Raw genomic sequence first — 61,887 nt, 5'->3', positions numbered from 1 at the left:
AACAATTTTGAACTCTATTTAAACAAAAGCTCAACAAAGGGACAATACACGGCATGAAACTTGATCTAGTCGTAAGATTGTAATATGCCAAGCGCGTCTAAGAGTTCGGCTCATGATCTACCTTGTTTATTTGCACACTAGCATAGATAAAAACGTATTGAGTTCCATGCTACAAGAACTTATTTCATTATATGGTTCTACGGAAAAGTTCATATTTCCTATTCTAGCCGAAATAGACAAGTATAAGAACGGCAACATTGTGCAATAATGAAACTAATTGTAAGTTGACTAGGAAAGAGGAATTAATTGTTTACTACATTTTTGGGCGATGACATATATAAAGCAGTGTTAAAAATAGCACAAAATATCAAAATATAATAATTTATTTTTAAAAAACCAAAGAGATTAATAAATTAATTTCTGTCGTTGAGGAAATCCCAACTGCTTTTCGCCCTTCCTCTTGGCTCTTGAGACTTGCGGCCTTCTTTATTGATGTCTTCTCGGGCGCAGATTTTCTCCAGCTGTAACAGAAAGCTCTCCTTCGGATGCTCCTGGAAGCATCGAAGGAATTGATTCTTTAGAAACTGTGGAATTCGGGACACGATTGTTTTTTGTTGGCTGACTTCATAGTGATAGATGGACTTACTGTAGTATCGTGGGCAGAAGGCCTAACAGATATCGGCTAAACCATAAACAATGTCGCGGAAGTCGAGGTGCTGACAGGCCCATCAATATGTTTTAATATCAACCACATCTCAATCTACATCAGAGATCAGGGCGCTAATGAACCTTCAATATCCCAACGGTCCTTTCGCCGAATCTTCGAGAAGAAGGCGTGCGTGGCAAAGGACGCCTAACAAACACGTGGATAGTGGGCATATTGAAGGGTGACAAAGAAAAGGGAATCGGATCCCATCGAGAGTCAAGTTGTAAGAGCTTCAGTCTTAAAAAGTCGCGGGCGGGCGGATATCGCGCTGAAAATGCTGGTTTTCATCCGATCGCCAGGGTTAAACAGCGCGTGGCACGACAAAGTACCAAGATGGGGGTGATCGCTCCTTGGGAATTTCCGTGCGTCGTTGGCACCACCACCTGGCCGGCGAGGGCGCGGCGATGCCCGTGGACGCGCCTATATGAGGCGCGTAAAGCCGCCAGCGACCTCCGAAGGGGAAGAAAGAAAGTTAGGTGCTGGACCTCTTCTTCCAGCACCCGGGAGGCAGCAAGCAGTCCGGCTGGGGATCCGGACGACGGCCCCTGGGAGAGGGCGAAAGAGACGTAGTATGGACGGAATAGTGTGTGCGGGGGGTCGCTCTCCCCCCTAGAGGCGGCGGATGTCCGTGCGGATTTCCTCCACGTTAAAATAAAAAAAAAAAAAAAGTCTTGAAAAATCGCGGCTAGAGTTGGCATTTTCAAAGTACTTGTGACGCCAACCACATGAGAGACCAGGCCGCGCTTCGGAAATGGGGTGACGACGAAAATAAAGATCTGGTGGCATTCGGCGACAATGTATGTCGCCGAAGAAAAGTGCCTAATGAACCCTCAATATCCCAACGGTCCTTTCGCCGAATGTTCGAGAACGCTTAACAAACGCATGGATAGTGGGGATATTGAGAGATGACAAAGAAAAAGAATCAGATTCCGCCGAAAGTCAAGTTGTAAGAGCTTCGGTCTTGAAAAGTCGCGCCTAAAGTTCAGAAGTAAATTGTAGTTAGTGTGAAACAAGTGTTAAGAAATAAATTCTCTTTTTTATTTTGTTTATTTTTATATTTTATTTTCATCTTCGATTTCCTTTTTTCATTTTACGTGACACCTTCTCCGTCACACCTAAATCTGTATATACTTTCTGATTATTTGTACGTCGGTCGCACGTCAAAAATTTTACGCGTGCTGCGCTTTCTTTTAATTTCGTTAAGCATATTTCCAGTAATGTAATTATTTCATTACTTCTCATTCTATCTGTTCTCGGTAGAAAATATGCTAATGGCTGTTTTCACCTTTTCTCAGCAGTAATGCTGTTCACACAAAACACAAATACATGCCGTGCTTTATCGTTACGCCGATCTCAATTTTCTAAGTCGTCGAGTCCTTCTACACGGTCCAAGTATGCCAAATATTCTTCTGCATAATACTCCCTGCAACGCGTCAGTTCATTTATTATCAGCTGTATGGATAGATAATTCTGATCCTCGCGACGCAACGTATGCGTGGTACATTAACAGGAGCGTACGAAATCATGAATGTACCCGGCTTGTCATTTCGATTCCGGAACAGCACTTAATAATTATTAAACATAACAGCAAAATAAATTGTTAATGATACGAACAATTTTGCTGCAACATGCTAGCAATGCTGTCCGCTAAATATATAAAAGATCTATGCATTTATGAAAATAATGTGAGTTTATGTAAAACACATTAAAGATAATATATACTGTAGAATTATCTAATAACGGAACAAATTTCTCCTCAGGTTCTATAATCTTATTTGTTCATCAATCCGGTAAAAAGGTACGCGATTATATAAGTCGCTATCTGCAGTAAAAACAAAATATAATCAAAGTGCAATATTAGTGTTAGTAGTATGACCGTATTGGACTTGCAAATTGCGTACACAAGTTATGATCAACTATCCGATATGTGTATATTTTACTTGGAATCAGAAGTGACACACTAGACATTCAACGATCAGCTGCTTATGGTGATGTTTATCCACTAACCGATAGTGATAATCATAATCGTTTGGTTACTAGTGTAGAAATAATATCTACAAGTACGGTGTCGATCATCGCCTTAGAAAAGAAATTTGGTATGTACTATAAACCCTATCACGCAAATATTTTACTACTTGATACAAAAATTGACACTTCATTTTCAAAAGTTTAATGTAACCTCCAAAATCGGAAAGCAAAATTTTCCATAGCAAAATATGATGATGACGAACAACTTGTTGTAGTAGTTAATTTAATGTTTCGAATATTCAACCGATTGAAAAGCAAGTTTTATATGAAAAACAATTTGTTATGTTTTATTCACTATACACACAAGTGTATTGTATATACATGTTTTTAGCACATTTTTAAACAAAAACCTCTTCATTTTGATTTTGTCACCTTTTTCTTGGAATTTCACTTGCTTGCTTGCTGACATCATTTGCTTCAATTTCCAATACAAATCTTTATGTGGTTAGATATAATTTTACGTAGAGATTATGGCATAGTTGCTTCGTATTCTTCTGCAAACTTTCGCATTAACGGACGGGTTCTGAAGTCCTGCCTTTTAAGTGCGTATGTAATCACGGTGCTAAAAACATGTTCATCATTAAGTTTGTCTCCAAATTGCGTACGATATATTAGTATTGTTTTTATGCATTCAGACATAAAATAATCAAGTAAGACAAGTACTGTTTTCTCCAACTTAGCATGAATAGTTACAAGAATGAAGTCCTTATTATTATTTTTAGACACACTTTGGATTTTTTGGACAAATGCTGGTAAAGATCCGGATTGACATTTTTATCCAACGTCTCCTCATTTTCATAATTTGTCATAGTTAATCTTTCAACTTTTCCTGCTCTTTGATAATTAAATATTTGTACAAAAATTAAACCCCGTACAAACGTGTCCAAGCAGAGAAATCGAATTCATTTATTCGAATTCGTTTCAAAATTATACAATTTTTTTATAACAGTTATATGATGGTCGTATGTCTTGTTTTAATTATAGTACAAGTTGTTGTTTTTTTCACTTTTTTAAATTCGCAACGGCTTTTTTGTTTATTAACAGGAAAACTGTCTCCTTGAACAACGCTATAAAAGTTTTAATGGCTTTTTTAGTGTGCTCATCCTGACTTTTAGCGCATTATGTCATGCAGTAAAGTAATATCGGCAGGTGTCCCATATCACATTACTGAATCCTAATGAGCAACTATACCAATTGCTTGTATGATTGAAACAATGCTGCGGTCGAAAAATTGGTTCAAAGTCATCAATATTTAGCTGAAAATCTTTGATTGCGAGATTGTTGCGATCTAACGATCGTAAACGTGCTCTTATCACCTCAAGCCGATGAGTACTTGTATGCTTATCGCATAATTTATTGTCGTGTAAAATTTACAAGTCATCATATTTTATCGATTTATTAAATATCGGAAAAAGAATTATCTGAATTACATAATTGGCATATTTATGAATATGAATACGTAATTCATCGTTTATTTATACCGAATGATATGAGAGATATTTCACACGCTTCCTTTTTATGTTTTGTAATTTTTCAAAATATTGTTGCATAATAAGTTTCTCTGAACTGTAGGAATAATAAAAAGTATAAATAAAAATTGGTCAAAAAGGAGCTATTTAAGTAGCTGTTCAAACATTTCTTCTGCGACATATATGCATATATATTTTATACTTTAGCTTTAAATCGTTGTGCGTCTATTTTCATATAGAGGTTTAAACGGTTCCTAAAATAAGTGTTTCAACCATTAATTTTGAAAAAATTCATGTTAAGATATTTGATAAACTAACGGTTTTTCGACATACATAGAATAAGACTTTTTTAGGGAATAGCGAGATGGATCGCTCAATGTACAAAGAAATATATGGACCATTAGTACCTATGACGCCACCTGTTAGTTTCGTGTTAGATCTGCAATGGGTCCAAATTATTGCCTTGATACATATACATATGTTTGAAACTGTACTGAAATTCATGCTACTAATATATAAGTACTTTGAGCCTTGTCCGCAAAATATATATAGGAATGTGCCCGAAGAATGTATGTGCTCGACATTTTGCTCCTAGAGTGAGCTCTTTGCGTATATATATAGGATGTCAATAAAAGTTAATGCCACACTTCACGAGCATCTTATCAAAAGAACCAAAAAGTTCTTAATAAATATAGGCCCAAAACCTTTACTTCCAATGTTAGAGGAAGTCATTGTATCAGCTCACTGAACGAACCAACTGGTTCACTATGAACTGTGCTTTTATACATTAAACACCCCTAATAAGTAATATTCTTTAGACCCATGTACATTAAGACGTTTTTGCTGGTTTTAGCGAGTACTCGTACGCGCTTCTCAAGTTTGGTACAAACTTTTTTAAGCATCCTCTATATACATGTCGGAAATGAAAGGACATCGGGGCCCTTCTTTTGTAATGTTTGGGAAGGTGCCCAATATTTTAGTCCAGACATTTTATTATAGCTGTATTTAAATAATAAAACTGACAAATTGTTGTTTATGATTTAATTCCGAAATTAATGACAATGGACTTAGGCTCTAAGTGACTTAATGGGTCGCTGAACGTAGCCACGGTCACAGGAGGGACGTGTACCTAACAGCGGTATAGATTAATTAAATAGCTCTCGTTAAAAACAAAGATTGACCCGAGGGTTACAGAGAGGTACAGAGAGGGATATATAGGGGCAGTTACATTTGGACTGAGATTCAGTTCGATAAGTTCTACTTGTACAGTAGACAAGTACGTTGAGTCACGCCAGAATCGTGTATCACATCGCATTCGTCATCCTGCTGACCGTGGATTCGTTATCGAACCTAAATTCATTGTCATCGACTTCTAGATTATTCAATCGCCGCCATTACTTGTTAAATTCTGTAATAATTACATTTGTATGAATAACTATCGTCGATAGTACATAAGAGGGATGGCCAATTCACGTGAAGATTCATTATTCGCCCCTAACTCCAATGATAACGCGACATATAAATACATAATACAACATAATATATGAATATGAAACAAAAGTGTAAATATTTATGAGACATGAGTAACAATTACCGCATCATAATGAAAATATAGTAATCTAATTGATGTAACTTATGTAAAAACATTAAACATTAACAATGTAACGAATTCCGACCAAAAACGATGATCATAAAAACAAAGCAACTTTGCAAAAGCAGAATAAATATCTATATCGTATAATTGTAAGAAAACATTCAATGCTGTGTTTAAATATTTCTAACATTTTGTAAGGAAACAGATAAATGTTTTGTGTCACTTCTTTTCACAAAAACTTTTAACTTTTATTTCATAAACAGTAGAACATGTATTTCGAATATTATTTTCTAATGTGGTTCAAACTATAAGTTTTGGTCATCTTAAATTTAAAATGATACGAATAATTTACAATAATATTTAGTACTACATTGTAATTAAATACGATAGATAAAGATGATTAATTTATTGGTTTGTATTGTCTTATTACTTCGCTCTGAACATTTTACATTGTCTTTAATACATTATTTATTAAATATTTCAATTTCCATAGTTTTAAAAGAAAAGGTTAACAGTTCTTCTTCTTACATTTTAGTCAATCGACAACGTGGGCGAAAGATTATGTATTTCCTTTAATTCTTTTGTGATCAGTGGATGTGAAAAAAATATTTTACAATGAATAAAGAGGATTCTCTGCAGATCATACAACCTACCTACTCGCATGTCTTCAACTTCGAAAAAACGTACATCTACCCAGACACTCAAAAATGGCTGCAGAAAAATTTTCAGTACTGCTACTACTGCTGTATTATTTACGTGATCCTAATTTTTGGTGGGAAGTATTACATGTCGAGCAGACCAAAGTTTGATTTGAGGGGTCCGCTTGCATTATGGAGTGGATTGCTTGCAGTGTTCTCCATTATCGGATTTTGTAGAACAGCACCGGAAATGTTCTCTACATTGAGACACCATGGCTTTTACCATAGTATTTGCATATCTACGTAATGCTACTTTCATATTTTACCTTTTAATATATTTTCAGGTGAATAGCGATTTTAAAAAATAATTATTAATGAAACGCTATTAATAAAATGAATTGTTATATGAAATAATTTCTTATGCTTGGTATTTAGAGAACATTGATATGTGGAAAGCGTCAGTGAAATAGGAAATATATTTTTAATAGTTGTTTACGATATTATTCATATAATAATTTTCTAGAAAGATTTCACTTATAAATTTGTTTCTGAAATGAGTTCCATCGATTGATATAATCAGTTATGTCTACCAATTCGCAATATATCGACCTATACTATACACATTGGATGATTATATTTCCAAATCAAAATAACAAAGTTCTTATTGTCTCATTGTACGGAACATAATACATGGCTTTGAGTTACATGTCATATTCACAAAATGAATCGATATTTCAAATATGTTAATTTGTAATATACGATAAGAATGGAATTATTTTCTTTTCAGCCACCTTTTGCAAGATCATGTTTCTGGCTTTTGGACATGGGTATTTATCTTATCAAAAATCCCAGAATTTGGCGATACGATCTTCATTGTGTTACGAAAGCGACCATTGACATTTGTACATTTTTACCATCATTTAACTGTTGTTCTTTACTCTTGGTTCACATATGCGGAGACTACAACAGCCACAAGGTGGTATGTCGTAATAAATTACTTTGTTCATTCCTGGATATATTCTTATTATACTTTGAAAGCAATGCAATACAAATTACCAAAAGGCTTGGCCATGATGATTACTACGATGGAGCTGGTACAAATGGTGATTGGTTGCGTTGTAACAATTGCGGCTTACTATTATCGAGAAAGTTGTGGACTTGAATGCTACACTACGCGTAAAAATTTTATATTTGGTTTCGCCATCTACTTCAGTTATTTAATCCTATTTGGAAAATTCTTCTTCAAGGTTTATCTTTCCGACAAACGGAAAAACAAAGTCGGAGAGAACGTTTACGTCAATGGAAGAAAGGAGTGTTATAAACCAAAGACTAGCTAAAGTATATCAAAGTTTTTGAAATCTTTTTCTATAAACGCTTTCTGATAACATTTCGTAAAAACACTTGTAACGTGTTTTAAAAGTCTCTATTAGTTCAAAACGATAGAAATTGGTTGTAACATAATGCCAGTGATAAGATATTTATTTATTGTAAAACATTTAGTGTTTTTGATGTTAATCAAATTTGATGTTAGTCAAATGTGTAATAATTTTATGTTTATCATTCAAGATATTTTAAGAACAAACAATGTAATATCTTGTATAGGGGGGCAGGGCATTGTTCCCCTTCTCTTAACATTTCTGACGGCAGGGTGCGCATGCCGTTCATGCATCGATAACCCTCTCTGGGACCCGAAGCTCATGGGGCAAGCTTTGCATCTAAATTAACCCTGCGCGACATTGCGTGGGGCCGCTATATTTTGGCGTATGGCATCTCGCCCCATAGCTTTGGGAAGCTTCTAGCACAAATTATTCATCCCCATTAAATGGGGGTATCCACATGATGCAAACTAAGGTGCTTTTCCAGGTTCCCCAACGTCATAAAGAAAAGGTGGACTTCCCTTTTCTCGCAGACCGGGCAAGCAACCTCACATCCCCCATTAATGGTACCATGATTTTTAAAATCGTTTCCGTGAACGCGCCTGGTTCGTCAACTATGGTCCCCTCCGAAGTGAATAAATCCGCCACAACGCTTTCGGGACCAAGGCTTGATTTTCCTTACTAATCTTCACAAATTTTTAATTTTCTGTTCCCAAAGCAATTGTTTCAATCGTGTCCATCCCATGTCCATTTCAGCCATATCGTCAACAATATTCTTCCAAAGGAATGGATTCCTCCTTAACCAGTTGTTGTTACCCCTCCTTCACGAATATTCCCGTTGTTCGGCGAGCTGATTATTAATTTAATTATTTTTGTCTTTCGCTCTTTCGGTTCCACACTCCGTTTGGCCATTGACGCCGCGTCCGAGGGACAAAATCGTCCACCTTGCGCGGCGTACATGTTACCGGCGATACCACCCCTCTCAACGCTATCCTCTGGGCAGTCGTGCAAGTCCGAAAAGATCCCAGAACCTCCTCGGCGTGACGACCCCTATAACCATCTAGGGCTACTCTGCCCGCTTCTTGCGAGCATTGCTTCTCCGCAATAGGAGCAGACTGCGAGGAACTCCTGTTGCCTCCTTGGCACCGCTTCCACAACTGACGAGTACCGGCGGTACCAGGAGGTAGGAGTGTGACTTGACAATGACTCTCCAAGGGATCCACAACACGACCGTTAAATAGCGGCATATTGTTTCCAGACATTTGGCTATTTTTCTGTGAATCTTCCAAAAGGAGGACTTATACTTCCGAAATAACCCCCTCGTAGGGACTAATAAATAAATAATAATAAATAATTCAAATACACTTTATCCATCTAAAAATAAATTGCACATCCCGATGGAGCTGCTTAAAACATTCATAATTATTGTTTTTAAGTCGTTGTTTTCAAAACCTACATCGTTTAAAATCTCCTTTGTTCTACTGGTGATAGCCCCTCTACTACCCAGTACCACAGGTAATATCACACTCTCCTCTAGGCCATGCTTTGTTTTTAATTCGTTTAGGCATGCTTGGTTGATTTGTCGGCCTTTTGCTTTTCCGCTTCTTGGAGATAATCTCTATTCTCGTAGCGGACAGTTATGTCGACCACGAGAACTCGTTGCTCGTTTTTCACTACGAGGTCCGGTTTGTACAAATTATCTCCTACTTTCACTGTAGGCTCGACAAATAACTCATTGTTCTTACTTAGTTTTTTGGCGAGGAGGGTTTTCACCTCATCGTACCTTTTGATACGGAGGCGTTTCGTATACTGACATAGCCCTGGGATGTGCCCCAGGGTTTCCGGTTGGGAATGGCACCTCCTACACATTATATCTGTATTTGTATTTGTCCGTGCTAGTGTCACGTAAAATAATAATGAATTTAAGGAGAAAAGAAACTTTTATTTTTCTCTTTTGTTTACAATACACTTCCGAGCTCTAGACGTGACCGTTCAAGACTATCGGACTGCTCTACTGCTCTTACTGAGGAAAACTCGGTGTGGGTGTTCCCTTTGGAATTCAGAACGCGGATTAGTTGTCTACACTTTTTGGTGGAAAAGTGAGGGTAACGATCCGCGATGCCCATTGGTAAATGAATTAGGTAGTAAAGACAAGGAGAGCTAGATATGGCTTGTGGGCATCCTTGTTGTTTGTTCGTCCAGTCGCGGGGAGACGCGTCTCCGTTAGGCGCGTCAACGGGAGTCGTAAATTCCCGTTACGATCTACGGATCGACACCGCGAGCAGGGCGATCCCCTGATTTCAGTTACGACAATAGGGGTGGTTATATTGAAATAACTGTAGTCTTCAGTTATATATTTTTATTTATTTCGCCACTTTTCACAACACTTGGAACGTATATAGAAATATGTTGTAATGGATACCGGTTAACGCGATGAATCCCGATATCGTGTGAAACTATTGGACTAGCTTGCCGAATGAGTGCAAGAACCGTCCGAAGTATGTTGACGCCAAGAATCGACTGTCTCGTTGGCGTGAATTGAAGTTAGTGCCTCGATGGCTAGAATTATACTTGAATGACTTGCTTAGTAGAAGAGCAGAGACTTGACTGTCTGCTTAGTAGAAGAGCAGAGACTTGACTGTCTGATGAACAGTAGAACAGTTTACTTGACTGTCTGTAGAACAGTAGAACAGTAGAGCAGAGACTTGACTGTCTGCTTAGTGGAAGAGCAGAGACCTGACTGTCTGCTTAGTAGAAGAGCAGAGACTTGACTGTCTGCTTAGTAGAAGAGCAGAGACTTGACTGTCTGCTTAGTAGAAGAGCAGAGACTTGACTGTCTGCTTAATAGAAGAGCAGAGACTTGACTGTCTGCTTAATAGAAGAGCAGAGACTTGACTGTCTGAGGAGCAGTAGAACAGTGATTGACCCATCTCGTCTTGTTTAGGAGGAAAGCTCGGTGTGGGTGTACCCTTGCTGAACTAAGGACGCGGATTCATTGTTCACACCTTTAGGTAGAATAGTGAGGGTAACGATCCGCGATGCCCATTGGTTTTTGGCCAATATTAATACACATAATGCGAGGAGAAAATCTCCTGCATATTTGGCTCATGGGTGTCCTTGTTCTTGGGAAAAACCCGCCATTTAACGGGACACATCTGCTTTCCCCGTAATTAACAAGAGAGTGCAATAAACATAATGACTGTTCAAATGACCATCCATAAACCGAATAATATTTGTATGAATCGAAAGTAAGTTGAAAAGATTCGGTTTATGGTGGTTCCTTAGGTTACTGCAGGTCAGTTTGATGAGAGATAGGCGTCGGCGGTCAGACCGAAAGGTACGTCGCACTGACCGTCTAGCGCGCCGTAACACTTGTTTATGGGAAAAGTCTTATCTTGCCAGACACCCGCTTTCTCCGTATTAGGTAAGAGTCGAGTGCAACAAACATAAACCGAAAATGTTTACGTGAAGAAAACTGAAACTGAACAGATTCGGTTTATGTCGTCTTCTTAGGCCTGCTGCGAGTTAATGGAACAATAGATAGGTCTTGGCGTTCGGACTACGGGGAATCTCGCAAGGACCGTCACATCTGGCGTACCACATGGCAAAAGGAAAGTTGATTCGTGACACTAGCGTTGTGCGGGTGCCAAAGGTGTTAGTCCGGATCCTTAAGGCACCAATGAAGCGAAATGGCTTTAATAATTTATACTCACTTAGCCATGCGTTGCCAATTTTTTCTTTTGTAAAGTCAGCACCCCCTGGCTAACTGTTTAAATCGACCCATTGCTTCGTATGTTCCCATTTAGCCTCGGAGGAACCGCGGAGGAGCCCCGTTATCCTTCCGGATGACGTAAGTGCTCGCCGGACATGGAGTATTCGGGGAATACCTGCAGAAAATTGGAAGAGAGGTGACCAACACCTGTCACCGCGGTGGAGAGGGCGAGGACACGGCGCAGCACACGCTGGAGTTTTGTCCGGCGTGGGAGGCCCCCCGCCGTATCATGCGACTAGCGATTGGCGAGAGTTTGGACCTCTTGTTAGTTGTGGAAGCGGTGCCAAGGGGACAACAGGAGTTCCTCGCAGTCTGCTCCTATTGCGGAGAAGCAATGCTCGCAAGAAGCGGGCAGAGTAGCCCTAGATGGTTATAGGGGTCGTCACGCCGAGGAGGTTCTGGGATAGCGTTGAGAGGGGTGGTCTCTCCCAGTGCCTAAAGTAAACCTAAGGAATGCCTACCTCAGAATTCAATTCAGACAGCAATTCGAAGAAAGTCCTGAGGCACCCCTGTTGAGTGTCAGGCGGGCCATCATTGGGGGGGGGTTAATCGTTAAGTTCGATACTACCCCAACGCTTCCCAAAAGACTGATTATTCAATACAAAAACTTTCACTGAAATGTAATCTTGTAGAGATGAATCTTCACTGATTAATCAACTCAGCAACGATTGATATAAGTGACTTTTGGATCTTCGCAATGTTAATATGGAATTGGTCGGTATAAAGGAAAGTCTTTTGCCCGGTAGGAATCCTTAAGGAGTTAATTAGAGCGATAAATGCGTATCTTAGTCGATTGCTTGACTAACAAAAAGCAGTGGATGTGTCGCTAATCAACGGAGAAGTTAAGAAGTTGGTTTCGGGTCTCTTTCTCGCGGTTTACAATGCTCAGGCGGATAATAAGGCAAATAAATTGTACACTTTCTATTCTGGAGTTCCCTTTCGACTGCCGAAGAGTGCAGACGTGCCTGGTGCCCGGAGAGGTCTCTCCGTCGAAATCGGACGTGGAAAACAGTGCCCCCGAAAGTGCGAAAAGCGGGGAAAACAAAGCAATGCAACGAGTGCCACCGCTCAGGATATCAAACAACGGTGAAACATACGCCATATACAAAACCATGGAAATCCATGAATGCACAGAAACCGAAATGGATATGACTCAGATGAGTGACGAGAGAAACACCACCAACAACGATCTAACACAACAAGACAAAAGCTGGAAGGTCGTAACTCCCAGCAAAAGAAGAAAAATTACAACAAACGCAAATACTAGGAGGGCTGCAGAAACAGAAAGTAAGCAGTGGCTCCAAGAAAACCCACTACAAAACCCCTTCAGCATACTACCACAAGAGAAGGAACCAGAAACAACTGAAACAACTGAAAAACCAATAACACACAACCCCAAACCACCGCCAATATACATCGATGCGCAAGTAATAGACCCCCTCCTCGAACTGCTAAACAATACGGCAGGCAAAGAAAACTACTCAATAAAACAATTAAAACTGGACCAGGTAAAAGTGCAAACCAACGCCCCAGAAACCTACAGAAAAGTGGTAAAAGTGCCAAAAGAAAAAAACGCCGGGTACCACACGTACCAATTGAAATCGGATAAAAGCTACAAGGTAGTAATCAGAGGATTACACCCAAGAACAAACACAAGCAACATATGCGACGAACTAGCCAAAATCGGACACCAAGTAAGAGCAATAAACAACATAACGAGATTTGATACCAAACAACCACTACGGCTGTTCCTAATAGAACTAGAACCGAACAAAAACAACAAGGAAATCTATGACATTAAACAAATCTTAAACAAAATAATCACAGTTGAACCACCCAGACAAAAAAAAGACATACCTCAGTGCATGCGGTGCCAACAATATGGGCACACAAAAAATTACTGCAACAGAAACCCGGTGTGCGTCAAATGCGCAGGAAAGCACCTGACAACTTACTGCCCATATACGGGAAAAATAAACGAGGTAAAGTGCTACAACTGCAACGGAAACCACCCAGCCAGCTACAAAGGCTGCCCAGCCAGAAAAATACTCTAACGTAAATTGTTTCCGCCGCTTAGAAGCAGAACATATAATTACCACCACACACAACAAGACAGGGCAGAAGCTGAGACACCAATAAAAGTACAGTACGTAATGAACAACAACCACAACAATATCAACACCACTGGCAGTCGAAGCTACGCGCAAGCAACCAAGGAAGTAACACCCGTAGCCAACCAAAACCACAACAACAACACCAACGACGCTACAGAAATAAAAGAACTATTAAAACAATCCATCAAAAGCACCGACATGTTAACAAGAACGATAAGCGAACTAAACGAAACATTCAAACAGCAATCATTACAAATCACAGCTATGATACAACTGATAACAAACATGCTAAGCAAAAAGTAAAAACGGACATACTAAAAATAGCTGCCTGGAACTCTAACGGCCTACAACAAAGGGCCATTGAAACCAAAGCATTCCTATACCACAACAACATAGACATACTACTCGTATCAGAGACGCATTTCACAACAAAAAGCTACACAAAAATACCGCACTATACCATATACGATACCAAGCACCCCTCAGGAAAAGCACACGGAGGAACCGCAGTGATAATAAGAAACGACATTAAACACCACCTACACAGCCAAGTTAGTAAAGAACACATACAAGCAACTACCGTTACCGTACAAACTAGCAGCAACCGTCTACAGCTGTCAGCAGTATATGCACCACCGCGACACAAAATTACAGCACAAATGTGGGAAGAATACTTCCAACAACTAGGCGACAAGTTTATCGCAGCAGGAGACTACAACTCAAAGCACACAACATGGGGATCAAGAATCACTACACCTCGAGGCAGAACCCTGGAAAAACACATCAGGAAAAACAATCTCAATATATTATCCACAGGAAGACCGACATACTGGCCGACAGACCTGAGCAAAATCCCTGACCTACTCGACTTTGCAGTCACAAAGGGATTAAACGGAAATAAAATAAATATAGCATCCAGGCTCGAGCTTAGCTCCGACCATACACCCATAATAATAACATACAGAAACAAGCCAATACTCTACAACAACTCAGAGACGCTATGCAACAAATCCACTAATTGGCAAACCTTCAAAGAAATAATTGAAAGCAAAATCAACTGCAACATCCCACTGAAAACGCCCCAACACATCGAACAAGCTGTAACAACACTTACAAAAACTATACAAGAGGCAGCACGGGCAACCACAAAACCAGCAACTACCACTAGACAAACAAAACAAATCCCATCAGACATCCTCGAAAAAATTAGAGATAAAAGAAAAGCGAAAGCAAAATGGCAAAAACATAGAACAAAAGAAAACAAAAAACACCTAAACAAACTCGCAAAGGAAATAAAAAAACGAAATAAAAGAGCACAACAACAACGAATTCACAACGTTCATAGAGTCACTATCTGCACACGAGAACTACAACTACTTATTATGGAAAGCCACAAAAAAAAAATAAAGAAGGCGATAAAACCAGCCCCAGCAATCAGAAAAGCAGACAACACATGGGCAAGAAGTAACGAAGAGCAAGCCGAAGAATTTTCCATCCACCTATGCAACACATTTACACCACACAACATCAATAACAGCAACCACAATAGCCATACGGACGACTACGCGATAGCCACTAGCACTGCAATCGACAAGCAATACACCATACCCAAAACAACAGCACAAGAAATAAGAAACATAATAGAAAAAACAAAAAACAACAAAGCACCAGGAATCGATCTAATCAATGGCAAAATATTGAAAAACCTCCCTCCAAAAGCGATACGGCTCATTACAATAATATTCAATGCAATACTAAGAATACAATATTATCCTACATTATGGAAACAGGCACAAATCATAATGTTACCCAAACCAGGCAAAGACCCACATGAAGCAACATCCTACGGACCAATATCACTACTCCCCGTGCTCTCCAAAATACTAGAAAAAGTAATATACGCCCGACTGAAACCAATAATAGAGAAGGAAAAACTAATACCAGACCATCAATTTGGATTCAGAAATAAACACTCCACCATAGAACAAATGCACAGGCTTGTCAACGAAATAATACACACAATAGAAAACAAACAATATTGTACAGCCCTATTCATGGACATAGAGAAAGCTTTCGACAAAATAAACCACGAAAGCCTAATACAAACAATCAAGAAACAATTCCCGGAAAAAATATACCAAATAATAAAATCATACATAAGCAACAGAACCTTCACAGTAAAAATCAAGGACGCACACTCCGAAGCAAAAGACATCAAAGCAGGTGTTCCACAAGGAAGCGTCCTAACACCCATACTATACACATTATACACGGCCAACATTCCAACAACTACCAATAGCAAAATACTGACATTCGCGGACGACACAGTCGTGCTAGTCAGGCACACTAACCCTGTAACAGCAGCCACAATACTACAAGAGCACATCACAAAAATAGAAAAGTGGCTACAGGACAAACAAATTAAAGCTAACCCTGACAAATGCAACCACATTACATTCACATTGAGAAAACAGATAACACCAAACATCTTCCTGAACGGCACGCAAATAACACAAACAAGGCAAGTCAAATACCTCGGACTTCACATAGATACACACTTCACATGGAAACAGCACATCAAATCAATAATAGACAAGACACAGATAGAAAGGAGACAAATGCACTGGCTAACAAGCCGAAAATCCAAACTAAGCACAGAAAACAAATTGAAAATATACAAAATAATCATAAAGCCAATCTGGACATACGGAATTCCACTATGGGGAACAGCAGCAATGAGCCACATAAACAAAATAGAAACAATCCAAGCCAAAATCCTTAGAACAATGGTAAACGCACCGTGGTACGTTAGAAACGAGGACATAAGGAAAGACCTCGGAATACCAACGGTCAAGGAGGAGATTACCAGATTCGCAACAAGATACAGAACAAGAATAGAAACGCACCCGAACCAGCTGGCAGTTGAAACGTGCAACACAACAAACATCGCAAGAAGACTAAAAAGGAAACACCCATAGACCTCATAAAAGATATAACTTAGAAAAAAAAAAAATAGCTCTATTGACTGAGCTATTAGTCGTTGATACAATCACAAGTTCGGACATTTTTCCTTGTACGTTGAATTTCTTTTTACCTTTAAAACGCAAAAATGAAAATTCAACACCTGAGAACTATTGCCGCATATGATTTAATTCCGACGACGTGAGCCTAGTAATTAATGCAATGCAAGGGAAAAAACGTTAACTAAACTATTAATTTTCAAAATTAATAATATATAATTAAATTTTATAAATCTTAATAAAAAATGACTAATATCTACTAATCATAAAAATATTGGTATAATATATTTTATTTTTGCTATGTGATCAGGAATAATTGGATCATCAGTAAGATTATTAATTCGAATAGAACTAAGACATCCAGGAATATGAATTAATAATGATCAAATTTATAATTATTTAGTTACTAGACATACATTTTTAACAATTTTTTTTATAGTTATACCATTTATAATTGGAGGTTCTGGAAATTATTTAATTTCTTTAATATTAGGATCACCAGATATAGCATTTCCACGAATAAATAATATTAGTTTTTGATTACTACCTCCTTCATTAATAATATTATTATTAAGAAATTTATTTATACCAAATGTTGGGACAGGATGAACTGTATATCCACCCCTTTCTTTTTATTTATTTCATTCATCTCCATCTGTATATTTTTTCTCTTCATATAATAGGTATTTCTTCAATTATTGGATCTTTAAATTTTATTGTTACTATTATAATAATAAAAAATTATTCATTAAATTATGATCAAATTAATTTATTTTCATGATCAGTTTGTATTACAGTAATTCTATTAATTTTATCATTACCAGTATTAGAAAGAGCAATTACTATATTACTTTTTGATCGTAATTTTAATACATCTTTTTTTGATCCAGTAGAAGGAGGAGATACTATTCTTTATCAACATTTATTTTGATTTTATGGTCATCCAGAAATTTGTATTTTAATTCTTCCAGGATTTGGATTAATCTCTCAAATTATTATACATGAAAGAGGAAAAAAAGAAACATTCAGTAATGTAAGAATAATTTATGCAATATTAGGATTGGATGTCTACGGTTTAATTCACGTTATGTTTCGTTTCTTCCGTCGTGTTGATTTGCTAACCTGAGCGCTTCTTTCTTCCGCAGTTTGTAAATAAAGCCCCACGGAACCTGTTTACTTCTGTGATCACGAAGCTTCGTGTAGTAATTCAGGCCATGCCAAGTCGTAAATACAAACAAAGTAATCACGTACGACGGAACACATTCAGTCAATGCTTGGTCTCTTCAAAGCGCACGTATACTTGACAGAAATTAAAGTTCGATTTTCTTGGACGCGAGACTTTGGATGAACAAATCTTATCTTTTTTTTGTGACGTATTTTTGAACGAGAAATAACCTTTTAGCGGCTTGTACTACAATTTTCTGGATATCCTGTGTGATGCTAAAGTTACCTGTAAGATCACATATCAACACATTTTATAACTTTTTTCTGTTCCAACACAATGTGTGCAACTTTTAAAAATATTTGCTCCATACAAACAATTTATTGATCGAAGGGAATAATGGTCTCATTTTCTTGGCTATTTTACACAAGCTGTGTGTTATACGTAACATGTTAGGATAAAATAATTTTAAACTTCTTCCAGTTTCCAACATATACGAAATCGAATTAGTTACGAACGATAGTTTACAGCAAGTACACGTTAAAAATGACACATTTTTTTGCGGAATTCACAAATCGTGTAACAGTCGTATGATATTGTTTCCTTTGCAATTCTTTATAAACAAATAAATGAAGCGTTGAAGGCTGCTCTTTCAAATAATGTTTAACGATCACGTTTACTTATGTAATAACCGACTTTATCCAACGATTATTTCATCAATTGAAATCCAAGTATATCTTCCTCTAGCGTTCACTTGCTAAGAATATTTTTATTTGCATATTTTTACAAAAAATTTACCAGTATGACATATTTAAATGTATCATATGCAGTCACCATTACTTTCCATAAATCAGTAGAAACGTTATTTTTCCTTGAAATACTATTATACTATATGTCACTGTATAAATCTTCTGATTTTGCTTCAGCATTTCTGTTGTAAACAACAGTATTGGTGTTTTAACTGAGATATTAGTTCACATGGAACCTAAATCACAAGATTAATAAAAAAAAAGATGTTACTTGCTTCTGGATACGTCGAAATAAACCAGTACTTTTATGGTGTATACGGTCCCAAATTGGAAATATGTGGACGAATTTTGGATCTATGTTATTATCGTTTTTAGCTGAACTTTGCTTTAGGGCAAAATCAAGAATTAATCACTTTTTTTTCCAATCTGTCGCTTTTCGAAACGGAGAATTCGAAAATCCTAGTTTTAAGTTTCGGGATCCAGTGGTACAAAGTCGTGTTTATGTAAAATTTGTGTGATATTTTACGCTTCACTTTGGCCAATAAATTGAATTCTGGAGCTTTCAATGAGTAGAGTTCCTGGAATCACTGACTGCACGTCGATGGTAATCATTTTGGCCTATTGAGTCAAACGTGTTCGGTTACACGTATTTTGTACATATTTGGTTTTTCATTCTGACATGACTCAAGGACACTTGTATAGAGCAAACTCGGATTAGTTCGATTACTTTTTGAAAAAAAGTCTGTAATATTACTGTTTTTTCATATTTTTGTTTTCGGCAAATTGAAGCGTTGCATAAGTAATTTATGAATTGAAATATTTGTTCACTTTTTTAATAAAAAACATTAACGTTTCAAGTGCCTGGTCTCATCCGTATGTTCAGGTTAGAGTGTTCTACCATTACCGGTGAGGTCTTGAAGAACAGTGAAAACTTCTCTCTTTGACTCGATCACATATCTTTTTTTTTTTAAGCTAGAAAAATTTACCGAATGTCCAGCTGGACAATTATAAAGTGAAGTACAGTAAAGTAAGTAAAGTAAAGTACAAATATAATAATTAAAAAAACATCTTTTTGACTTCTATTTTTGGGAGCTTAAATTTTCCAGGCATTGCAGACAAGGAATATCGTTTTTTTCTTCGCTGAGAGATCCTCAATCTCTATAGTTCTCTTAGTTCTCTATTTCTTACCATATCCAATAAAATATTGGCCATTATTGTTCCAAGATAGATTATAAATATTGATGAAAGTAGCGCAATTCTTCTAATATATTTAAAAAACAGTTTCACAATAAACATTGCAATGGTTATTTACTGAAAACCAAGAATTATGCAATCGTTGACTCATCTTCCGACGTTGGAACTCGTTCTGTTGGAATTTTTAACTTCACCAGCATGAAAATTTCTTGTGAAAACAAATAATATATATAGTATCGCTCAATACTAATTACATCGATATAAACTATCTTACACTTTTATTTGCGATATTTTATACATAAAAATATTTCTCGCATCGTATCGTACAATTTTAAATTACTCTCAGTGTTATGAATCATTCTGTATGATAGTCATATAATTATTTCATTCTAATCGGTTGTAATTAATTGTAAATGATTCTCATATATAAAAACACGATGACTGATACAACAGACGATGTATAGAGGTTGTGTTGCTTTAAACAAGAGACATCCTACTTTTCTACATTGATTACTTGCATTTTCCATGTTTTCCAGTAATATTCTTATTCGTTATAGTGCAATTTGACACTACATTTGATACAGACTACATCATGATGCATGTTAAGGACTCCAAGGGGAAATGTTGCATATATTTTATAAATTATATATATTACGCACTGGGAAAATCGCTGTCATATGTTATAGAATATTATATGATTAATATTATATGAGATTTATGGAGGGAAAATAAGAGAATGTTGTTATATCTCTTATTAATTGCTATTGACGTGTTTTGATAGCAGAGATAAAGTACAAGTCTACTCAATATTTTATTGTTTTATTCCTTCATGAAGTTTGGAAATAAGTCTTCCTTTAGGGAAAAGTTTTAAATAATAATAAATCTGACAGAATTCTGCTATTACAGTAAACAAGTAATTATACCGTCTTAGAAATTACAAAATTTTTTAGTAGAAATGGAAAGATAACAGTACAATTGCTTAGAAGTTCTAGAAAATATAACACAAGCAAGAGCAGAGAGCAGTCACATTGCCAAAAATGGATTTGCTAAAATAGTAGTTCTTGCGATAAACCGTTCAACGCATTTTGCAGCGATGTAAACGTTTGGAACACCCAACACCTTAACGTCGAATATTATTCACATCTCAACGTAAAGGAAAACGTATAGAATTCACGAAGATAATGCACAAGTGTAGCATGCAGTGTAGGAAACATTAAAGAAAAGTTTTCCTTAGCGATGAAAAAGCAATCCATCTAGATGGACGGAATTGTAGAATATACAAGAAGCTTCTAACCAACAGTAACACTACTATATACTATATTATAACTTGTCGTATATCAACATATGTTGGAAAAATTATAACAAATCTAAAAATATGGATTTTGATGGAGAACTTTATGCAGATTGATCAATGATACAGCAACGTTTTCAACTTTTAATATCTATTTATACGGTGGAGAATTTGAATAATTTGAAAAACTCGTACTCCGAGTAATCAGACAATAAAAATAAATGGTGCAGTACAAAACGATTATTAGTAAAAAAAAAATCGAAAACATAAATGTGAAAAGATTAGAAACGATAAATTTGCGTTTCAGAGTTTGAGACGGAAAAGGGAAGAAGATGCACGTGATATGCTTAAAACGTGCAAAAGAGAAAATTACGATGGTTCCAATCTTTCGCTTGTGTACTCAAATCAGATCACCACGTGAACAATTTCTGAAGGAAATGTATTCAATTATTGCTGTCAGATATACAGTGCAGTACACATGAATTTTCTAATCATGAAGAAGAGATTTTCATTATTTCACAAATGAATATAGTTGTATTCTTGGAATGTAGAATCATGCTTTATCTGTAAAGAAACTATATCCAGAATTTTAACGTGTTTCTCTTGATACAAGGATTGTGCAATGTAATATAGCAACAATAATATGAAATAATATCAAGTTTCAATTTGGATAATCGAACAAATGAAACATTTGCTTGTGTAATACTTACAAACAAAACTATACACGCAATCAATGGAAAAGGTTGTAAGATGCAAAAGCTTCTGGAAGAGAGTTGATGAACATCTCAAAAACATTCGACATCTGAAACACGTCCGCACATTTATCGAGAAGTAGGTTGTTCATGACACATTTACTGTAGGCGTATTTGCATTTTGTTGCATAGAAAAATGCAATTCATGTAATTTGATCTGCAGTTGCTGAATACGAGCACAAAATTTCACCGTTTTGGCTACATACAACACACTCCGTAATTTCTCCATACAATAATCTTCGTACCGTTGAAAGCTGTCTATAATAACATTATAGGTGACAATAGAATCAATACGATACAATGAAACAGTACGTCCCAAGCGCAACCGTGTATGCTTTGTCAACAGTTACGTTTCTCCCTAAAACACAGGTATCGAGCTCATTCAAATTATATAGTAAATGTCAGTATTATTTCACAAATAATGTAAATAATAAAAATTAAAAGTAAATAGTTTTTAAGAGTTAATAATTGAATAATAGAAGTATCTAATGCTTTTTTCTTCTCGCGCTGTTGGCGATAATTATAATGACAAATCCTTCAAGATCTGCAAATATGAAATTATTGCACTCAAGACTGTCAGTAAACAACATGCAAAGAAAAAAAATGATGTCCATTACGTTCTAAGCACACATGTATTACTTTATTTAGTGTTTTTCCTTGCAAGGCATTATGATGGATTTATAATAAAATCACTAGAAAGTAAAAGCATGTAAAGTTATAATTCTGGGTTATATCTCTGGGCGTTAGAATAGAAAGTTTTTTTTTTTTTTTTTATTATTTTATTTTGGTTATTTTACAATTTGTCCTTGCGGACATTTGGTAAAGTGTTATATCTTGTGGGTGAAGAAAAAAAAATATAAATAAAAAATAATATAGCATGTGGGCGGCTACCCCCAGCGGGGTGCCAGCTTCGTTTTTTTCTAAGTTATATCTTTTATGAGGTCTATTGGGTGTTTCCTTTTTAGTCTTCTTGCGATGTTTGTTGTGTTGCACGTTTCAGCTGCCAGATGGTTCGGGTGTGTTTCTATTCTTGTTGTGTATCTTGTTGCGAATCTGGTAATCTCCTCCTTGACCGTTGGTATTCCGAGGTCTTTCCTTATGTCCTCGTTTCTAACGTACCACGGTGCGTTTACCATTGTTCTAAGGATTTTGGCTTGGATTGTTTCTATTTTGTTTATGTCGCTCATTGCTGCTGTTCCCCATAGTGGAATTCCGTATGTCCAGATTGGCTTTATGATTATTTTGTATATTTTCAGTTTGTTTTCTGTGCTTAGTTTGGATTTTCGGCTTGTTAGCCAGTGCATTTGTCTCCTTTCTATCTGTATCTTGTCTATTATTGATTTGATGTGCTGTTTCCATGTGAAGTGTGTATCTATGTGAAGTCCGAGGTATTTGACTTGCCTTGTTTGTGTTATTTGCGTGCCGTTCAGGAAGATGTTTGGTGTTATCTGTTTTCTCAGTGTGAATGTAATGTGGTTGCATTTGTCAGGGTTAGCTTTGATTTGTTTGTCCTGTAGCCACTTTTCTATTTTTGTGATGTGCTCTTGTAGTATTGTGGCTGCTGTTACAGGGTTAGTGTGCCTGACTAGCACGGCTGTGTCGTCCGCGAATGTCAGTATTTTGCTATTGGTAGTTGTTGGAATGTTGGCCGTGTATAATGTGTATAGTATGGGTGTTAGGACGCTTCCTTGTGGAACACCTGCTTTGATGTCTTTTGCTTCGGAGTGTGCGTCCTTGATTTTTACTGTGAAGGTTCTGTTGCTTATGTATGATTTTATTATTTGGTATATTTTTTCCGGGAATTGTTTCTTGATTGTTTGTATTAGGCTTTCGTGGTTTATTTTGTCGAAAGCTTTCTCTATGTCCATGAATAGGGCTGTACAATATTGTTTGTTTTCTATTGTGTGTATTATTTCGTTGACAAGCCTGTGCATTTGTTCTATGGTGGAGTGTTTATTTCTGAATCCAAATTGATGGTCTGGTATTAGTTTTTCCTTCTCTATTATTGGTTTCAGTCGGGCGTATATTACTTTTTCTAGTATTTTGGAGAGCACGGGGAGTAGTGATATTGGTCCGTAGGATGTTGCTTCATGTGGGTCTTTGCCTGGTTTGGGTAACATTATGATTTGTGCCTGTTTCCATAATGTAGGATAATATTGTATTCTTAGTATTGCATTGAATATTATTGTAATGAGCCGTATCGCTTTTGGAGGGAGGTTTTTCAATATTTTGCCATTGATTAGATCGATTCCTGGTGCTTTGTTGTTTTTTGTTTTTTCTATTATGTTTCTTATTTCTTGTGCTGTTGTTTTGGGTATGGTGTATTGCTTGTCGATTGCAGTGCTAGTGGCTATCGCGTAATCGTCCGTATGGCTATTGTGGTTGCTGTTATTGATGTTGTGTGGTGTAAATGTGTTGCATAGGTGGATGGAAAATTCTTCGGCTTGCTCTTCGTTACTTCTTGCCCATGTGTTGTCTGCTTTTCTGATTGCTGGGGCTGGTTTTATCGCCTTCTTTATTTTTTTTTTGTGGCTTTCCATAATAAGTAGTTGTAGTTCTCGTGTGCAGATAGTGACTCTATGAACGTTGTGAATTCGTTGTTGTTGTGCTCTTTTATTTCGTTTTTTTATTTCCTTTGCGAGTTTGTTTAGGTGTTTTTTGTTTTCTTTTGTTCTATGTTTTTGCCATTTTGCTTTCGCTTTTCTTTTATCTCTAATTTTTTCGAGGATGTCTGATGGGATTTGTTTTGTTTGTCTAGTGGTAGTTGCTGGTTTTGTGGTTGCCCGTGCTGCCTCTTGTATAGTTTTTGTAAGTGTTGTTACAGCTTGTTCGATGTGTTGGGGCGTTTTCAGTGGGATGTTGCAGTTGATTTTGCTTTCAATTATTTCTTTGAAGGTTTGCCAATTAGTGGATTTGTTGCATAGCGTCTCTGAGTTGTTGTAGAGTATTGGCTTGTTTCTGTATGTTATTATTATGGGTGTATGGTCGGAGCTAAGCTCGAGCCTGGATGCTATATTTATTTTATTTCCGTTTAATCCCTTTGTGACTGCAAAGTCGAGTAGGTCAGGGATTTTGCTCAGGTCTGTCGGCCAGTATGTCGGTCTTCCTGTGGATAATATATTGAGATTGTTTTTCCTGATGTGTTTTTCCAGGGTTCTGCCTCGAGGTGTAGTGATTCTTGATCCCCATGTTGTGTGCTTTGAGTTGTAGTCTCCTGCTGCGATAAACTTGTCGCCTAGTTGTTGGAAGTATTCTTCCCACATTTGTGCTGTAATTTTGTGTCGCGGTGGTGCATATACTGCTGACAGCTGTAGACGGTTGCTGCTAGTTTGTACGGTAACGGTAGTTGCTTGTATGTGTTCTTTACTAACTTGGCTGTGTAGGTGGTGTTTAATGTCGTTTCTTATTATCACTGCGGTTCCTCCGTGTGCTTTTCCTGAGGGGTGCTTGGTATCGTATATGGTATAGTGCGGTATTTTTGTGTAGCTTTTTGTTGTGAAATGCGTCTCTGATACGAGTAGTATGTCTATGTTGTTGTGGTATAGGAATGCTTTGGTTTCAATGGCCCTTTGTTGTAGGCCGTTAGAGTTCCAGGCAGCTATTTTTAGTATGTCCGTTTTTACTTTTTGCTTAGCATGTTTGTTATCAGTTGTATCATAGCTGTGATTTGTAATGATTGCTGTTTGAATGTTTCGTTTAGTTCGCTTATCGTTCTTGTTAACATGTCGGTGCTTTTGATGGATTGTTTTAATAGTTCTTTTATTTCTGTAGCGTCGTTGGTGTTGTTGTTGTGGTTTTGGTTGGCTACGGGTGTTACTTCCTTGGTTGCTTGCGCGTAGCTTCGACTGCCAGTGGTGTTGATATTGTTGTGGTTGTTGTTCATTACGTACTGTACTTTTATTGGTGTCTCAGCTTCTGCCCTGTCTTGTTGTGTGTGGTGGTAATTATATGTTCTGCTTCTAAGCGGCGGAAACAATTTACGTTAGAGTATTTTTCTGGCTGGGCAGCCTTTGTAGCTGGCTGGGTGGTTTCCGTTGCAGTTGTAGCACTTTACCTCGTTTATTTTTCCCGTATATGGGCAGTAAGTTGTCAGGTGCTTTCCTGCGCATTTGACGCACACCGGGTTTCTGTTGCAGTAATTTTTTGTGTGCCCATATTGTTGGCACCGCATGCACTGAGGTATGTCTTTTTTTTGTCTGGGTGGTTCAACTGTGATTATTTTGTTTAAGATTTGTTTAATGTCATAGATTTCCTTGTTGTTTTTGTTCGGTTCTAGTTCTATTAGGAACAGCCGTAGTGGTTGTTTGGTATCAAATCTCGTTATGTTGTTTATTGCTCTTACTTGGTGTCCGATTTTGGCTAGTTCGTCGCATATGTTGCTTGTGTTTGTTCTTGGGTGTAATCCTCTGATTACTACCTTGTAGCTTTTATCCGATTTCAATTGGTACGTGTGGTACCCGGCGTTTTTTTCTTTTGGCACTTTTACCACTTTTCTGTAGGTTTCTGGGGCGTTGGTTTGCACTTTTACCTGGTCCAGTTTTAATTGTTTTATTGAGTAGTTTTCTTTGCCTGCCGTATTGTTTAGCAGTTCGAGGAGGGGGTCTATTACTTGCGCATCGATGTATATTGGCGGTGGTTTGGGGTTGTGTGTTATTGGTTTTTCAGTTGTTTCAGTTGTTTCTGGTTCCTTCTCTTGTGGTAGTATGCTGAAGGGGTTTTGTAGTGGGTTTTCTTGGAGCCACTGCTTACTTTCTGTTTCTGCAGCCCTCCTAGTATTTGCGTTTGTTGTAATTTTTCTTCTTTTGCTGGGAGTTACGACCTTCCAGCTTTTGTCTTGTTGTGTTAGATCGTTGTTGGTGGTGTTTCTCTCGTCACTCATCTGAGTCATATCCATTTCGGTTTCTGTGCATTCATGGATTTCCATGGTTTTGTATATGGCGTATGTTTCACCGTTGTTTGATATCCTGAGCGGTGGCACTCGTTGCATTGCTTTGTTTTCCCCGCTTTTCGCACTTTCGGGGGCACTGTTTTCCACGTCCGATTTCGACGGAGAGACCTCTCCGGGCACCAGGCACGTCTGCACTCTTCGGCAGTCGAAAGGGAACTCCAGAATAGAAAGTGTACAATTTATTTGCCTTATTATCCGCCTGAGCATTGTAAACCGCGAGAAAGGGACCCGAAACCAACTTCTTAACTTCTCCGTTGATTAGCGACACATCCACTGCTTTTTGTTAGTCAAGCAATCGACTAAGATACGCATTTATCGCTCTAATTAACTCCTTAAGGATTCCTACCGGGCAAAAGACTTTCCTTTATACCGACCAATTCCATATTAACATTGCGAAGATCCAAAAGTCACTTATATCAATCGTTGCTGAGTTGATTAATCAGTGAAGATTCATCTCTACAAGATTACATTTCAGTGAAAGTTTTTGTATTGAATAATCAGTCTTTTGGGAAGCGTTGGGGTAGTATCGAACTTAACGATTAACCCCCCCCCAATGATGGCCCGCCTGACACTCAACAGGGGTGCCTCAGGACTTTCTTCGAATTGCTGTCTGAATTGAATTCTGAGGTAGGCATTCCTCAGGTTTACTTTAGGCACTGGGAGAGACCACCCCTCTCAACGCTATCCCAGAACCTCCTCGGCGTGACGACCCCTATAACCATCTAGGGCTACTCTGCCCGCTTCTTGCGAGCATTGCTTCTCCGCAATAGGAGCAGACTGCGAGGAACTCCTGTTGTCCCCTTGGCACCGCTTCCACAACTAACAAGAGGTCCAAACTCTCGCCAATCGCTAGTCGCATGATACGGCGGGGGGCCTCCCACGCCGGACAAAACTCCAGCGTGTGCTGCGCCGTGTCCTCGCCCTCTCCACCGCGGTGACAGGTGTTGGTCACCTCTCTTCCAATTTTCTGCAGGTATTCCCCGAATACTCCATGTCCGGCGAGCACTTACGTCATCCGGAAGGATAACGGGGCTCCTCCGCGGTTCCTCCGAGGCTAAATGGGAACATACGAAGCAATGGGTCGATTTAAACAGTTAGCCAGGGGGTGCTGACTTTACAAAAGAAAAAATTGGCAACGCATGGCTAAGTGAGTATAAATTATTAAAGCCATTTCGCTTCATTGGTGCCTTAAGGATCCGGACTAACACCTTTGGCACCCGCACAACGCTAGTGTCACGAATCAACTTTCCTTTTGCCATGTGGTACGCCAGATGTGACGGTCCTTGCGAGATTCCCCGTAGTCCGAACGCCAAGACCTATCTATTGTTCCATTAACTCGCAGCAGGCCTAAGAAGACGACATAAACCGAATCTGTTCAGTTTCAGTTTTCTTCACGTAAACATTTTCGGTTTATGTTTGTTGCACTCGACTCTTACCTAATACGGAGAAAGCGGGTGTCTGGCAAGATAAGACTTTTCCCATAAACAAGTGTTACGGCGCGCTAGACGGTCAGTGCGACGTACCTTTCGGTCTGACCGCCGACGCCTATCTCTCATCAAACTGACCTGCAGTAACCTAAGGAACCACCATAAACCGAATCTTTTCAACTTACTTTCGATTCATACAAATATTATTCGGTTTATGGATGGTCATTTGAACAGTCATTATGTTTATTGCACTCTCTTGTTAATTACGGGGAAAGCAGATGTGTCCCGTTAAATGGCGGGTTTTTCCCAAGAACAAGGACACCCATGAGCCAAATATGCAGGAGATTTTCTCCTCGCATTATGTGTATTAATATTGGCCAAAAACCAATGGGCATCGCGGATCGTTACCCTCACTATTCTACCTAAAGGTGTGAACAATGAATCCGCGTCCTTAGTTCAGCAAGGGTACACCCACACCGAGCTTTCCTCCTAAACAAGACGAGATGGGTCAATCACTGTTCTACTGCTCCTCAGACAGTCAAGTCTCTGCTCTTCTATTAAGCAGACAGTCAAGTCTCTGCTCTTCTATTAAGCAGACAGTCAAGTCTCTGCTCTTCTACTAAGCAGACAGTCAAGTCTCTGCTCTTCTACTAAGCAGACAGTCAAGTCTCTGCTCTTCTACTAAGCAGACAGTCAAGTCTCTGCTCTTCTACTAAGCAGACAGTCAAGTCTCTGCTCTTCCACTAAGCAGACAGTCAAGTCTCTGCTCTACTGTTCTACTGTTCTACAGACAGTCAAGTAAACTGTTCTACTGTTCATCAGACAGTCAAGTCTCTGCTCTTCTACTAAGCAGACAGTCAAGTCTCTGCTCTTCTACTAAGCAAGTCATTCAAGTATAATTCTAGCCATCGAGGCACTAACTTCAATTCACGCCAACGAGACAGTCGATTCTTGGCGTCAACATACTTCGGACGGTTCTTGCACTCATTCGGCAAGCTAGTCCAATAGTTTCACACGATATCGGGATTCATCGCGTTAACCGGTATCCATTACAACATATTTCTATATACGTTCCAAGTGTTGTGAAAAGTGGCGAAATAAATAAAAATATATAACTGAAGACTACAGTTATTTCAATATAACCACCCCTATTGTCGTAACTGAAATCAGGGGATCGCCCTGCTCGCGGTGTCGATCCGTAGATCGTAACGGGAATTTACGACTCCCGTTGACGCGCCTAACGGAGACGCGTCTCCCCGCGACTGGACGAACAAACAACAAGGATGCCCACAAGCCATATCTAGCTCTCCTTGTCTTTACTACCTAATTCATTTACCAATGGGCATCGCGGATCGTTACCCTCACTTTTCCACCAAAAAGTGTAGACAACTAATCCGCGTTCTGAATTCCAAAGGGAACACCCACACCGAGTTTTCCTCAGTAAGAGCAGTAGAGCAGTCCGATAGTCTTGAACGGTCACGTCTAGAGCTCGGAAGTGTATTGTAAACAAAAGAGAAAAATAAAAGTTTCTTTTCTCCTTAAATTCATTATTATTTTACGTGACACTAGCACGGACAAATACAAATACAGATATAATGTGTAGGAGGTGCCATTCCCAACCGGAAACCCTGGGGCACATCCCAGGGCTATGTCAGTATACGAAACGCCTCCGTATCAAAAGGTACGATGAGGTGAAAACCCTCCTCGCCAAAAAACTAAGTAAGAACAATGAGTTATTTGTCGAGCCTACAGTGAAAGTAGGAGATAATTTGTACAAACCGGACCTCGTAGTGAAAAACGAGCAACGAGTTCTCGTGGTCGACATAACTGTCCGCTACGAGAATAGAGATTATCTCCAAGAAGCGGAAAAGCAAAAGGCCGACAAATCAACCAAGCATGCCTAAACGAATTAAAAACAAAGCATGGCCTAGAGGAGAGTGTGATATTACCTGTGGTACTGGGTAGTAGAGGGGCTATCACCAGTAGAACAAAGGAGATTTTAAACGATGTAGGTTTTGAAAACAACGACTTAAAAACAATAATTATGAATGTTTTAAGCAGCTCCATCGGGATGTGCAATTTATTTTTAGATGGATAAAGTGTATTTGAATTATTTATCATTATTTATTTATTAGTCCCTACGAGGGGGTTATTTCGGAAGTATAAGTCCTCCTTTTGGAAGATTCACAGAAAAATAGCCAAATGTCTGGAAACAATATGCCGCTATTTAACGGTCGTGTTGTGGATCCCTTGGAGAGTCATTGTCAAGTCACACTCCTACCTCCTGGTACCGCCGGTACTCGTCAGTTGTGGAAGCGGTGCCAAGGGGGCAACAGGAGTTCCTCGCAGTCTGCTCCTATTGCGGAGAAGCAATGCTCGCAAGAAGCGGGCAGAGTAGCCCTAGATGGTTATAGGGGTCGTCACGCCGAGGAGGTTCTGGGATCTTTTCGGACTTGCACGACTGCCCAGAGGATAGCGTCGAGAGGGGTGGTATCGCCGGTAACATGTACGCCGCGCAAGGTGGACGATTTTGTCCCTCGGACGCGGCGTCAATGGCCAAACGGAGTGTGGAACCGAAAGAGCGAAAGACAAAAATAATTAAATTAATAATCAGCTCGCCGAACAACGGGAATATTCGTGAAGGAGGGGTAACAACAACTGGTTAAGGAGGAATCCATTCCTTTGGAAGAATATTGTTGACGATATGGCTGAAATGGACATGGGATGGACACGATTGAAACAATTGCTTTGGGAACAGAAAATTAAAAATTTGTGAAGATTAGTAAGGAAAATCAAGCCTTGGTCCCGAAAGCGTTGTGGCGGATTTATTCACTTCGGAGGGGACCATAGTTGACGAACCAGGCGCGTTCACGGAAACGATTTTAAAAATCATGGTACCATTAATGGGGGATGTGAGGTTGCTTGCCCGGTCTGCGAGAAAAGGGAAGTCCACCTTTTCTTTATGACGTTGGGGAACCTGGAAAAGCACCTTAGTTTGCATCATGTGGATACCCCCATTTAATGGGGATGAATAATTTGTGCTAGAAGCTTCCCAAAGCTATGGGGCGAGATGCCATACGCCAAAATATAGCGGCCCCACGCAATGTCGCGCAGGGTTAATTTAGATGCAAAGCTTGCCCCATGAGCTTCGGGTCCCAGAGAGGGTTATCGATGCATGAACGGCATGCGCACCCTGCCGTCAGAAATGTTAAGAGAAGGGGAACAATGCCCTGCCCCCCTATACAAGATATTACATTGTTTGTTCTTAAAATATCTTGAATGATAAACATAAAATTATTACACATTTGACTAACATCAAATTTGATTAACATCAAAAACACTAAATGTTTTACAATAAATAAATATCTTATCACTGGCATTATGTTACAACCAATTTCTATCGTTTTGAACTAATAGAGACTTTTAAAACACGTTACAAGTGTTTTTACGAAATGTTATCAGAAAGCGTTTATAGAAAAAGATTTCAAAAACTTTGATATACTTTAGCTAGTCTTTGGTTTATAACACTCCTTTCTTCCATTGACGTAAACGTTCTCTCCGACTTTGTTTTTCCGTTTGTCGGAAAGATAAACCTTGAAGAAGAATTTTCCAAATAGGATTAAATAACTGAAGTAGATGGCGAAACCAAATATAAAATTTTTACGCGTAGTGTAGCATTCAAGTCCACAACTTTCTCGATAATAGTAAGCCGCAATTGTTACAACGCAACCAATCACCATTTGTACCAGCTCCATCGTAGTAATCATCATGGCCAAGCCTTTTGGTAATTTGTATTGCATTGCTTTCAAAGTATAATAAGAATATATCCAGGAATGAACAAAGTAATTTATTACGACATACCACCTTGTGGCTGTTGTAGTCTCCGCATATGTGAACCAAGAGTAAAGAACAACAGTTAAATGATGGTAAAAATGTACAAATGTCAATGGTCGCTTTCGTAACACAATGAAGATCGTATCGCCAAATTCTGGGATTTTTGATAAGATAAATACCCATGTCCAAAAGCCAGAAACATGATCTTGCAAAAGGTGGCTGAAAAGAAAATAATTCCATTCTTATCGTATATTACAAATTAACATATTTGAAATATCGATTCATTTTGTGAATATGACATGTAACTCAAAGCCATGTATTATGTTCCGTACAATGAGACAATAAGAACTTTGTTATTTTGATTTGGAAATATAATCATCCAATGTGTATAGTATAGGTCGATATATTGCGAATTGGTAGACATAACTGATTATATCAATCGATGGAACTCATTTCAGAAACAAATTTATAAGTGAAATCTTTCTAGAAAATTATTATATGAATAATATCGTAAACAACTATTAAAAATATATTTCCTATTTCACTGACGCTTTCCACATATCAATGTTCTCTAAATACCAAGCATAAGAAATTATTTCATATAACAATTCATTTTATTAATAGCGTTTCATTAATAATTATTTTTTAAAATCGCTATTCACCTGAAAATATATTAAAAGGTAAAATATGAAAGTAGCATTACGTAGATATGCAAATACTATGGTAAAAGCCATGGTGTCTCAATGTAGAGAACATTTCCGGTGCTGTTCTACAAAATCCGATAATGGAGAACACTGCAAGCAATCCACTCCATAATGCAAGCGGACCCCTCAAATCAAACTTTGGTCTGCTCGACATGTAATACTTCCCACCAAAAATTAGGATCACGTAAATAATACAGCAGTAGTAGCAGTACTGAAAATTTTTCTGCAGCCATTTTTGAGTGTCTGGGTAGATGTACGTTTTTTCGAAGTTGAAGACATGCGAGTAGGTAGGTTGTATGATCTGCAGAGAATCCTCTTTATTCATTGTAAAATATTTTTTTCACATCCACTGATCACAAAAGAATTAAAGGAAATACATAATCTTTCGCCCACGTTGTCGATTGACTAAAATGTAAGAAGAAGAACTGTTAACCTTTTCTTTTAAAACTATGGAAATTGAAATATTTAATAAATAATGTATTAAAGACAATGTAAAATGTTCAGAGCGAAGTAATAAGACAATACAAACCAATAAATTAATCATCTTTATCTATCGTATTTAATTACAATGTAGTACTAAATATTATTGTAAATTATTCGTATCATTTTAAATTTAAGATGACCAAAACTTATAGTTTGAACCACATTAGAAAATAATATTCGAAATACATGTTCTACTGTTTATGAAATAAAAGTTAAAAGTTTTTGTGAAAAGAAGTGACACAAAACATTTATCTGTTTCCTTACAAAATGTTAGAAATATTTAAACACAGCATTGAATGTTTTCTTACAATTATACGATATAGATATTTATTCTGCTTTTGCAAAGTTGCTTTGTTTTTATGATCATCGTTTTTGGTCGGAATTCGTTACATTGTTAATGTTTAATGTTTTTACATAAGTTACATCAATTAGATTACTATATTTTCATTATGATGCGGTAATTGTTACTCATGTCTCATAAATATTTACACTTTTGTTTCATATTCATATATTATGTTGTATTATGTATTTATATGTCGCGTTATCATTGGAGTTAGGGGCGAATAATGAATCTTCACGTGAATTGGCCATCCCTCTTATGTACTATCGACGATAGTTATTCATACAAATGTAATTATTACAGAATTTAACAAGTAATGGCGGCGATTGAATAATCTAGAAGTCGATGACAATGAATTTAGGTTCGATAACGAATCCACGGTCAGCAGGATGACGAATGCGATGTGATACACGATTCTGGCGTGACTCAACGTACTTGTCTACTGTACAAGTAGAACTTATCGAACTGAATCTCAGTCCAAATGTAACTGCCCCTATATATCCCTCTCTGTACCTCTCTGTAACCCTCGGGTCAATCTTTGTTTTTAACGAGAGCTATTTAATTAATCTATACCGCTGTTAGGTACACGTCCCTCCTGTGACCGTGGCTACGTTCAGCGACCCATTAAGTCACTTAGAGCCTAAGTCCATTGTCATTAATTTCGGAATTAAATCATAAACAACAATTTGTCAGTTTTATTATTTAAATACAGCTATAATAAAATGTCTGGACTAAAATATTGGGCACCTTCCCAAACATTACAAAAGAAGGGCCCCGATGTCCTTTCATTTCCGACATGTATATAGAGGATGCTTAAAAAAGTTTGTACCAAACTTGAGAAGCGCGTACGAGTACTCGCTAAAACCAGCAAAAACGTCTTAATGTACATGGGTCTAAAGAATATTACTTATTAGGGGTGTTTAATGTATAAAAGCACAGTTCATAGTGAACCAGTTGGTTCGTTCAGTGAGCTGATACAATGACTTCCTCTAACATTGGAAGTAAAGGTTTTGGGCCTATATTTATTAAGAACTTTTTGGTTCTTTTGATAAGTACTATATGCTCGTGAAGTGTGGCATTAACTTTTATTGACATCCTATATATATACGCAAAGAGCTCACTCTAGGAGCAAAATGTCGAGCACATACATTCTTCGGGCACATTCCTATATATATTTTGCGGACAAGGCTCAAAGTACTTATATATTAGTAGCATGAATTTCAGTACAGTTTCAAACATATGTATATGTATCAAGGCAATAATTTGGACCCATTGCAGATCTAACACGAAACTAACAGGTGGCGTCATAGGTACTAATGGTCCATATATTTCTTTGTACATTGAGCGATCCATCTCGCTATTCCCTAAAAAAGTCTTATTCTATGTATGTCGAAAAACCGTTAGTTTATCAAATATCTTAACATGAATTTTTTCAAAATTAATGGTTGAAACACTTATTTTAGGAACCGTTTAAACCTCTATATGAAAATAGACGCACAACGATTTAAAGCTAAAGTATAAAATATATATGCATATATGTCGCAGAAGAAATGTTTGAACAGCTACTTAAATAGCTCCTTTTTGACCAATTTTTATTTATACTTTTTATTATTCCTACAGTTCAGAGAAACTTATTATGCAACAATATTTTGAAAAATTACAAAACATAAAAAGGAAGCGTGTGAAATATCTCTCATATCATTCGGTATAAATAAACGATGAATTACGTATTCATATTCATAAATATGCCAATTATGTAATTCAGATAATTCTTTTTCCGATATTTAATAAATCGATAAAATATGATGACTTGTAAATTTTACACGACAATAAATTATGCGATAAGCATACAAGTACTCATCGGCTTGAGGTGATAAGAGCACGTTTACGATCGTTAGATCGCAACAATCTCGCAATCAAAGATTTTCAGCTAAATATTGATGACTTTGAACCAATTTTTCGACCGCAGCATTGTTTCAATCATACAAGCAATTGGTATAGTTGCTCATTAGGATTCAGTAATGTGATATGGGACACCTGCCGATATTACTTTACTGCATGACATAATGCGCTAAAAGTCAGGATGAGCACACTAAAAAAGCCATTAAAACTTTTATAGCGTTGTTCAAGGAGACAGTTTTCCTGTTAATAAACAAAAAAGCCGTTGCGAATTTAAAAAAGTGAAAAAAACAACAACTTGTACTATAATTAAAACAAGACATACGACCATCATATAACTGTTATAAAAAAATTGTATAATTTTGAAACGAATTCGAATAAATGAATTCGATTTCTCTGCTTGGACACGTTTGTACGGGGTTTAATTTTTGTACAAATATTTAATTATCAAAGAGCAGGAAAAGTTGAAAGATTAACTATGACAAATTATGAAAATGAGGAGACGTTGGATAAAAATGTCAATCCGGATCTTTACCAGCATTTGTCCAAAAAATCCAAAGTGTGTCTAAAAATAATAATAAGGACTTCATTCTTGTAACTATTCATGCTAAGTTGGAGAAAACAGTACTTGTCTTACTTGATTATTTTATGTCTGAATGCATAAAAACAATACTAATATATCGTACGCAATTTGGAGACAAACTTAATGATGAACATGTTTTTAGCACCGTGATTACATACGCACTTAAAAGGCAGGACTTCAGAACCCGTCCGTTAATGCGAAAGTTTGCAGAAGAATACGAAGCAACTATGCCATAATCTCTACGTAAAATTATATCTAACCACATAAAGATTTGTATTGGAAATTGAAGCAAATGATGTCAGCAAGCAAGCAAGTGAAATTCCAAGAAAAAGGTGACAAAATCAAAATGAAGAGGTTTTTGTTTAAAAATGTGCTAAAAACATGTATATACAATACACTTGTGTGTATAGTGAATAAAACATAACAAATTGTTTTTCATATAAAACTTGCTTTTCAATCGGTTGAATATTCGAAACATTAAATTAACTACTACAACAAGTTGTTCGTCATCATCATATTTTGCTATGGAAAATTTTGCTTTCCGATTTTGGAGGTTACATTAAACTTTTGAAAATGAAGTGTCAATTTTTGTATCAAGTAGTAAAATATTTGCGTGATAGGGTTTATAGTACATACCAAATTTCTTTTCTAAGGCGATGATCGACACCGTACTTGTAGATATTATTTCTACACTAGTAACCAAACGATTATGATTATCACTATCGGTTAGTGGATAAACATCACCATAAGCAGCTGATCGTTGAATGTCTAGTGTGTCACTTCTGATTCCAAGTAAAATATACACATATCGGATAGTTGATCATAACTTGTGTACGCAATTTGCAAGTCCAATACGGTCATACTACTAACACTAATATTGCACTTTGATTATATTTTGTTTTTACTGCAGATAGCGACTTATATAATCGCGTACCTTTTTACCGGATTGATGAACAAATAAGATTATAGAACCTGAGGAGAAATTTGTTCCGTTATTAGATAATTCTACAGTATATATTATCTTTAATGTGTTTTACATAAACTCACATTATTTTCATAAATGCATAGATCTTTTATATATTTAGCGGACAGCATTGCTAGCATGTTGCAGCAAAATTGTTCGTATCATTAACAATTTATTTTGCTGTTATGTTTAATAATTATTAAGTGCTGTTCCGGAATCGAAATGACAAGCCGGGTACATTCATGATTTCGTACGCTCCTGTTAATGTACCACGCATACGTTGCGTCGCGAGGATCAGAATTATCTATCCATACAGCTGATAATAAATGAACTGACGCGTTGCAGGGAGTATTATGCAGAAGAATATTTGGCATACTTGGACCGTGTAGAAGGACTCGACGACTTAGAAAATTGAGATCGGCGTAACGATAAAGCACGGCATGTATTTGTGTTTTGTGTGAACAGCATTACTGCTGAGAAAAGGTGAAAACAGCCATTAGCATATTTTCTACCGAGAACAGATAGAATGAGAAGTAATGAAATAATTACATTACTGGAAATATGCTTAACGAAATTAAAAGAAAGCGCAGCACGCGTAAAATTTTTGACGTGCGACCGACGTACAAATAATCAGAAAGTATATACAGATTTAGGTGTGACGGAGAAGGTGTCACGTAAAATGAAAAAAAGAAATCGAAGATGAAAATAAAATATAAAAATAAACAAAATAAAAAAGAGAATTTATTTCTTAACACTTGTTTCACACTAACTACAATTTACTTCTGAACTTTAGGCGCGACTTTTCAAGACCGAAGCTCTTACAACTTGACTTTCGGCGGAATCTGATTCTTTTTCTTTGTCATCTCTCAATATCCCCACTATCCATGCGTTTGTTAAGCGTTCTCGAACATTCGGCGAAAGGACCGTTGGGATATTGAGGGTTCATTAGGCACTTTTCTTCGGCGACATACATTGTCGCCGAATGCCACCAGATCTTTATTTTCGTCGTCACCCCATTTCCGAAGCGCGGCCTGGTCTCTCATGTGGTTGGCGTCACAAGTACTTTGAAAATGCCAACTCTAGCCGCGATTTTTCAAGACTTTTTTTTTTTTTTTATTTTAACGTGGAGGAAATCCGCACGGACATCCGCCGCCTCTAGGGGGGAGAGCGACCCCCCGCACACACTATTCCGTCCATACTACGTCTCTTTCGCCCTCTCCCAGGGGCCGTCGTCCGGATCCCCAGCCGGACTGCTTGCTGCCTCCCGGGTGCTGGAAGAAGAGGTCCAGCACCTAACTTTCTTTCTTCCCCTTCGGAGGTCGCTGGCGGCTTTACGCGCCTCATATAGGCGCGTCCACGGGCATCGCCGCGCCCTCGCCGGCCAGGTGGTGGTGCCAACGACGCACGGAAATTCCCAAGGAGCGATCACCCCCATCTTGGTACTTTGTCGTGCCACGCGCTGTTTAACCCTGGCGATCGGATGAAAACCAGCATTTTCAGCGCGATATCCGCCCGCCCGCGACTTTTTAAGACTGAAGCTCTTACAACTTGACTCTCGATGGGATCCGATTCCCTTTTCTTTGTCACCCTTCAATATGCCCACTATCCACGTGTTTGTTAGGCGTCCTTTGCCACGCACGCCTTCTTCTCGAAGATTCGGCGAAAGGACCGTTGGGATATTGAAGGTTCATTAGCGCCCTGATCTCTGATGTAGATTGAGATGTGGTTGATATTAAAACATATTGATGGGCCTGTCAGCACCTCGACTTCCGCGACATTGTTTATGGTTTAGCCGATATCTGTTAGGCCTTCTGCCCACGATACTACAGTAAGTCCATCTATCACTATGAAGTCAGCCAACAAAAAACAATCGTGTCCCGAATTCCACAGTTTCTAAAGAATCAATTCCTTCGATGCTTCCAGGAGCATCCGAAGGAGAGCTTTCTGTTACAGCTGGAGAAAATCTGCGCCCGAGAAGACATCAATAAAGAAGGCCGCAAGTCTCAAGAGCCAAGAGGAAGGGCGAAAAGCAGTTGGGATTTCCTCAACGACAGAAATTAATTTATTAATCTCTTTGGTTTTTTAAAAATAAATTATTATATTTTGATATTTTGTGCTATTTTTAACACTGCTTTATATATGTCATCGCCCAAAAATGTAGTAAACAATTAATTCCTCTTTCCTAGTCAACTTACAATTAGTTTCATTATTGCACAATGTTGCCGTTCTTATACTTGTCTATTTCGGCTAGAATAGGAAATATGAACTTTTCCGTAGAACCATATAATGAAATAAGTTCTTGTAGCATGGAACTCAATACGTTTTTATCTATGCTAGTGTGCAAATAAACAAGGTAGATCATGAGCCGAACTCTTAGACGCGCTTGGCATATTACAATCTTACGACTAGATCAAGTTTCATGCCGTGTATTGTCCCTTTGTTGAGCTTTTGTTTAAATAGAGTTCAAAATTGTTACGATACGGGTCGCGACTATTGCTCCTATAGTTTAAATTCTGTGTTTGGCCTATTGGTAGTGACCCGACAATATGCTCCTAACAGTTAATTGAAATTAAAATTAAATAGTTAAGATTGCAGCCTGAAAACCTTTAAATTTATTATTAATATATATATTAACACTAATCACGAAATGTTATGAACGTTGTAGTAATAATTTTGCAAACTATTTTGTTAGTAATAATAGAAAAGTATCCTGATAAGACCAACGCATCTAGCATAGTGTTGACGAAGAATTGTATTAATATAATAATAATTGGTATTGTGTCTAAAATGAATAAAATATACATATAGAATGTATGGATGTATTCGTATGTATCGCAGCAAACTATGTTTTTTATAAAAATAGTAAAATATACGTGCCGTAGCTTTATTTATTTTCTTAATGTACGCGTACAATAAACAAAATTAAAAGGAAAAGGGGCTATCAAAATTTTACCACTTTCGCTGCATGTAAATATTTTCACATTGTTCTATAATTCTTACAACTGACTTCCTCGTTCGCACCTGTTCCTTGCTCCTGGCATTTGCACCACGCCTCTTGCTTTTATTCCCCAACTGGTCAGAATTTGTTTTCCCTAATCTACTATATACTAACTCGATTTCTTTCTATGACGTCAAAACAACAAGTCACTCGAAATTTAAATGCCAGATACGAAAATAATAATTTGTATGCAATTTACTTCCTAGTGTACTAACGATTGTATCCTAAATTAGTTACAAATGTGATATATGAATATATAATTCCATTAATCTATACACTGTACATTATTAATACATTCAGCAATTTGTATCAATACGGATACAAGCGACGTTTTTCAATTTGGCCACCAATAAAACGTATTTTTGGTGATTTTGTATTAAAATATATTGCAATCTCATGCAATTAAGTATAAATTTGTTGGTATTTCAATAAAAAAAAGTATAAACGAGTTGAAATTTTATGGTTTACGCCCTTAAGTATTACTATGAAATATTTTACGGTACTTTGCGCCGCCGTTGGAAACATCTCATATATTTAATATGCTGTTTAGTAACTAGTTAGTATGTAAATCAGTAATCTTAACCGTTGTTGCATATTTGTGTAAGTAAAATATAAATAAAATAGAAATTATTTCATAGCTTTTAGTGGACCTAATTTCTATAAATACAATGAAAATTATTTTTCACTTCTCAGCACATTTCAAAGTTGGTAATATTTGTTGGAAAAAAATTGTTTATTCTAAATCGAACTATGTACGCATGTACATACTTTCTTCAGACTGTTTGATAGTGCTTCTCAAAACGAATTCATTAACTTTCTATCTATACGATCAATTTCAATTAGTTCTTAAGATATCCTGTTTACAAGTTCACTGATTTTTACGAAAGAAACCACGCTGGAATAGCATGAATCGTGTTCGCACAGTATGTGAAATTTATTTTTTAACAAATATATTCAGTAATATAAAAACGATATCTCGCACCCCATGATGTTGAATATTAATCTAAGTAACTGTATATTATAGAGCTATAATTGCAACGTTTTATGATGTGATCGTTTGGGACAGAGGCTTTTGAATAGCGGCAGAGACCGAGAATGGCTCAATAAGTAAATTAATTGTGTTGTCTAAGAAAGAAAAATTAATTATCCGCCACATTATTTTTAGAGAAGAAAAGAGAATATTGCTTCTCAAACGATTATCTACGATCTGTTAATATATTTCCATACACCGTTTAGATTTAACATTTATTCTTGGCATTTGGCATGTCAGTTGTATTGGCATGAATATTTTTTTTATTATGGCATGGAACTACATATTTTTTTTTCTTACACGTACTATGGCGTTTGTTAAGACGAATTCAACGACCTTGCATACGAAGTCATTTACTGTTGTAAAATGTTAGTAATTCGTCACTTCATAAGGAATCAAGCGCGGCAAAGTCTCTAACTATCGACTATTAGGTTACTGTCAACGCTGGAAACAAATATCGAATTTCTTACCTCTAATAATGCTTCTCAAATTCACAAAAATTATTGAATCGTGAGAATTCACTTTAACCAACATACTTTAGTCGAATCGATTATCGAAAATTATAGATGTTAAAAATGTATATCAGGTGTTTTTGCAAAAAGCTTCCTAAAATCTTAGGTACGATGCGCCACTATAGTGGCTTCCGCGAATGCCATCTTATATTATGACGCGCCATTGTAGTGGCTCATTCTACTGACTCATTCGCTCACCGTTTGAACTAAATGATCTTAATTGCTAAATAATAAAACAGATTCTAAATAATATAGTCTTTGTTTTTGATAAGCCAGTGTCAGGTATCAATTGCTGCTTTTCGTTAAAATAAATATATCATTATTAGACATTCTTTTTAACATGCCGATTCATATCCTTATAATTTTTTAGAATCTTCAATCCCATAATGTCGCTTCAAAATAGAATACTAAGAGCAACTATCGCGCTATGAGTGTGAAAATTGTGACGTGGGTCTATATATCGTATCGTGCTTTAAAATATATCACACTTAATTGTATTATTAATTATTAAAGTTAAAGTATATGCATCATATTTTTAAGAAAAATTATACTTTAGTTATCAAAAACTTCATTTCAATGTGCTTGCATAGAGACCAGAACTATCCGTCGCACATTACAGTGGTGTATCGTTTACGCGTAATTCGCGTAACTCTGCCGTACAGAGCAATAGTCCCGTGCAAGATTCATGCGCTACTGTTTTTTTTTCCGTGGAGGAAATCTGCACGGACACCCGCCGCATCTAGGGGAAGAGCGGCGAGGTAATGTCGGACTCCAACCGACCAAAACCTCCACGATGACCGTCCCTCTTGCGATCGAAGGGTGCCCGGAAACCGCTGAGGCCACAATAACACAAACAAGGCAAGTCAAATATCTTGGACTTCACATAGATACACACTTCACATAGAAACAGCATATCAAATCAATAATAGACAAAATACAGACAGCAAGGAGACAAATGCACTGGCTAATAAGCCGAAAATCCAAACTAAGCACAGAAAACAAACTAAAAATTTACAAAATAATCATAAAACCAATCTGGACATACGGAATTCCACTATGGGGAACAGCAGCAATGAGCCATATAACCAAAATCGAAACAATGCAATCCAAAATCCTTAGAACGATAGTAAACATCCCATGGTACGTTAGAAATGAGGACATTCGGAAAGACCTGGGAATACCAACGATCAAGGAGGAGATTACCAGACTCGCAAGAAGGTCCTGAGAAAGAATACAAACACACCCGAACCAGCTGGCAGCGGAAACGAACAACACAACAAACATCGCAAGAAGACTAAAAAGGAAACACCCGATAGACCTCATGAAAGATATAACCTAGGAAACACGAAGATGGCACCCCGCTGGGGGTAGCCACCCACATGCTATATTTTATTTTTATTTTTTTTTTACCAATAAGACTTAATACTTTACCAAATGTCCTTCAGGACAAATTGTAAAAAAAAAAGACGTCGGACATCTGGTGGGTTCTCAATGCAAAACATCGAGTAGCCGCCTGCTTTGAACAAGTATTCGATGCAGTATGAATTTTAGACCTTATATACAAAATATGTCTTTCTTTGGGCAATAAACGCTATAATTAAAATTAAAAAAGTACTCGTTCTCGTCCGATCACGAAGGTTAGCAACGCTGGGCACGGATTAATACTTAGATGGTTGACAGCTTGGGAACTCCGTATGGTATTGGCTTTTTATTTTTCTAATTTTTTTTGCTTTCTTTAATAATCTATTTTTAGTAATCTACGATATAAACATCGAGAAAAAGAAATGTTTCAGATCACGCGACTATTACCATACATTATATTATTCTCATTTGCACATACATCTGTCTTTTTAATATTCTTTTTTTTTTCTTGAAATATAAAAGCAAATAACAAAATTACTTACTTCAGCCAACTCTCATACCACGTTGAGAGCACTCGTTCTCGTCGAGTCGACTGCGAACCTCCGAGCCAAACGGACCTCTCAGCCCTAAAAAAAAAAAAGGGACAGCTGACCCAGACCCGAACAGTGCGCGCGCCAACTTGACAATCTTTCGCGTAGAGAAAGTCTAAGTGAAAAAAAAGAAAAAAGTGACAGAAAGTGGAAAATTGATTAGTGACACCATCGCTATAAATAGGAAAAAAAATAACAACAAAATAAATAAAAAAATAGGCGACATCGATAATGAAGCAGAAAGCAAAAAAACGGAATCCTCCGTAATCCCAACAAAAAAAACGAGTAAAAGAAAAGCAATCTCGCCAAAAACGGACAAAGAAAACAACATTAGCATAAGACTTTCCGCGCAAAAAACGCGGAAACTCAACCCACAACCAAAGCTAGTGGGAAGGCACAAAAGACCACCAGACAACCCGGAAAACACAGAAGAAGATCTCGTTCTAATCCAAGAAGAAAACAATACACAAGACACCACCGTCAAAGAAAGCAAAAACATGAAAACTACAAGAAGCCCTCCCTCACCAGTGATACCAACAAAAAACAGATTTGAAGTGTTACAAACACAGGAAACCACCATACCACAACAACAGAATCACACTCAAGCAACGTCAACAAAAGAATCAACAATACAAAATGCGATCGTGGAAGCCATAAGAAAGAAGAACAATGAAATGCGAATCAAAGCAAACAGGAGGACTACGCCCACATTGGGAACACCACACACCCAAGAAAAATCAAACGACACACGAACAAACAGCCCCCTCGCCCCACCTAGGAGGCCGCCGACACCACAAAATCAACACACTCATCTGATCAAACCAAAAGAGCAACCCCCACCGACAAAGACACCGATGGAACAAGCACAACAGGAACAGCCCACCAACCACCCCACAGAGGAACAACAGGACGCCCCCTCACCCACAAAAGGTAACAGGCCCCCGCCAATCAACATAACGCATCAAGACCCAAAAGACACCATTGCTCTCTTACAAGACGCTCTCAAAATCAGAAACTTTCACATCAACAGAATACACGCGAACAAACACGCTCTATACCTACATAATCTAAGCGACTACATTAAAGCAAAAGAATTACTGATAACAACAAACACAACGTTCTACACATACACACCAAAAGCACAAAAACAACACACGTTCCTATTAAAAGGACTAGACATTAACCTCACAGAGACAGAAATACTAGAAGACTTACAAGCATTAAAAATAGACGACATACAGTTTACGAAAGTATCGCGCTTCTCGACAAGAAAGTCAAGGGAAAGTAACAGACTGCTCCCAATATACATAGTACAGGTATCCCCCAATAGCAACGTCGTGAAATTACAAAAAATAAATAGACTAAGCTACTACAAAATAACGTGGGAAAAAATAAGAAAAAATGACATTACCCAATGCCACAAATGCCAACGATTAGGCCACACAGCACAAAACTGCAACCTAATCTACCGCTGTGTAAAATGCACCGAGCCCCATGGCCCAGGCGAGTGCAAAATAAAAAAAGACGGTACAATCACAAAGGATAAAATATTCTGCGTCAACTGCAAAAGCTACGGACACCCCGCGTCATACAAAGGGTGCCCCAAAATCATAGAGCTGCGCCAAAAACTTTCAGAAAAAGTTAAAAAAGACAAAGAAACAAAAATCAAACGACTAGAACAGATAAGCCGAAAATACACCCCAGAACTAAAGTTCTCGGACGCAGTGAAACAACAAGCAAGACCAAAGCAGGAAATCGAAAACCCCCCTCACACAATAAACCCAAAACTAGATTCGCGGGCAAACCAAATCCCAATTACAACCGAGATCATCCCTCAACAAATAATATTAAACGCTTTCGAAGATTTTAAAAAATGTATCATCCAAGCACTAAATCAACAACAAATACAACTCAACGAATTAAAAAATGCAATATCATCGCACGAAGACAGGTTCAACACCATCTTCAACTCCTTAGATATCGCAGTCGACAATTAGCCAAAACACACCAAACCAACAAACACAGCATAAAACATCCAAATTAGATTTAAAACACCTGAAAATAATTGCAATAAATGCAAACTCTCTAATCTCAAACCAAAAAAGATACAGTATGCTAACCCTAATAAACAAAGAAACCCCCGACATCGTACTCATCTCAGAAACAAAACTGAACAAAAGACACAAAGTATCCTTCAAAAACTACTCCATAATAAGACACGACAGACCAAACGCTATCCAAGGAGGAGGAACGGCAATCCTCATAAAAAACCCCCTGAAATTCAAAGAAATCCAAAACGACAAAATAACAAATTTTAAAACCCTGGAGACGACAACCATAAAAATAAAAATAAACAAAAAGGAAAACTTACTCATCACCGCAGCCTACGCAACCTACGGAAACGAAAAAGAATTTAACGACGAATTCAATAACCTCTTCGAACTTTTACAGCTCGACAAACAAGAAAACTTCCACATAATAGCCGGCGACCTTAACGCAAAACACACAAGCTGGAAAAACCCACTAAACAATACGAGAGGAAACTTCATCAGAAACTGGCTAGACAATAAAAGCATACACTACAAAACAAACCTTTACAGCTCCGAGCTACCCTCCTACCCAAAAGGAGGCTCATACCTCGACATATGCCTAACAGATGCACGACTAAAAATCCAAAACTTACGACCAAATAACACGCTCAAAACCCTAGACTACGACAGCGACCATAAAGCCATACTCTTACAGATAAACAAAAACACATCCGACTACCTAACACTTGAAACACAAACCGAAACCCCCAAGTACAACTACAAAAAGACAAACTGGAAAAAATTCCAAAAACTACTCGAACAGAAATGCGACCTAAATATCTACAACAACGTCAACCTAACAAACAGACAAATCGACACATACATAGACGAAATCGAAAAACACATACAAAGCGCACTCCAAAAATCCGTCCCAACCTTCAAACAAAAAAACTCTTGCGATCCATATATCAACAACAAAATAAAAGAACTACAACGAGACAAAAGCTACATACTCTCCAAAATAAACAATATAAAACACAACTACTCTTACGACAAAAGAGAGGAATTAGAATACCTAAAATACCTACTACACAAAATAAAATTACAACAGAAACAAGAATTCGCAAACTCTATAAACCTCTACTGGACAAACAAAATAAAAAATATCTCCAAAAACGACTCAGCCAACATGTTCCCACAAATAAATCAAATCTTCAGACCGAAAGAACAAAACCCCAGCACTCCGCTCAAATTGCCCCCAGAGAAAGCTCCCCTCATCCAAGAAGCAGGTATAGAGATACACAACACCAGCAAAGACACCGAGAATAACTTCATAATAACTAAAACAACAGAAAAACTAGACATCATAGGCACCCACTTCTCCAAAACACACACCCAAAACGAACACATGGGCCGAGAAGAATTAAACAGAATCATCATCGCAGAAACGAACAAACTCAAAAACGAAATAGAACAAGACATAACGTTAAACAAAACAGTCTGCACGTTCTCAAACGAAAACACCTCAGACAATCCCAAACAACCAGAAACAGAAATAAATTACTTTACAAATTATAACCAACTAAACAAAATCTTCGCCAAGCTAAATAATAAAAAATCCTCCGGCTTCGACGGCATCCCGAACATCTCACTTAAGCACCTACCGAACAAAATAAAATGGTACTACACAGTAATATTCAACAATGCGCTAAACAACGCATACTTCCCGAAAAAGTGGAAAAAAGCCAAAATAATAGCAATCACAAAAAAAAATAAAGACGGCTCATCACTCACAAACCTACGACCAATAAGTCTCTTCCCCAACATAAGCAAAGTATTTGAAGTAGTCATCAACAACCCCCTAACTACATTCTGCAAAAAAAAAAAACATTATACCAGAAAACCAATTTGGCTTCCGACACAAACACTCCACACTACACGCGACAAACAAACTCACGTCAGACATCTGCTGGGCACTAAACGCAAAACAACGAGTAGCCGCCTGCTTAATAGATCTCGAAAAAGCCTTCGACACAGTCTGGATCACAGGCCTCATTTATAAATTAATAAAAAAAAACTTCCCGAGATACTTAATCAAAATAGTATGGGACATGATCACAAACAGAACATTCCTAATGACCGAGGGTTCTCATACATCGAACAAAGAATTCACCATAAAAAACGGACTCCAACAAGGAACTGTAAACTCCCCGCTACTCTTCAACATATACAACAGTGACATATTAAACCTGTTCGACATGAACAAATCTACCCACAAACGCTCCATAGCCTTCGCAGACGACCTAATCATCTACGTAACAGGCCGCAAAACTAAAACAATAAACACAGACCTCCAAGAACTATTCGACAAAATCAATGATTACTACCACACATGGAAACTAAGAATCAACGCAAACAAATGCGAAAGCATACTGTTCAAACCCAAAACCAGCGAAATCGGCCCAGCAGAAAGAAAACACTGCAAAAATTTCCAATTAAAAGAAAAGTCATCCGAAGAGACAATCATACCACACAAAAACTGCGTAAAGTACCTAGGCATAAACATAGATGACAAACTAAATTACAAACAACACATAGAAACCCAACTCGCCAAGGCCAATAAAGCATTCTGGAGAGCAAAAAGACTATTTTACTCGAAACATCTCAAGAGCAATGTAAAAACATTATGCTACCAAGCTCTAATTAGACCAATTATAACATACGGTTGCCCAATCTGGTACAACATACTAGCATCGCTAATGGAGAGAATCCGCGTTTTCGAAAGAAAATGCATTAGAGCTTGCCAAAATGCGTACAGATCCGAACAGAGCGGATACAAAAAATATATAAAAAACAAAAAAATCTACGACCTAGCCAACATTCACCGCATTGACTGTCACATACTAAAACTAGCAAGAAATCATTTCGCACAAGCGTCAAAAATAAAAGAAAACAGCCTAATCTTCAGCGGCTTATACCCAAACGTACTATATTACAAAAACACAATGACAACAGGCTACATCCCCCCAGAAGCGTTCCTATACCTAGACGAAAAAAATTACCTCCAAGACCAAAACAATATCCCGATAATTTTCCATATAAAAAGAAAAATAGGGATAAAAACAATACTCTACGAGGAAAACTTAAACGGACTGACTGCAGACACCAGGTGGAGGTACAACATGGCCCTCCCCCAAAAAGACACTAAAGACAAACACAGAAGAAACACAAAAAAATATTGGTGGATTCCAAACCCATAAGAAAATATAAGTGAAAACTACCAATTCGACAAAAAAACCATTCCTACCACCGTGTAACCTATATGTAAGTACTGTAAATATGTAAATACTATAATCATTGTAAATAATATAATTTAACACCCCCCTCCCCTTCCCACTCATCCCCCCCCCAAAATCCCACAACGCATAAAAGTAATACACCGAGGAGTCCTGTTTTGCGGCCAAGTTTCAGGACAAAATACAACACACACAAGAATACACAAAAATCACGCACCAATGCGACTTAAACCCAAAAAAACAAAAAAATAAACTCAAAAACCGAAAACCCACGACACATATTAGACCATGGCTACGTCGTACCGACGCGTATCGGTACTTTTGCCTAATCCACCCTACAACCGAAATTCATTGTTTATTGTGAATAACATACACATGTAATACTCATCTTCTTGGACAATAAACGTTATAAAAAAAAAAAAAAAAAAAAGCACTCGTTCTCGTCCGATCACGAAAGTTAAGCAACGTAGGGCACGGATAGTACTTAGATGGGTGACTGCTTGGGAACTCCGTGTGGTGTTGGCTTTTTTTTTAACTTTTTCCAATTCTTCCTATTTTTCTTAATAATTTATGATCATGTACCTCGTGTTAAAAGTATATTTTTAGTATTACTGGGTATGTCAATGTCGTGGTTATTTGCAGCTTTCTCCATGCTTTTGATTATATATCTAAGTACGCTTGTTGAATCTCGTACTACCTATAAATTGTTGTCTAGCACTTAAGTGTAATTTTGTGTACATTATACACCAGTACTGTGCGCTATAATTCATTCACTGCACAGCAGATTTAATGCACCAATTATCCGTGCATCTATTGCACTGATTTTTTTTTTTTTTTTTTTTTTTTTTGGTAGAGGAAATCCGCACAGTCGCCCGCCGCTACGGGGGAAGAGCGGCGTGGTAGTGTCGGACTCCAACCGACTAAAACCTCCACGATGACCGTCCCAATTGCGACCGAGGGGTGCTCGGGAACCGCTGTGGCGACACACCGGGCCCCCCGCGCACAACATTCTGACCGTATTACGTCTCTCACTCTCTCAGAAGCCGTCCGGATCCCCAACTGGACTACTTGCTGGCTCCCGGGTGCTGGAAGATCCAGTACCTAACTTCAATCCCCTTCGGAGTTCGCGGTGACCCTCGCGCGCCCCGTGTAGGTGCATCCACGGGCACCGCTGCGCCCTTGTCGGCCGATCCTCTCGGGATGGGAATCCCGCTCCCTCGCCCGCTCCGCTGCCTTCTTCCGCGGCATAACTAGTTCGCAGAAGGAGATACCTAAGTTTTCTTTTTTTTTTTTTATTTTATTTTGGTTATTTTACAATTTGTCCTTGCGGACATTTGGTAAAGTGTTATATCTTGTTGGTAAAGAAAAAAAAATATAAATAAAAAATAAATATAGCATGTGGGCGGCTACCCCCAGCGGGGTGCCAGCTTCGTTTTTTTTTCTAAGTTATATCTGAGAGATACCTAAGTGTCCTATGATTTCGTTATGGTTTTCGCGTAGTATTTTTTGTTTTTATTCATTATCGTAGTTTACTGGTGGATCTTGTCCAAATATTAGTTTAATTTGAAGGATTCTCGTTGTCAAGAATCTTAACATAAGTTGAATATTTACTTTTTCTAATGTGCTGAAGCTATTGTCGTTTATTCCTATTTGCAAGCATTCAGTTTGGCATCTAGTAAGTGTTTAGTTAATTGATATAACCAATGTTGTTCGTTAAAGTCTCCTAGTTCTTTGTAGTTTGTAATTTGTTTAAAGTGTGGTCTATTAGGTTTATTAGAGCTGGAGTTGTATTAGTTTTCCAGTCGATATGGTCATCACAATAGTCTGGGTTTTCTAGATCGAATGATACGGATTGAATTTCTTCATTGGAGATAGGGTACAATCGGGATAGAGCGTCTGCAGCTGTATTTTCCTTTCCTTTTTTGTATTCAATTTCATAATCGTACTCTTCGAGTCTCAAGCGCCATTGCATAAGTCTCGATGAGGGATCCTTAACATTTTTTAAGCATTTTAACGCTTCGTGATCACTTTGAGTCCTAAATTTTCTATCAAGTAGGTATTGCCTTAATCTTTTAATTGACCATCGTTCCTGTAATGCGCTCTTGCGTTGTCTCTTGTCTCTTGACAACGTATTTTGAGTACTTCAGATAGTGACAATGATTTTTCACATCAATGTACATTGAGCCCTTTACGAATTGGCGAAGAAATTTATATTCAACATGATTCCCTCGAGCAGCCGAAGAATCTGGATCGCCATGTAACTTCTCTAGTGAGAGTAACCCGATCGAATATTGTGAACTATTTTGTGATTCCGTACTATGGTTACAGATAATTGGAGAAACTCTTAGGTTGTCCGAAAAGTATCTTTAGTTTCATATGGTGATAATAGATGAACGAAAATTTCTGTTTTATACTATTTATTGAATTAGGTGTGATCCATTTCGTGCTATTTCTATTATTATGTTCGTGCATAATTCAATAAACTAATATAAAACAAAAAAAATTAGGTCTATTATTTCCTTCTGAAACGAAAGAAAATGTTCGAACAACCTAATACTATTACGCGGAATATTCAGGTTTTTTATCTGGAGAACTATGATCATCTAAAACAGAGAATTGAACACGAGTTACTATATTAGAGATGAAGGCATTTACAGTGTCACGCGCTCAAGAATGTCAGAAGCAGTAATAGGGTAGACGAAACATCCTGCATTCCACAGCTATCGAAAGAATAACCAGATAGTAACGGAATAGCCGCCTCTGTCATACACCCGACGATAACCTCTCCAGAGGAACTAAAACTTCAGTATAAAAACCCTCCCCAATTAGCGCACGACACCTTTTTGTTGTAACACTCTGAACCGTTACTCTGTTGGATTCGTATAGTAAATTCTATTACCATATCTAACGTTCAATTTCTTCACCTTATTTGTGAAACGTTCGAACTGCGACGCGAGGAGATCATCGATGATCTGTCATTTTCGTGATTTCTTGTGTTCCCTACGTGACTACAGCAGTGCTACTAGAAATGGGAATTACAAAAGAATCCAATACATGTTCGTATTGAATCGAAAATTCACGGAACATACCGTGGTTCCGAAAAATGTTTCCGAGAAACAGATTTCAACAAATTTTGAAATATTGTCCCATGATTGAGTATTCTTTATGTCTTTCATCGGGTCACGAGAAAAACGATTCCTGTACAAAATTTGAGTCAATTGTTAGACACAGTTTTCTTTCGACTGCCGAAGCGTGCACACGTGTGTATAGTGCTCAGTGAAGTTCACAATAAGTGACGACCCTCCGTCGAAAGTTAGTTTAAACAGAAATAAACCAAGTGTTATCTAAACTTACTCGTGGAAATTCCAACACTTCTAATCTCTAATCCAAATCATAGCCTCTCGACTAGTTATTTCAATTTGAATTAAATAGCTCAGAAATGGCCCAAGTAACCAGATCAGACCCTCATGAACAAAACTACAACCGCACCGTAACAACATAAAAAAACCTAAGCTTGATTTAGTCAAAAGAAATGTAAACACTAGTCAAAACGAACCGTCAACAAGTCACGTTACCACTTACAACAGATTCGCAATATTAGAATCTACAGACGATTCTATGGACGTAGTTGAAACATCAGCAAATCAACACACACAAAAAATCCTCCTTCCCCACCAATCTTTATTTATGATGTTATCGATATTCAAACATACATACATTACATACTAAAAATTAAAAATAATCAGGTTAAAATCCTGCCGGCCAATCTACACTCCTACAGAAAACTAACAAAGTTACTAAAAACGCTAAACGCAAACTTCCATACATATCAAATGAAACAAGAAAGACCTTTTCGTGTAGTACTACGCAACATACACCACTCAGCTAAGTTAGATGAACTAAAACTTGAACTCTTAAATCATGGCCATGAAGTAACCAACATTAGCAATATAAGACGCAGAATCACACAAAACCCGCTATCCTTATTCTTTACCGACCTAAAGCAAAAACCAAATAACAAGGAAGCCTATAGTATCAATCGTCTAATGAACTCGAAAAATTGAACCATCTTTTATAAAAAAAGAGACAGTTCAATGCAAAAGGTGCCAAAGGTACGACCACACGCAACCCCAATCACCGCTGCGTTAAATGTGCAGGTATTCACCCTACAGATCAGTGCACTAAATCTTCAGAAACCCTAGCGAAGTGCATCCTCTGTCAAGGAGAGCATCCTACGAATTATAAAGATTGCACAACCTACAAGACCTTGTATTAATAATAAGTACTCCAAACCCAGAGTTAAGGACTTAACCAACCAAACACTTAATCCACAAAAGTTCACTACCCCTTCAATCTCTTATGCACAGGCAGTTCACGGAAATCAAAGCAGACCGAAAATCTATAGTGCTCAATCACAAATTAGTGTTTCCAGTTCACAAAACACGGACAACTACAAAAGACTTGAAAAACTAATCGTGAAACAAACAGAGGAAATTAATAACTTGCTATCACTGCTTACAATCATCGTGGACAAATTAACATGCTCCGTAAAATAAAACCAATACGCATAACTCTTTGGAATGTTAACGGTCTAGCTCAGCATAAATACGAACTAGAACTCTTCCTAGAACAACAAGAAAGTGACATAATGCTTATATCTGAAACTCACTTCACCGATGAAAATTACCTGAAAATAAATGGTTATAACTTTTACCATACCCAACATCCCAGTGGAAAGGCCCACGGCGGCGCCGAAATTATCATCAAGGCCAGTATAAAACACTTTGAGCTTCCGTCATTCCAAAAGGACTACCTCCAAGCCACAAACCTAGCGATAGAAGATTGGCATCACCACATCAATCACCGCATCAGCAGTATATTGTCCTCCTAGACAGTCTATTTCCAAAGAAAACTTCGATAAATTCCTCGAAGACTTGGGCAATAGAATATATAGCTGGAGGAGACTATAAAGCTAAACATACGCAATGGGGTAGCAGACTTATCAGAGTAAGAGACAAAAACCTTTTGCAAATCATTAAAAATCATTAAAAATTACAAAAATGATCGTTCTCAAAAATATCTTGCTAATCTGTCTCGCACAGCTGACTTCAACTACTCACTATGGAAGGCATCCAGGAAACTCACTCGTCCTCCGCAAATAATCCCTCCAATTCGCTATCCGCAAGGTGGATAGGCGCGTAGCCCTATACAAAAAGCCAAGTTGTTTGCAAACCACCTAACTAATGTCTTCAAACCGTATTCCTCCACTATTGTCGCCGAAATAACGGAATACTTGGACTCTCACTTCCAGATGTTTTCTCCTCTTGAACCTTTCTCATCTTTGGTAGTTATTGAATTAAGACGTCTCCTGAATCCAAGAAAAGCGTCGGAACATGATTAGATAAGTAACAAAGCTATCAAGGAGCTTCCCAAAAAAGGGATTGCTCTCATTACCTCTATTTTTAATGCAATTCTTCGCCTTGAATACTATCGTAAGTCCTAGAAAATATCATTATCCTTATCTCTAAACCTGGAAATCTAATACATCGAGCTCAAACGAGCTCTTATCGCCCAATTAGTCTTCTACCCACTTTGTCCAAACTATTTGAGAAGATGCTAACGAAACGACACCTTCCACTCTTAGAGGAGTTGAAAAGTATGCGGGATCATCAATTCGGCTTTCGGAAGCAACATTCTACGACAGAGCAAATTCATCGTCTAACTCATAAAATCAGCCAAAATTTAGAGAAGAAAAAATACTGCTCTGCGGTATTCCTCTGCGATAATAGGCTGTTCATGATTAAATACTTAGACGCTATAACCGCAACATTCCCAAAAGAAACTGGCATACCCCAAGGCGGTGTCCTCGCATCTCTGCTGTTCACCATCTACACAGCCGACTTACCAACCTTAACAGAGATGACTACAGCGACATTTGCTGATGACACAGCTTTATTAGCATCCCACTCAGAACCAATATTTGCCTCCTGAACTCTCCAGCGAGGTCTCGACTCTATGGGAAAGTGGTTCCACAAATGGCGCTTCAAAATAAATGAAAATAAATCCAGTCATATAACCTTCACGCTGCGAAAACAATCCTGCCCCTAGGTGACCATAAGTAATATTCCAATTCCAAACAAAGGATCAGTCAGATATCTGGGCATGATTCTAGACAGAAGATTGACATGGAAACAACATATCTTAGATAAAACCAAACAACTCAAAGCAAAATTTTAAAAATTCTACTGGCTCATCGGCCGACGTTCCAACTTAAACACGCAAAGTAAAATTACATTATACAAGGCCATATTAAAATCTGTTTGGACCTATGGAATCCAACTATGTGGAACAGCAAGTAATTCCAACATAGAAATTCTCCAACGATTCCAATCGAAAACCTTAAGATCCCTAATAGATACACCTTGGTATGTTACCAACGAAACAATACAATCGAAACGATCATATAATATAATACGATACTATAATATAAGAGTTAACAACCACTAAAACCTATTAGTTACCCAATTACTTGACACGACGGATCAGATCTGCAGACTAAAAAGGCAATACCCCTTAGATTGAAGCATTGGATTCAACTAAAATCAAACATACTATAAACTTTTATAATCCAAGTCACAGTACCACGCCAAAATAATTTACTTAAAATTCTGTATGAGAATTGATTTTAAATTATCTACTAAATAAAAAAAAAAAAAATGTTGGACACGCTAACAGAGTCTTCTAATTACATTATACAACACAAAGAATCATCAATTGATGAATCGTTGGGACGCTGTCATTCTAGCGTAATCAGATACTTGCAAAATAGGAAACAATATTGCTGAGACATAAAATTGTGGATGCTGCGCAATGCAGTTTCAAAGTATTGTTTGACGTTTTATTGCTACAAAGACGCAAAACTAAAAACTGATAGCGATAGAAGAATATTCGGGCTTGGATATAATGTCATGATAAATTTATTAAAAGAAAGTAATTGTTTGAATAAGAGATACTACATTTTTTTCGATAACTTTTTTAGCGTTGATTTTGCTAGATATTTATATTCTACGGAAAGCTATTGAACTGAAACTATTAGAAGAAAGAAACAACGTATTCCCGATTATTCGAGAAAAGCTAATATAAATGAAGTGAAATATTTTCGAAACAATGAAGATTTGTTCTATGCGTATCGCGAAAGAAAGAGTGTAAAAAATCCTGCATTACTAATTTCAACAAAGATAGCGAATTAAAATGTGATAATAACAAAAAGACAACATGACAGAAAAATGCATTCGTCAAAAGCAGCTATCATTCAATCTTACAATACCTACATGAATGATGTCGATGAATCAGATAAAATTCTGTATACCTAGATAGATCACGATGAACCAAGAACAGTTAAATATTGGAAAAACATTGTTTTGGTGATAAAGCTAACATTTCATTGTTACAGATTCCCATTTCTTAAGAACATATCTTTGCACATACGCGTTTAAGAAATGACAATCTGTAATAAGGGAATCTTGAGTCAATTGCGTTCAGCTAGCGTTCTTCGCGCTATTCGACAAAAATTTTGTAATCCCCAAAATGAAAAGAAAGTGTAAAGTAAGTGAGGAAAGCTGCAGCAATGGAAATATTATATTCGATGAAGAAGAAACTTATAATGAAGATAGTACAGACATCATGGAAACAACAGATTTAGAAGGTGAAAACTATAAATATTATAAATAACAACATGAAGTTATTGAATGGGGAAACTTTACATAACTGGACTTTTGCTCGCACTGAAATTTGCACGCTATGAAATTAAAAGGACAAAATATAGTTGAAAAAGTATTTTTACCTTGCCATATCAATATCATTAGATTTCACTAGGGAATCAATATAACAAGACCATATATCCACTCGTTTTGGATAAGAACTTAGAATTTGCTCAAACAGAGTTTGTGCTCTCTCTTTATCCCCAAATTTATTCTCCATAATTGCAAACCGAGCCATTAGATTTACATCTGTAAAATTTGTATTATATTAATATTTTATTCTTTATGACATTTTATTTCTGTTATGTACATACGTTCACATACTGGCAAAGATTGCAATGCTTTCTGCATAATATGCCGCGATCTGTCCTTTAAACCTATTTTTAATAATCCTTCTCCACAGTTAAACCATGTCTCGGGAATATGTTTAAACTTCGCGATCATGGTATTAATTGTTTTCTCCAATTCCATCTGCCTGCCAGCCTCGACATGAACAGTCAACATGTGACTGTAGATTTTTAGTGGGTCGTTAGACGTCACTGCCTCTTGAAAAACATCATTTAACGATTCAGGAATTCCAAATTTAGATTCTAAATTTAACCAAGCCGTTCAAACGTTTAATTTTTCCTTCTTCTTTCTCTATTTCTGTTGCCTGTAAATGGTATGCCATATACTGTAACCATACTATTGAACTGTCTGGACTAGCTAAAACTAATCTGTCGAACTGATCCACAGAATTTGGTAACTGGTTGTTGGCCAGCGCTTCTTCTCTTTGGCGAATTTCGCCTTCCTTCTGTCTTTCTTGTTCTCGACGTTCAGTGGCACTTAATTTCTTATTTCTCAGTTTTGGTTTTTCCTCTACTTCATCTTCACTATCGCTGGATGACTCTTTATCCTTATCGAGAGACAAATTAGAGTTGCCGTCCCAGAAAAATCCACACGGAGATATCCTTGGCTTCTGCTCGTAATCCTTATTATTATCGTAATCCGTATCTTCCAGTTTTATCTTTTCTTTTCCTGTTTGTTCAACACACATTTTCTTAGAATATTCCTTTTCTAAATCTTTCACTGGTTTCTCTCTGTTTCGTTTTCCTTTGTTTTTCATCCTTCGTACTTTCTGTAACTTTTCAATTTTTATTCTTTCGGCGTGTAGCATGTTCTCGTGATTTTGTTCTCACTTTCGACGCTTTACGTAGGACTCGCGATTACACTTGACGATTCGCAATTCTTGGTTACAACTCGACTGACAGACGATGAGTTAAGATAGCGATTGAGCAGAGTGCGCGATACAATCTAATACGATGACTGCTCAAGGAACATAGAGGAATTGTCTTTTTGTATCGATGGCCCTGCGGAGGAAAACTGTGATGGGCATATATCGGGCATACACCAGTGTCATCTGTAGTCAATAATACATTTTTTCGTTATCGGCAGAACATTTTCTGTTGATTTTATTGTTATATTGTATTAATCACTTTTTAAAAGTTACTTAGTGTTGAAAGAACATCAAAACGTTTTACGCAATATATTTCAAACGTCCAAACTATCGTATGCTGTTTCGTGCTAAAAAATCTGTTAAATCCATTGACAGTGAAACGATATTTCATATACGGTTCTTACAAGAATTATTATTATTTAAGCCTTAGGAAAACGTATATACAGTAATCATGCACACTGTGTGCATTTCCAGCGCGCGCATCCGTTCAATGACAGTACTTCGGCGGAATGGACTACCGAAGCGAAATGGTTAAAACATTCATTTTTATATATATTTAACTTACCTTTTTCAATATGTTAAAAGAGTTTTATTAATTTATTTGTCTCAGTTTATTTATTCATTTTCATTTTTGTATTTTTACTCTTATATCTTTATTATTAATTCTATTTCACGAAAGTGAAGATTTTAATAATAAATCTTCAGAGAATGTCAAAGCATGTTTTGTTGTTTTATTATTAATATTATTAAGATTACTTATTGTTGTTTGAAAATTTAATATTCTTGTTTAATATTTTGATATTGTCTTTTTGGAATAAGTAGTCGTGTTTGGACTTTGCACTAATGTCTATAATGCCTTAGTGTGCTAAATTTGCCAAAAATATGTTCCTGTTGTTTCATTAATTATTATGCATAAAAATAAAAATGTTACCCAGTATCGGAAAGTTTGAATTCGATTCCGGTTGACGGCCTCGTACATCGAAATGTTGTGAATGCCCCGAGGTAAAAAAACATGAGCCACTCTTGATTCGAATTGTCCTATGACTCATCTGCCGCTACAGTACAAAGAAAAAAAAGAAAGGTATTCCGGGAGTTCAAGAGTTTCCAATTTTGAAAATCTGAAGATTTTACAGTGCTTTGCATTGCAATTTCGGCAATATAAAATTTAAGAAGCAAAATGCTAGTGCGCGGAAAAAGTGTACTGTATTGTAATACCTTTACATGGCCTTAAATTGTAATAGGTGTAATAAATAATACATAATACAGTGCTGTGGATAATTATAAACTCAAACACATTTTCGGTATTATTTTCTGAATATTCTCAAGAAACCATCGGTCATACCTCGACATGTTAAATGAAATTGTTTTATATTAAAGGGTAAATTGAATATTATAGGTAATCAGGAGATGTTACATAGTGAATTATTGATTTTAAATAACCAGAAAAGTGACTTTCTATGAGAAATTCTAGTAAGCATAGTTTACAATCAGGAGGGGCTACCTATAGGATATATCGTGAAACTTAAAACGTTAAAAAAGGATAGAATTCACGCAGGTGGCTATTCAAAACGAAACTTTAACACGTTTATTTATCACATTCAAAAAGTCTGTGTTGTACAGACGTGTGTTTACAAGTGTGCGAATGAGTAATGAACATCTTACGTCCTAACATTTATGCAAATTCTACATCCTTTATACAGAGTTCTGCATTCGTCGATGGTTTTTCCCAACTTGCTGATAGAAAGTCGACTATTACAACGCAAATGGGTATATAAAATTATCGTACGCATCTTAATATATATACATTGAACTGTTAGACTAAGGAAGCTGTACATACTGTACACGCTTGCGTGTTTCATTTACACAACCATATTCCTCTTTCCTCTTATTTCCTCTTTCACTGAAAAACCAGGAAGTCGATCATAATAATACAACTATTATAGGTAACAAACATCGTTAACCGAACATTATTCATACTGGTATAAATTTGCGATTAAATACAGATTTAAATATGTTCATTCGTTTGTTATGCAAATTAATAAAGTTAAGTAACAAAATGGATTTATCATAAATTTCTTTCGTATTCCTAGGGTAGGTTCAATACGTTGTTTCGCGTTTCGAAGCGATTAATATGTAAAATGGCGTAATAATTATTGATTATTAGAATTATCCGTTTGTATCGCGTATTTGATCGTGAATTTCCGTAGTTTATAAAATGAAATGTAACAATGTATTAAATCTAGTCGGAAAATAAATCGCAGAGTCAGAAATATTAGCAAGCCAAATGACGAATTACTTCGTTTGCTCTTATGAATAAATTGGAGGTTACACAGGACCAATACTGGCATCGTCGTGTTGTCATCCCTTGATACGACCATTATGCTTTGCTTGGAATTTGTTGCACCATGTTGATTTCATTTTTTCCCAATCATTAGTTGGTTGAGATATTCTTCATCCCATCTGCTCCACCAGTGCTGTCTCAGTGGTCGTATTTTTTGCCATGCGGACAAAACCCGCCTCAATTGCTATCAGGTTAGTGGATAATTCTTCGTATGCGAACGATGTGTTTCTTACTATCAAAATCCTAAACAATGCTTATCTGAGTACTTACGAGGTAAGTTGGTAGGAAAGTTATTTGGAAAGATATTTCACAGGATTTAATTATTGAGATATGTGTAATTTTGTGCGCTACACTGGATGAGCCGCGTAGTAGTGACACATATATGTGAGTATGAGCGTGCGTGGGAGTATGTACGTGCGCAGCGTCTCGTAGAACAGAAGAATGGTGAAAAAGATGGCGAGAAAAAGAGAGTGCTCAGACATGTCAATGTGTATCTACGAATATCTTGTAAATCACATATCAAATAAATATGAAACTATTTCGATATCATTTCTACGTGTAATGTGAATGTTGCTATACGTTTATTTCGGCGACTAAGATGCACAATTCTCAACAATAATAAGACTATTTAACTGTTATAAAAGTAATATAGAAACATGGTTTATTAAAAAAGTTATTTACACTGTAGTGTTTTGTCCTTGTTGAAGTATTTGCTTCTAGAAAAACTCTACATCTTTTTCTTTTGTGTACCCGTGACCTGGACACCGCTGTTACGATGAAAATAGAACTTAGTGAAGCAAAAAATTAACGAAAAGGAGAGGTTCATATTATTGTCTCCTTGAATATGTTTTATGTGAATATTGTTTTTGTGTCACAAGGTCAAAAAATAAAAGAGCTACAAGCAGACTTTTATTGCTGTTTCTTGTAACTTTCAGCTAGAGTTACACACCAAGGTTAATTTTTTCGTAACGTCCTTTGTTGTCAATGTATCAACCTGCTCCCTATTATATTGTATTGTAATGTAACATTGCTAGAGTGAGGATCTGGATCAGCATATACTATACCTATACTTATACTTATACTTACTTCAATATATATTTCTATTATAAATTTATCCTTTATTTATTCCTTTATCAAGTAACCTCAACAATCCAGAAGCACTTTTTCGGATGACAATATTATATCTACGTTAAAAGAAGATTTCATTACATCATCAGTCAGCCCTAATAATTTCATAACTAATAATTGTGCAAATTTTGTGATATTTGTATCCTTCTTTGTAGTAATCTTGTAAACTATTAAAGCGTTTACAACTATAATTCCCAGATGAAGCTGAATGCCAAATTTCCGGTACCGTTTGAATTCTTTCCTAATTGTAGTGGCATAAGTAACCATTTGATCCGAATAATCTATACCGCACTTTATTGTATGCAAGAACAGCTAGTGGTTTCAATTTTCTAGATCACTGTTGGCTTGTAGAAGCAGCAGGAATGTTACGAATATTTCTTGTACTTGATACATCTATGTATTTGCATTATTCTTATTCTAAAGTAGCCGTTATGTCAAAAGGAGCGCCATTCAAAATAAAACAAAACTGTAAATCATAAAATCATATCGTCATATCTTAATTACCGAGAAACTAGAGGAAAATGAAGTAAACGTTTCAAAATGTAATCAGAGCTTAATAGCCGTAAAAAAGCCTTTC

General features: G+C 37.2%; 2 protein-coding genes and 1 pseudogene across 2 annotated transcripts; 1 reads left to right on the top strand and 2 right to left on the bottom strand.

Moving 5' to 3' along the window:
• Positions 1 to 6,412: 6,412 nt before the first annotated feature.
• LOC132915990 (elongation of very long chain fatty acids protein 6-like) lies at positions 6,413 to 7,944 on the top strand. The gene is made up of 2 exons (XM_060975740.1): positions 6,413 to 6,738; positions 7,223 to 7,944. Exons 1-2 carry the CDS (start codon positions 6,413 to 6,415, stop codon positions 7,770 to 7,772), a joined length of 876 nt encoding a protein of 291 aa, XP_060831723.1. The 3' UTR covers positions 7,773 to 7,944.
• Positions 7,945 to 31,571: 23,627 nt separating this feature from the next.
• On the bottom strand, positions 31,572 to 33,103 carry LOC132915991 (elongation of very long chain fatty acids protein 6-like). Its single transcript, XM_060975741.1, has 2 exons — positions 32,778 to 33,103; positions 31,572 to 32,293 (listed from the first exon to the last, which is right to left on the bottom strand). Exons 1-2 carry the CDS (start codon positions 33,101 to 33,103, stop codon positions 31,744 to 31,746), a joined length of 876 nt encoding a protein of 291 aa, XP_060831724.1. The 3' UTR covers positions 31,572 to 31,743.
• A 21,866-nt stretch (positions 33,104 to 54,969) lies between these two features.
• LOC132915992 (protein RRP5 homolog) lies at positions 54,970 to 57,781 on the bottom strand (annotated as a pseudogene).
• Between the last annotated feature and the right edge of the window lie 4,106 nt (positions 57,782 to 61,887).

The sequence above is a fragment of the Bombus pascuorum genome, unplaced genomic scaffold (genome assembly GCF_905332965.1).
Source record: "Bombus pascuorum unplaced genomic scaffold, iyBomPasc1.1, whole genome shotgun sequence".
Lineage (NCBI taxonomy): Eukaryota > Metazoa > Arthropoda > Insecta > Hymenoptera > Apidae > Bombus > Bombus pascuorum.
Note: the sequence above shows the minus strand (reverse complement) of the source record. Positions and strands in the feature narration are given on the sequence as shown.

Coding starts and splice junctions, on each gene's coding strand:
- LOC132915990 (XM_060975740.1), top strand. CDS start 6,413: ATGAATAAAGAGGATTCTCTGCAGATCATACAACCTACCTACTCGCAT. Junction 6,739..7,222: donor CATAGTATTTGCATATCTAC/GTAATGCTACTT, acceptor TTTTCTTTTCAG/CCACCTTTTGCAAGATCATG.
- LOC132915991 (XM_060975741.1), bottom strand. CDS start 33,103: ATGAATAAAGAGGATTCTCTGCAGATCATACAACCTACCTACTCGCAT. Junction 32,294..32,777: donor CATAGTATTTGCATATCTAC/GTAATGCTACTT, acceptor TTTTCTTTTCAG/CCACCTTTTGCAAGATCATG.